This window comes from Hippoglossus stenolepis, chromosome 7 (genome assembly GCF_022539355.2).
Source record: "Hippoglossus stenolepis isolate QCI-W04-F060 chromosome 7, HSTE1.2, whole genome shotgun sequence".
NCBI lineage: Eukaryota > Metazoa > Chordata > Actinopteri > Pleuronectiformes > Pleuronectidae > Hippoglossus > Hippoglossus stenolepis.
The window spans coordinates 16,267,719-16,338,681 of record NC_061489.1 but is presented as its reverse complement, the minus strand read 5'-3'; the positions used below and the strand labels follow the sequence as shown (position 1 = coordinate 16,338,681).

Genomic DNA, 70,963 nt, shown 5'->3' with positions numbered 1-70,963 from the left:
ATAGGGTCATTATTGATATTTATCTTACATTCAGTTATTACAAGGATAGATTGTATTATTTAGTGGTAAAGTCACGTGGTTAGCTTGTGAGAACAGACCCCCCCCCCAACCCCCGTCTCTAATAAGGGACTGTGTGCCACTGTGTGATTTGTTAGTTTATAGATGCCCCAGTTTAATGACGCTTGATGATTGTGATCTGTGGAACCTCATCTTGTGTCCGCCCAATGTGTTCAGACACAAGTGTAAGTGGCTCACAGCATTGCCTGTAGTTCTTGCCTCAAATAATGTTTAAATGATGAGGATGTATATATTACAGTGGCAAGTTACACATTTTTATTTTCTCCAATCAAACAGAAAGACTACTTTTTCTAAATGCACTTTATTTAAAAGATTTTGAGAATACAATAGCCGAATTGACAACACACTGACGTCAGACACACGTCCGTCTATAAATGAATCATTGGATGCAGCCCATGTAGGTAACAATGACAGGACTTATTTATGTCATACAAAAGCTCCCTGAATTGCAACGTGAGACCAAAACTAACTGGATCAAAGACATGGACCTTGGTCTGGACCATGGTCCATACGTTCAGATGTGAAAAGGCCCTTATTCAGACCCAGGCTCTGTGCTTACACAAGTGTGCGAGTGAAAGTGACCAGTGATGTAGCAGCAGATACTGTCGATAGATTACTTTAATGATCATTGTTTCTATAAAGTTAAAATGATATATAGGGATATATTCCATTTACTTTCACTTATGTAGGAGGCTTTGAAAGCTGTTATACTACATATAGCCTGACAGTTGGCTGTTATTTTTTACTGCATGTTATTAGTTTAATATCACGCTTGATTGAATCTGTTTAAACAGCCAGCTGATCCCATCTACTGGAGGACAATTTATTGATTAAGCCATTGCCTTAGATTTTGTAGCTGTGGATGTCAAAGAATTTATTGATATGAGAAGGCATTGCTGGAAGAGCAATTTATGGCTGGCTTGAGAAAAATAATAAGGCTTTATTTTATAAAAGCTTGTGCTCTTTATGTCTACACTCAATATCATAATGTGTGGTTCAGGCGCGATGGCAAATATAGGAGGAGAAGTGGACTCCCATTTCAGTGCTTTTATGTGATTATATGAACCCGTATAAATCGTTGTCTGCACTTTCCACATTAGGTTCAGAGGTTTCCCCATCTTATCCTCAGATGATCATCCCTTAACAAAGCCCACTTGATCTTGACACATCGAGAAATAAAGCAATTACACTTGATCTTATACTTTTAGTGAGCCTGCCCTTTTCTAAAGCTTTACTGGATACAAGTGGAGGCTGAGAGGAAAAACCCACTCTCTGTTATTTGGCCTTATCCTTAATCCGATTAAAAACTGTTTATCTTACCCGTTCCTCCGCTGCAGTCGCATTAATATTTTACCGTGTTTTGTGGTCACAGTAATGAACACTAGTGGCCGCGGTCAATACTGATTTTGTATATTTAATTTGTTCTGTAACTTCATCTTCCCAGGGGCCATTTCATGGCTTCCATCATTCCTCTCTGTCATCCCTCGCTCCAGTGCTTTTATCTACTAATGTTTGTCTTTCTGTTTCTAAGCTTCTGTTTTTCTACCATTCAGAACGGAGGTAAAATAGAAGAAACAATCAGTTTTTAATGGCCGGAGAGTGATGGTCATTTTTCTAATAGCAGGAACAAGTCTATCCTCTGGGAATGGTTGTGAAAGTGCTCATTTATACTGTTTTGAATTGGGTTATTTGCTGTTGGAAGCTGGGCAGAGAAAACACCACAGAGCAAAAAGCAAATACGACACAAACATGTAAATCCGACCTTATACGACGACCTTTAACGGGCAACAATTTTTTCTTAACCTGCAGGGTGAATGGCTGAAAAATATGGACTTGTCAAAGTCACGGCAGGTCACAGAAATATCCTCATGGAGCTCTGTAGCAAATAATTAGAGGCTACCTTCTTCTCTGTGAAAGGGCTTGTTGGCAAAGTTTCCTGTTCCCTTGGACTATCTGTATTATCCAATCAGTGCTGGCCTCCGTCCAGTATCAGAGGATGAAAAAGACTGTTTCATCCTTTTCTCTTCTTTTGGACTTTTGTCTGAACATTGCGTTTGGAGTAAAAAGAGATACAGAGCCAAAGACTGTGGTTCTAGGCAGGGAAAGATGTCAGACACCTTTCTTGTAATGATTTTTCTAACTCGTGCTGTACTGTTATTAAGAAGCTCCGCTGAATGTGTTTAAGCAATTAAACAGGAAATGCAAGGTTTTAAAACACCTTGACTCTGTAACAAGCAACCGTATTGGTATTTATCCACCATCGATAATTATAAATCTAATTAAAGTCCTCCCTTTTTAAACGTGTTTTTAATTCAGACTGATTCCATCTCACGACTCTGTTAATGTCTGTCATTATTACCTTTCACCATGGAGGTCTTGTTTTTGTTTTGATGTTTGTCTGTGTCTCAATTCAGTTACACTTCCTCTCCAGCACTTCCAACAGCGGGGATCCAAACACATGCAAGGGGACTGGTACACAGACTAAAAAGTGAAAGCCAACCTCCTGCGTCAGAGAGAACTGCATGGCATCCACTTGCGGGTACGTGTACAACTGCAGCTAAACTATGAAGTTTGACTGTCTGTCTGGACAGTTAAAACTTTATGGGCAATAGCATGAGCCAGCATGCTGCACACAGCTATAAAATATAGCAACGGAGGAAAAAATAAAGTAATAGACCTTATTTTACACAGAGAAGTGTAAAAAATGTTTGGTTGATTATAAAACTGTGGGGGGACAAATTTAAATATGTCGGGAAGTCACAGCCTTCTTAATTATTGGGAAACACTGCTTTGACATGGCGAGATAGGGCATTAGCTTTGGGAGAGGAGAAGTTGTATCTTTTGTCCTATGTTCTTTTGTCTTTACTGCATTTGTCTTTTGCATTGTTTTTACTTTCTGTTTATCCATATCAGATTTTAAAGCTCTTTGGATAAACTCCTTTTTGTTTTTAATGTGCTCAATAAATAAATCGAACTAGACTTGAAATGACTAGAGCGCCACAACTATTGGCCTTTTCTATTCGACTTCACATTAGTTTTTAATGTGCTTGCCAGCTCTTTCTGTGCCAATGACTGATTTTATATTTGCCATTGTTCACATAAAACCATGATGAACATGATGAAAGTTTCAGATTCAGAATACTGCCGTAAAAAAAATTCCAATAGGCCTGCACAGTATAATAAATGCCCGATTGGCAGATTCAATCATAATACACTGAGCTTGGCTGCGGTGAGCTGCTTAGTGTCAGGAAAAATACATAATCAAGCAGAAGGCAACCAGGGGACGGCAATAAGGCAGAAGAAGTCATATGAAAAATAACAGTCATTGCACTGCTGGTGTTTTAAATTAGTTTCGGTTTTGTGGAGCCGAACAAAAAGACCCCATGAAGAAGCACTTCAGCATTTTTCTTTTCTGCTGTCATTCACGCCACGTTCTTTGTCAAGTTTACTTTCACTGAAATCTTTGCCTCTCACTTCTAAATGTGAACGCTTCGACAGTTATTGAAGTCACATTTGTATTGACTCTGCCAGCAGGTAAAATGTCCTGAACTCAACTTCTACCAGCTCCACCACACTAAGGATCTGTATGTAACGGTCGTCAAGGTTTCATCAGTGTCTCACATGCATTTCTCTTTCCGAGCAGATATTGACTCACAGATGTAATTATCTCTACCACGGCAATTAATAGCCTGTGATTAATAGGTATCACTGCCAATTTGCATAAATCTCCATTCTCTCCTCCCATACTTGTGGTCCTGCAACCCCTGCTAATAGATGATGCATGTCACCAAACACACCATTATTGAACTTTATTTTCTTCTGTTATGCAGTAGAACAGCAGTAATTGGACAACACTTAATAATTCTGCAAATTGTACTTTAATTAACTACACTGATTTAAACAATCATCTTCTTTTTACACTGTATTCTAAGCTCACGCTAATAAAGGCTCCATTGCCTGAACACACTGTTAGTCCATCATCCTTTCTATATGATATTCATCTTATTGTCTTCATTAACATATTTACGCTTTAAGCTTTCATAAAGAAAACAGGTATTTCAGATATAAATCTCCAAACTGAGGTATGTTGTAGTTTGGAACGACTGTCTTACTTCTTGGTTATCTCACAGTAATGCACATTTTCGAAAACATTGTACTCTCTCTTTCTGTTTCTGTAAGTGAAACAAAAATGAGATGATATATCTGAGCGGGTTTATCCCATGCCAATAAATGTCTATGCTCTTAAATGTGATCTTAAAGTTAGTCTGCTCATTTCAAAAATATATTTTTATTCCATTTGGTCACAGCCCTAATTTTCTGTGCCTAAAAATATGAGATAATTTATTAACAATTACATACAGTCAGTATTTACAGTGCACATGGCATGTGCTTGTTGCCGAAGAATCCAATTTATCAATCTGTAATGAAAATGATTTCATAAACCAGACTTGGAGAGCACATATCACTACCCTGCACTTTGTCTACTCTACAGAGGATATATTTTTACTTTATAATTCAGAGTAATGTTGCCATGATAGTAACCATTTTCAATTCAAAACCATTTTAAAATGGAAACCCACACACTGACACATACATCATACCTCTCTTTAAGCCAGTATCAATGATATATTCTCTGAAATCAAATGAGTCACTCAAAGAATTAAGAGTCTTTTCACTGGGTTTTTATATAAAAGCATCTGGTGAAGATATCATCACACTAATTTAACCCTCGCATAGTCTCTCTCTTTATTCTGCTGCTTTTTTCTCATTTATCAGCACGTGGAATTATAATACTAATCACCATGGTCCTAGAAATCGTTATCGGAAATCAGTTCATTCAAGCACATTGGCCAATGTCAATGTCAGCGCCAATCTCATCGCCCTGTCGAGCTTGTCAAGTCTGTGATGTTTTCTGAATGAGAATAAGAAAATAAGTTAATGGGAGGAATGTAGATAGAAAAATGTGAGACGAGTATAGAAGAGAGAGGAGAATGAGCATATACAGGATGTGCAGAGTGATGGGAGACTGGGGCTTAGGTCGACCACGAACCAGAGGGTTGTTGGTTCGATCCCCAGTTCCTTCTGTCCACTGGCTGAAGAGTCCTTTAGCATGAAACTGAACGCTTAAGTGTCCTGATGGTTGTTGTGTGAATGATGTCTGATTTTAAAAGAGTTGTATGGATTGGAGCATGTGTTATATTAATGTGCTTTTAGACATGCACTGAACTCCAGATAATCTCCTAAAATTATGTGGACGGACTTAATGTGAAAACGCAAATATCCAAGTCAAAGGCTCCGGACAATCTCCAAGCTCTGATAATGTCTGAGTGGGCCCATGTGATAATACAGCAGGTTATATTGTCCTGAAGATTCACTGCAAGCAAGTGGGCACATTGATGACGTTTCTAACATGAAGGATGTAAAGATGAAAAAAATATCTCATGGTGGAAAAGAGGAGCCATACGTGTGGAAGATGCTAACGAAAATGTAAACTTGGTAAAAAGAACGAGATTTGAGAACTTTTCATGATTAAGGATCGGCGCCAGTGTCGACGTGCTGTAAACACAAACGTGATCGCAGCGGATTTATGCGTCATGTCAGAAGCAACCCTTCACTTGGACACTTGGATTTTCCTCTTGTTGAGACCGCACCTGACCAGGGGAATCTCCTGCTGTGTTTTATTATATGTCAAAGGCAAACTTTGGACTCCAGATCTTATTGTCTGGACATTTTCTGGAGTTCATACCTGGAAACAGCTTTACTGTAAAGCGTTTTGAGTGGGTAATGAGACTAGAAGAGCACTACATAGATACATTCCCTTTACCATCCCTCATTGTGATGGCTTGACGTTGCTTAGAACTAATGAGCCATAGCAGGAAAGTTGTAGGTTCTAGAATAATCCTGGATTTCTATATGAGCATAGCATGTTCTCCTTGTGCCTGTGTGGGTTTCCTCTGGGTACTGCCTCCCCCTGCCTGGCGTCTTGTAGGTGTTGATGTTTGTTTGTTTTTGTGTGCCAGCTCTTTCTTAGACTGGCGACCTGTCCAGGGTGTAACCCCCCTCTCACCCTGCAGTATCAGCCAGGATTGGCTCCATTCCCTTGGTGTAGCTGATGGATGCCCACTCTACTTTTAAATGAATCAAACTTTCCGCTCTCTTAGTTATCATTCTTTGGAGCTCCCTCTTTCATCTCCCCGCTCCTGCCTTTGTTTCTGACCTTCTCCTCTTATCAGTGTCACTACATCTTTCTTCTTTCTTCTCCACGGTTCGGTCATGCTGTCATTCTCCTCTCAGCCTTCCATCACGTATTACTTGACTTCTCCTGGAATCCTTTATTCTACGTATTATGCATATGTCGTTCAATCTATGGCGTTAGGTCACATTTCATATTCAGGATTCCACTGAATCTCTTTTGATTATTCTGGTATTTGTTTCTGTGACTGTGCAGGTGTGTGTGCATGCTGGTGCATACGCTCAGACGGCTTACTCCTCCATCTTAGAAAGCCTTCAACTTGCCCCTCTCATTCTTTTATCTATCATTTTGTCATAGCCGAAGTGTCATATTCAAGTGAGGAGTTAAGTCATGCAACCTCGAGCATTGATATAAGGAACTGAGGCCGAGACCCCAATCAATACGCTAAAACTTCAGTAGGAAGGTTGGCGTCCCCCTCAGTGGTCTTTTGCTTGTGTGAATTTTTATGACTTCACAGAGAAAAGAAATGGCCAGGCTTTCCTTCCTAGAGGAGAAGATTTCTTTTTGATTGTGTAGAAATAAGTCTTGCCACCTTTATATTTATGTGTGGCTCTGTGCGTGAAAGCCTAGTGACTAAGGCTATTAGGGTATTATTAGGGTAAGTTTTAAAATATTGTACTTCAAGCAATGACTCGTGTTCATTTATTCAACATTTATATAACACTGTTAAGAATATGAGATTCAAAAAAGAAAGAGACTGTCGTTTTTTAAGGATCAAGAAAAAAACACATAGTTTGTGAGGCTTAGGCTATTTAATTTTGTGATTTACCTTCAATAACCAAACATGTTAACAGAAACACAGAGTGTGATGAGGCCAGGATCAAGTAAATGCTCACATCAGTCACCAGCTGTGGCTCAAAACCAACCCATTAGGCCCCCAGTGGAGACCAGGCCACTCTCGTGACGTTTCCAGCCTCCGGCTAATGACTTGTACAGCGTGACTTGATCTCCATGTTAGAAACAGACATAGGATTAAACAATTTTCTAAAATCCAGTGTACCTCACTCATAAGCTGTTTTCTGCTCTGTAGCAGTTTTGTCTTATATGTATCATATTTCTATATTTCTTTCTCTTGTCTCTGTTTAACCTAAACTGTCAAGTTCTAAAACGTCCTCCACCTTCATTTGTTTTCTGTCACCTGACGCTGGGTTTGTGCTTTGATATCTGTCACCTTGAACGTCACTCAGCTGAGCCTTGGCAACACGGCGATAACATCACCATAGAGATCAATGTGGACAAATGTGGGGCTGATGCACCAAAATAGTTTTCATTAAGTTTCTCGTACTGCAAAAAACCCATCCTACAGTTTATTTAGTGTATATTTCTTAACATAAAATTAGAAAAAAGTTTATTTTTACATTTCTTCCCTCATTTTCTACTTTTTATTGCCTTTTTCATTGATAATTCAGATAACAACCTCTTTATTTGCATGTGGATCTTGAATTAAATTGGGCTTTTAAAGCTCCATGAAGCTGCATTGTTTTTGGATTCGTTCTGCCCCCTGATGGTCATAAAATACACAATGCAGGTGTAATTGACTAAAAAGGCAGCATGTAGTGCCCCCATCCTGAGAGAAAATGTTCTTCGCTGAGACTTTAGTTTAAGAAAATGATAATGCAGATGCATGATTTCACAATAGAATAACAGTTCATGGATTGTGTCTACACATAAACTATAATAGTGACAAAATTTACTGTCACCCTGGTTGTTTTTGCTCCTGCTCTCCCACTGTTTCTCTCTCAGTGTGATGCCCAGGAAAGGAAGCCTCGGCCATGAACGCAAACAAAGTAACTGGTGCTCATGGGAAATGAAGGGCGTCCTCTCAGCTTCGGTCCAGCTCTGTTTGTTGATCTGAAGGCCTCCTCTACTCTTAAGAATAAAGGATCTCATGTTAAATATTCCTCGTTATAATACTTGTAACTCCTGAAGTGTTCAGGGCTTTCACCGTATGTCCTCTATTGTCCATGTCACCTTCACTGTGACACAATGATAACAGAATTATGGTCTAGGGACAAAGCTACCGCTGCTATTAAACACACATACATGCTTTAAATAGAGAGTACGGAAAGTGAGTGACTGTCCTCTCCTGTTTCACTCCTCTTTGTTTTTTGGATGATGAATTGAGACAATATAAACCCTGAAAGAGGGAGATGTAAAAGACCATTTGAGATATTTTCAGTATGCCGACAGTAACAGGGGGAGGTGATCTATCTCCTGGGTTTTCTCTCTCACCTCCCCCGACAGATAATTAAATATGATGTGAACACAGCACTGTTCTTTTGACAACATATTCATATAAAAATACAATAGCAGCACTGTCGAGGAGGTGAAGGGTGCAAAGAGATTGAATTTGAATTGAATTTTCTTTAACTGAAAATACAGTTTGGGGAAAGTTAAGGCTTTGTGCAGGATGTTTTTTTGTATAACGTGGTTACACACGTTTATGTATAGCTGTGACTCCATCTGAGGTAGAATCTACCCCTTCATTTTTCTTTGTGTTATTCTATTTTCACAAATAGTCCAAAACAATTTCTCACCCTTGATTTACCTGAAGCTGAAATTGATACTGTTATTCTAACTATATTTATTACTATAATTGTTCTCAGTAGTCCATCTTGCTTTTTGCTTTGCACTAGGTTTGCACTAAAGTGAATAATAAAATGTCACTGGGCATCTTTCTGTGTAATTGTGTGTCTACATGACTGCCTACTGGACACATCTGTTCAGCGAAGATAAATAACCAATCCGGTCTCAGCAAATCCTTTCCTCTGTAAAGACTCAGTACGTAAAGTCTGTGCTTAATTTAAAACCTTCATCACTGGACGTGTGATATTCTTTATAAGGTCCTCATATTAAGATTTAATGATCCATGCAGGGTGTTGTGTAGTTTTAAGCTGGAGTTCCTGATCTGCCTTATCAGTGAAATGTGAGGGACTGAGACCAAACCAGACTGAGAAGATGAGTCTCTCAGTTTAATGGTGAGACAATAACTTTGTTTAGATTTACTTCTTCCGCAACCCTAACCTGAAAGTCAAAAGAACTTAAATGTCTTGTTAAGTTTTTTATCATCGTCTCATCGTTATCTTTTATTGGCAGAAGTTTCTTAAAAGAGCAACAGGGTAATATTTACAATGGGATGTAAAATGTAAAAGGTTATGAAGCATTAGCTAGCCCGCTAATCAGCCCGCTGTGTGTGTGTGTGTGTGTGTGTGTGTGTGTGTGTGTGTGTGTGTGTGTGTGTGTGTGTGTGTGTGTGTGTGTGTGTGTGTGGTCCAGTTATTACTCATGTTGTGGGGACCTAAATCTGTTAACACAGTCACCTTACACAACATGGGGGCTTGTTTTTCATATGGGGACAAGGGAATAGTGTCACATAACTTTATTGACACTGGCAGCATGTGTGTGCATCTTTTTTATCTGCCCTAAAATCTCAGCGCTGATCCATCTAACTCGACGGTATGTCTGAAGCAGAATTATGGCCACTGCATATTGTAGCTTTTCAGACTGTAACCACATTTGTACAACCAGACCGTGGTGTGACCCTGGGACTTTAGGGGTCGTTTAAGAAGCTCTGAGAGAGTATAAGGTATATAAGTAGATAAAAGAGAACTTTCAGGATCAGGAGTGGTTTCCTAAATCCAGTTTCAGTTCAGCCTGCGTGACTGAGGAACAGCGTTTGCACTATCGACACACCAATCCACTAAAAATGCCCTGGTGTCCCTACAGTATCCAGGCGATTTCCATCAGCACTGCAAGAAAGATCGAGGTTCAAACCCTGGTTTTCCAAAGGCATGCAGGTTACGTTTATCTACAACTCTAAATAAGTGGTATAGCTTATGAATGTATGGGGGGGTGATTACAAGCTTGATTGTTTGGGTTGTTTCTTCATTGGAGTTGAATGCATAAGTCCACAAAGTGCCAAAAGTGACCAGATCCAATTTGTGTGTCCGTGAGTGAGAAACATATCGCTTTTGTGTTTTCTCTGCTTTGTTTAGTACCATTTCCCTATCGATCGGAGTTAACAAATACTGCATGAAAGACAGTGAGGGAGTGAGGGTAGAGAGCAGGCAGGAGAGGCAGGAGGGTAATTCCCAGCCATGATCCAGTGTTTGATATCTGACTTGTGGATCAGATCAATATTGTGTGTTTGTTGAGAAACACACAGCCTTGCAGCCTGACTGTTAACCGCAAATTCCTCCTGGGTGTATATGAAGTCCTGCGACACCTACATACACTGCATTCCTCTCTTCTGTTTGCCTCTCACTTTCAGTCCCATCATCCTGTCTTCTTTATGACCTCCAACAAGGAGGTTTTCTAGTTTTCATTTTGATGGATGGAAGTTTTAAGGCAGTCTAAATCTGCAGAACATTAGTGTTTTCATATCTTTTCATTTTCTTTTCTTATTCAAATAATCAGAAAATAATTAAATCCAGGAGTCGGTAAGAGGCCAAATCAAGAGCATATTGGAACCAGGTACCCGGCGCTGTTCTCTGCTTGTTTAAATCTCATTTTTGCTCTTTTGCTCATTTTTCTCCCCTCTCTCTCTATTTCTCTATCCATCTCCAAGTCACCCCCCCTCTCCTTTCAGTGCTCTGTTGTTATTCTTATACTTTACTGTGACACTTCTGCATAAAGGGCAGATGGATGACCGGCACATCTTGGCTGCAAAGATGAATAACCTGTCTCACCAGTTCTCTCTTGTCCTGTTTCACAGTGTCTGCTCTCTGTTTATCTTCTGCTTCAATATCAGCATGGTGAAGCCTTTTAGGTCACAGAGGCTCTGCGGTTGATTTAAATCCAGTGAGCAAGAAACTATATTTTTCATGTGGACTGTGCACGCGTGGCTGTGGTGTGAATGGTTGACCAACACGGGACCGCCAGTATGTGCAGTGATACATGAATTACGATTTATAGCGGCAGCCATATTTCTCAGAGGGACAGAGTAACTAGAGTCATCATCCATGGGGCAATATATATTTGCTCATGACATTTCACATTAATTTCATACTGCTGACGATTCTGCACTGGACTACATGTTCTCCTCTGTCGTGAAATAAGCAGAGAGCTGTGGCATCAACCAAAAGGAATAAAAAGAGATGATGTGATGGGTCATGACTGAAGCCAGGCTCACATCATTAACAGAAAAATACAGAGTCCTAAATGTCTCAGGGGCACATGAGTGATTATCTTTTAAAATAAAATGTAAACTGGCTGAATAATGCATCACCACAGACCACAGACAAATTACCATAGAGATGAAATCAACACACATGTGACACATACCGGACAGTGCACGCTTCACATTCGCCAAGATGTATCAATTTTGCCATATTTGCTGTAGAATTGAGTTATTGCAATAATGGAATACAAAAGTGACATTTGAGGTAATTTAGTAACAGTGTTAGAGAACAATGACACGTTTATTCTTCACATTTCAAGTGTCCAGAAGACAGAATATCAAAGCAGTCACTTGTGAAGAGGAGTTCTTTTATTTTCTTGCATTGTAAAATTTTCAAATAATACAAAAAAAATCTCAATCTGTTTTCCATCTCTATATTTCTACTATAAATGGAAGACTATTGTTGTGTTATTATCTATCTATCTATCATATCTGTCTGCCTGTCCCTCTGTCGATCTGTCTCTCTATCTGTCTCACAAGATAGTCTGTCTTTCTGTCTGTCTGCCTGTCCCATCTGTCTGTCTGTCTGTCTGCCTGCCTATGATCTGTAAGTATGGGTATGTGTGGAGAGCTCTGTTTTTTGCTCTGTCATCTCACAGAGTGCACGATCAGCCACAGTCTGGTCCCCTCGGGGCTGTTTGGTGCAGATTGTCTCATTCAAGAGGACTTCAGCAGGGTGAATGCCTCCCCTCACATGGGGCCTCTATTGAAGGTCTCTGTTAACCACTAAGCCCCCTTGTGCTCTGAATGTACAAGTGTTCCTCATGCGTTCCCTTTGGAACAACTTTGATGTCAGTTCTGCGTCTGACTCTGACATCTTTAAGCCAGGCCTGACCCCGCTGAGCCGCTGAAAGAAACGCTTAACACGACATTTTGTCTCTGTGTATCTTGTCCCATTGTGTGTGTGCCTCCCAGTGTGCAAATGTTTTCTGCCCCTGCTTTCTGACTCACTGCCCAGCAAAGGGACCTCCATCACAGGCAGCAGTGCCGTGTGCCTGTCACAAACAATCTGGGTCATGCCAAGTGAAACAGACAACGGGGGCCCCTCTGAGACTCATCGCAGGCCTCAGTGCAAAGTCTGAAGAGAGTCGAGAGGCAAGGATGAGGGGAGGGAGGGAGCAGCAGGAGAATCACAGGAGGAACAAGCAGAGCAAATGGGTGAACAAATTAAGTTTGTGTCTAAACACTGACAATTGTCAAGGGGAGAGACTGTAAGAGCTAAAGGGAACATTTAATGGAACAATAAACTTTCCTTAGTTCTGCTAAAATCTTGTATTATGTCTATTGAGCTGCTGAGAGTAGATTACAGTAGGGTTAGTTATCATTTTGATTTTAAATGATTGTGCTTCTGATGATTCACTTCTTGTGTCACATTATATTTCTACTATAATAACTAACTAACCTACACCTATACCACAGTTCACATCTTACCACTAACCTTAGCGAGGACATGAGAAATGTTGTTTTACCTCATTGGAACCGGGCTCTGGTCCCCATGAGGTCCACTTGTCCTGTCGAGGTCAATGTTTAGGAGGTCCTACAGAAGTAACAAAAACGAGTGTACACACACGCACACACACACACATAAACCAAATATGCAGGTCAGATATAATTATCAGATGGTGTTCCTATGGTAACTGTCAAAACTGTTTGTGTTGTGTTGAAAACAATTTGGAGACTCAATAGAGAAAAAAAGAGGTTATTTAGAAATTCTTTATTCTTATGATGAGAGCAATATCAGCAATTACATCTGTGTGTTAGATCTTATTGTGAGGATGTTTTTGAGTACGTGTGACCTGCGATGACACAAACACAGGACAAAGAGCTCCTCGGGGCAGACGTACAGACTGAAGGGCTGATTCAAGGTTCACCTCGACACCAGCAGACGCAAAATCTTCTACCAGCTTTGACTCTGCCACAGGACTTGAGTACATCATGTGCGTGTGTTTTATATGACTGTAAATCTTTGTCCCAGTTTCAGCCTCTGCCCCAGAACCCTTCACCTCATTTCATACAGTGTTAAAATACAATGACTCGGGATAGCTCTTTGTACAAGCCAACAGTGGCAGGAAGGGGGCGACTCCTTTTTGCTCATTGACTTTTTTATTTTGCATTACTGCCCTCTACTGTTCTACTTTCTATCTACTGTCAAGTGTTGTGCTGTTTGTTTTTAGGAGATTCAGCAGTTGGTCTTTCCATTTGAATTTAGTTGATGCTAAAATTGCTCTGTGTGTTTTTTATATTTTTAAAAGCACTCACACAGAGCCTATTTATCCAGGGTTATTTTTTATATCAAATTATAAGTATAGGTATAGTACAATCAGGTGGTAGCCATGGAAACAGTGCAAAGCATGACTAAATCTTATAGTCTAACATGCCTTTTTTTTACCTGGTTTGAAAGTCACAGAAAAAACATGATAGTTGGTGCTAGTATAATTTTATATAATGAAAAACTCTTATGAGCTGTTTGCTGGTTTATTGTGAGTCACCAAATGGATAAACATGAAAGTGCCCCTTTCCTGAAAAGCCAAAGCTTTAATAGAACAGTGTTTTCCCATTTATTTCAATTTTGTTTGTGTTAAGATATTGTCACAAAAGGAATAAAACACATCGAGCCAACACTATGAAACATTTTCTATCTTTCTGGTGCAAGTTTATGACGTTTCTTGAAGATTTGTTTTAATGTTGGACTGACTTGATCCAAAATTCTACTAGTTCTTAGGATATTGTCATGAGTTAACCCCAACCCTCCTCTGTCTGAACTGCTGTCTAGACTTTGACACACTGGGATGGATGAACTTTGACCTCCTGCTGGACCAAGCAGAGATGAGCGCCATCGACCTGGACAAGTATGAGCTGTGCACGAAGCCTCTCTTCCAACTCCTCTCCTGCAATACCTTCAAGGACGGCAAGCTGTCTTACAGCGAGTGGTGTTACTGCTTCCAACAACCTGGGGGTGAGGGAGGGAGGAGAGTTTTCCAGAGCCTGATGGAGTCTGACAGAGACAATGAGGCAGTTGTTGAGGATTAAAAGATCCACCGGAGAAAGTGAATTGGACATGTTGGAGCGGAAAATTTAACTTGCACTCATTTCAGCAACCCAAAAAAAGGTCCAGAAATAGGACATAGTTGCAGCGGACATTCTCTGCAGGAGTTTAAGAGACAGTGATGAAAATGTAAGTGGTTGTACTGCCTCCTGCAGCCTGATGCAGAGAGAATGACAGGAAAAACAGAACAACGTGCCACATGGACAGAGGAGAGAGACTGTGATGATGGAACAGAATTGCTAAGCATGGGAATGTTTTTGTATACATTTTAAAGAGGTTATTTGTGGGGAAACAATGAATTCTTGAATTGGGTTATGAGGCAGACTTTTGAGTTGAAGGCGGAATCATTATAAGTTAAAGAAAAGTGTATCGTATGTGTTTGTTACAACAGGATCTTGTTCTTGTGTGTTTGTAGGTTTGACCTGTCAAAGTAAGAAAAAATACGATCCCGACGCAGTGGAAGGATGCCCTCAGGTCAGTTTAACTGACAGCTGTCAGTCACTCATTCTGTATCCAAGGACAACATGCCCACCCACAATAAAACCACACTGTATATTTCAAGTTCGTATTTCTGAGATTAAAATGGATCAGTAACACATTTTATAATCCTTTCACATTGGTCTCATTAGTCACCATTAGTCTTTTTGTCACAACAATATACCAGTTGAGTGACGGCCCTTGTGAGCGTGCATAGATGTGTAGATGCTATTGTAGGTGACTGGTTGCCTTTAAGTAGATGTAGCAGATTGTAATAAGGGATTTCTGGTTATGATGAGACGTGAGTTTAGTTTAATCTGAGCACAGGCATGTTTTTCTTTTTCACTGGTTAATATGTTACACATTCCTCCTTTTAATATTCTTTGTCTCTCCTGTCTTTCTCTCCTCGCTGCCTCTAAGTTCCTACTAAATAATTCTCATCGTACTGTGGAGGACTACTTCAATATAACCCAGGGTCATGGCAGCAGCAGCCACTGTTAGCGAGTGGACAAATATGGCTATTCCAGAAAAGTGGACCATCCTTACTGTGGTGACTTTAGCACAGATGGAAAATAAATTTGTTACATAGTGGCTTTGGCTTTCTTCCACAGTTCAATTGGGGTTAAGTTAACTGGAGACTGTAACTTGACCATAGCTGTGAATGTGGGTGTGAATGGTTGTTGGCCCTGTGATGGGCTGGCGACTGTTCAGGGTGTACCCCACCTCTCGGACAATAAACAGCTGGGATTGGCTCCAGCTTTCCCACGACCCTTAAGAAAAAAGTGACATGCTAATGGCTGGATGGAATTTATCATTCAAATTTCCAATAATCTTCAACCCCTCACTTTATAAATAACCTTTGTATGCATTTAAGAAAACAAAATACCAATATCCACCCATTGCTGCAGTCCCACTCTTTGCAAATACTCTGTCAATCTCTCAGAGTGAGCTCCCTGATGCAGATGAAGCTCTATTAGACTGTGTTTCTCTTCGTGTGTAAAGGACACACTGTCTATCATGACTTCCGCATCCAGTACTCGCTACTGTACATGAACACGATCGCATTACTCTTACAACCTAGGTTTTGTTTGGATGAACAGTTGATTAAAAATATCAAATTCTCTTTGGCACATTATTATGTTGACCTTTTCCCTACCAGCCATTTACTTGTTTTGGCTCTGCACAATGTCACACTGTGTAGGAAAGGTATAGTCATAAAGTTGTATAATTTTCTTGCATGTCAGAGAGAGCAGCACGTTGAAACTATGAGCTGAAGCTGCATCAGGCTGCACACTTAATATCTGCGTGATTGGCTGCATTTGTTAATCACATCGCAGGGAGCCATTGGAATACAGTGTTAATAAAATATAAATCTGTACGCAGTGAGATCTCTTGAGTGAAGGCCTGCTCAGAGACATGCTCCTTGTCACTTACATTATTCTTTTACTAAGAGAAAAGACGTGTTTCCTAGAAGATTTTATTCCGATACCCCCTGCGTGTGTATGTTTTATTTGTGTTCTTTTTCCCTCTGAGCTCAAAATCTCTTAAATCTCTATCTTTCCACCAAGGAGATAAAATGTCATACTGTGTATATGGCATAAGAAAGACTGTCCAATTTAAGAGCATCTTTCTGAGTTCATGCATTTTATTTTCCTGCAGATGAGGAGCAGGAGGCTCCAGGGGACCGAGAGTCTTAAGAGAATGAACGAGTTCAAACTGTAAAAGGCGGCAGAACCAGATCCACCTGAGGAGCTAATGAGGACATGGAGGAAGTCGTTCTGGAGGAGCTGTCTTGTGCATTAACAGCCAGAAATCAAAGTCATAACAAACATGAGGGGGCGAAAGTATATAAATTATAAATTATCAAGATTAGAACCTACACTTAATGTTTTCCCAAAGGTCTCTGGATTGAGCCATGTGCACCACTAACTTTCAACCAAGTCAGAAACTGCTGTCTCTCTCTCCACCTCTCAACCCTGCTGAAATATATGGAATTAACTTTCTCTTCCCCGGCACTTTTATCTATTTGTCCATTTATTTCCCCTCCTCCTGTCTTTGCCTCCTGTCTTTGCCACTGTGTCTTGGTCGGATCCTCTGGTCTCAGTCCGTGACGCCAGAAATAAAAGGTTTAGCCCCCACTCGTATGGTAATAAATGTTTCATGTTCCTTTCAGGAAGGCCACATTCAGGTAAACGCCTCCTATCAGGTTTTCTTCTGTATTTCACAAATAGGCTCTTCTGTAGGTTTTGCAGCTTTAACTGTTTGTTGTATTGGGGACCTTGAAAGGCAGAGAAAGTCAAATCAACATAATATATCAGCATACGTGTTTTATATTTGAATGTTCAGATTAAATTGTAGAACACAATACAAAAACAGTTTATCTTGGTGATGACCGTGCTGTTTATTTTTGGCTGCTTCTGTCTTCCGCTGCTGTTTCAAGGCTGCAAATGATTACATTTTAAACTCTTGTCTCTCCCACCAATTGAGGCTCCTTCCTGATGATCTTCAGTCTCTGCTCTTCAGTCTGTCGTAACCTCCAACCAGGTATCACTCTGTTACAAGGCACTAGTTTTTCACGGGCTCGATTCCATCAATTCCTCTCCATGTTTGAATGTGAGGCACTGATTCAGTAATTTAAGAGACAAATGCGTTTATATCGCCTCCTTTTCTCAGAGTTTCACATTCAACCTTGTCATCCTGTCGTCAGGGAAATACCAGGTCCTGCTGACCACTGTCTTTCTCAATTGGTCCTGACTGAGGCTACCTGGGACACACACTTGTCCATGTGTCCAACCATTATCTATAGTGCTTATCCTTTGAGCCAATCCCCACTGACACTGGGCGAGAGGGGGCGTACACCGTCAGTGTATCGCAGGGGCGACATGTAAAGACAAATTGGAGTCTTATTAACTTGTCATGTTTTTTGGACTGTGGGAAAACATGCAAACACCCCCATGATGCCCTATACACAGGTGTACACATTCTCCAAGCTGATATAGTAAATTCACGTGACATTTTGTTTGAATAAACTGAGATGTGTGATGGCCCCTGTCCTCACTGTAGCTTGAGCTCTTCGTCTCTCCATGCAACCACGGTGAACATATTTTTCAGTCTTGTTTTCCATCATATTTGAAATTCTAATGAAGTGGTGATGTTACCAGCTGAAGAGCTTGGTTTTACTGTGGCAGTTCCACATGTTTTTCTGAATCTGTTTAAGTCTCCTCGTCCAATTCGGTCTGTTCAGTGTCCTCACTCCAGCAGCAGCAGTCCACATGTGCCAGAACTCACATGTTGGCATGCACTAGTTCTCTCTCTCACACACAAACACCCACAGATAGGTTGCATATATTGACTTCAGCTGCAATTTCTATAAGCGTTTTAAGTTTATAACCCGCACAATTAATTATTTATTCAGGCGTGAATGTGAGTAATGCATTTAGGGGAGTTTTGTTCAAATGATTTCACTCTGAGACATTTGCATATCACCTAAATGGCATCAACTTTTGAGTATTCCCATCATCATCCTTCAAAGTGAGCTTGTCATGCTTTTGTCTTCATTTAATATGCAGTATTAAATCCATTGAACGGATGTTGCCCTTTCTGTAGTCAATTTGATTAATGCAGCTTAAAAAGAAATCCATTTTCCACCATCTTTCTACCGTGCTTCATCCCACTTTTCTCACCTTCCTTCCCCTATCAGTCCATCTGGGAGTTTGTCATGGTGGTGGCTTGGATGTAATGATTTCAGACTAGTTTAAAGCTGTACTGCATGAGTGATGGCATGGATTGCTGCACAGACTGGACTCACTGGTATGAAAACTTGATCTTTCCTGGGGAGTGACGACCAAGACCTCTTCTTCTCTAATGCTCAGAGATACCGCGGCTGTTGAGGAATTGGAGCTCTTTCTGGTGTAGATTCATCTCACACCAATTCCCTCCTCCTTCTATCTTTCGTTACTTGTGCTAAGAGCTAAAGGAGCAGTGAATATGCACGTGCCAGGCACTGATGGAACAGATGTTTCAGAACAGCTGCATGTAGCACATTTTAACACAAATATGTGTTTTTCCTCGACAAATGTTTACATGTAGACCATTTTCCATTATAGAAAAAAAATATAACCAGGCCCTGGTAATGCTGTGAGATTGATGGGAGCATATGGTATTTTCTCCTTGGGGAGTGATGGGTGGCATCCAGGTTTTATCAGCTGGATGTGTCGACTGGAGCACAGCACTATCCTCCAGGCTAACAGTGAGAGCTAGCACATTGTTTGCTCAAGCAATTCTGCTCTGCTGTTCCTTCAATATCTATTAGTCAACAAATATTACAGAAACGGACAATAAGGCAGAAAAAGGAGTCGAACTTACGCTGCAAAATACCCAGCAGTCCTTTCTCCCTGAGGTGTGAAAGACAATTGGATTATGCCCACGGTCAGTGAGTTGTGTAGGCAGGCCAGCTGGTCCACATTACCTTTGGGTTTAACCCCTTTCCAATGCATCATTAAGATTGACTATGTGTCCTGGCCTCTAAATTGAGGTTATTGGTCTTAATACACTGCACTGATAAACTCCTAATAGCCTGCACTGTGTGCACATGAAGCATGTCTCACCCCCGCCTCATAAAACCTCATTTATATTTATGACAACCTTGACTCTCCATTTCTGATTAATCCACTTAATATTAGGACACAGATCCGTAAATCTCCCCGTGCCTCTGTGGAGAGCAGTAAGAGAGCCAGGGATGTGACAAGCATGTCAACACTGGAGATTTTCTCAGGGAAAAATATACTCGCACCCAAAACCTCCCAAATCGTTGCACTTGTCCCAGAACCCAAAAACCCACAGTTGTGCAGGAGACGGCTGCCAGACACCAAGAAGAGATGCACATTCCCATGCCCGTACAGCACATCCTAAGAAGATTGGTTTGAGTCACACGCGAGCTTTTGAAGTACGATTATGATCCTCTCTTTTAGGCGGAAGGACAGAGAAAGAGAGGCTGTGAGACAGACACATACTGAGTCACAGATTAGCCCGTCGGCAGAGAATAACTGCTGCTTAATTCCCTCGGAGGAGTTCAAAGGTGTCCTCGTGTGTTGAGAGCTGCACCGCACAAACGGAGGAGCAAATTAAGTTTTCATGGGAGGAGAAGCATCAGAGCTCCAACACGTCCGTGACAGCGAGGTTACAAGAGTCAAGAGTCACGGAAACACGTGTCACGGTGCTTTTGATTTGTTTCATGTTTAAAGCGTTTTGAATCATTTGTGTCCGACTAACTTTTACAGGTCAGGGATGTTAGTCCTCTCTGATATGCAGCCAAGAAGTTGAACAAACTCTGTGTTAATGTGCTGATTATGTAACTGCCCCCGTTTGTCTACTAGGGACTGAATGGATGTGTCCTCACTCCCTCACTCTTTGTACCCCACTCACATTTTCTTAGTGATGACAAGCAAGGCTGTGTCCTTGAATACCCCTGAGAGTCCCTCCTCCCACCCTAACTCGACCACAACTCTATTTAAGCAGATGGCTACAGATGGGGAAATGGGGCCCCTTGAACCTGGTGGCATCTGTTTTGGGTCACGCACTCCATAACTCTCCCACACGCATGTACACTCAGACTATTAGTCACTCCTGCTATGACATCATGACACGGTTATGAAGGTTGGTGTTGATACAATGCAGAGCACAGTGTGACATTCAGGAAAGAGATGACTGCTCTCAATGGCATAGCAATGACATGCAAATGAATTGTAATCGATCAAGCTGAGTGTCTCTATGCCATAACTCACCCATCACACTGCAGAGAACGGTGCTGTTAAGTTATACCGGCTGCAGAAATAATCATCCAGTTACATTAGTAAAGCCAAATAGAGTGCCTCTCAGATCGAGGGGGATTCAACATGGACTTTTTGGTTGTTTTGAAGAGCCAATGTCGAAATTAAAGCATTTGAGCACTCACTTACATCATAATTTAGATATTATAGTTTTGAGTGTGTAAAATCTGTTGACAATTTGTATTTGACTTTCCGATTGTACAAAAATATATTTAAATAAATTGGTATTTCTCCCAGAGAAAGGTAGACAAGTATCAGACAAAATGTAAAAGTCCGCAGCACCTAACTTTGTACTTATAGGTGCACTGAAAGGTTACGTGATGCTGAATCATTTTAAATTGTGAGGCAACCAAAGTTATGCATCTGTTATGTATTGAGAAAAAAAATGATTCATTATTTTTGTAACATAATTTGAGGCTCTTTCAGAAGAGATTGCAAACTTAGAATACTTTTTTTTTCATTTCTCTCAAATCCTGAGGCTTCAAGAGCCTAACCTTCTCTGCTTCTCTGAACGCTTGTGTGTGACAACCAGGTGAAATGAAGCACCGGCCAGAAAAGCTCCCATCCACAGCGAAGCATGAGCCATCCATTTCCAAGTGACAGATCATTACAGCTCTGATGCCCGACAGATGGTGATGAATTGGCACAGATACCGATGCTTGACAATTTTGGAGGCAGTTCATTGCACAAACTGCTATATCACTTTTTCTCCATGATGTAGCCGTCCTGAGTGTGCCAGATAATGACAGAAGCTACACCCACCTCCTCCCTCGCCCACACAGTTCACCAGAGATGGTTCATACCACAGGGATGATCACGCTTGTTGCTTCATGCACAAACAGATGTTTGTTCTGACAGAAACAATCACCATTCACTGAAGACACTGACTAATATCCAGCAAAGCTAATAAAGCATGCCGCAATTAGTACGACAAATACACAACAAGGCCTGACTTCTTAGTGTCCCACAGAGCAATACAAAAAAACACAATGAATGTCTGGGGAGAGGATGCACCTGTTAGATGAGATTTTGTAGAAGTCTTTCATTTTTCACCTAACCAATGCTGTCATCTAGTGGTCCACATCTGTAAAGGCTCCAGTATTATTCCATGGCTCCATATAGAAGAATAAAATGGTTATTTCTACATAATGCCCCATTTATGTTTGCCATTTTTCCTTCTGATTTAGGCCCTTACTGGTGAAAATAAACCATTAATATACACAAAGTACCAATGTGTTATTTTAAAATTGAAAAAAAAAAGGTATGTTGGTAGATCTTTAAATCAGAATTGCACAATTTTCACAAATGCAGCAACTGTTGAACATATAATTCAGTGTACAAATTAGTTAATAGGATTTAGCTCATGTAATCTCAACATATTAAATTAACAGTAACTTTTTTAACTACAAATATTAGATATTTTTTAAGTGGTTTTAATGTGAGTATAAAGTGTGATCTAATGTTTTCTGTATTTGCTCTTCTATCAAATCTTTTCATGTCAAATGGACAACATGTATAAAAGACAAGGGAAGGAAAATGCCAAAATACGATATTTCATTGAATGTGACCCAGTACATCTACAAAAGGCTTCGCTTGTTGTATAACAGTGATCTATAACCGTAAATAAGAGCCACGCTATACTTACGCTCCAATCTTGGCCTCACCCAGTGTCTCACCCAATAATTTTCATGTGCATCATCAGCCTCAACAACAGACGGCGGCCAGATTACTGAGCTGCCTGGTTTAAAACATGCTGCTACGTTTTTTCTCTCCCTTCAATACCGCCAGCCACACTAATTGCACAGCTGGCCTTTCAAATGGCCCACTCAGCAGTCTTGAAAGCCACATTGTCCCAGAACTCATACGCTGAACAGATGATTGGACCCTGCTGACTTGGATTTACTGATGAAATGTTTCATGTGTGTAACATTCAAGATATCGGGTGTGTTGTAAAATGCTGCAGTTAAACTAGAAATTTGGTAAACGAAACTCAGGAAGAAAATGAGTTTTCTAACCCCCTCTGTTCTTTCTTTCCTATGTCAGCAACAACCTGACAAAACATCCGTAAAAGACAGAGGCCATCTCTGCCGGTAGCATTAAAGGGATAGTTCACCCGGAAATTCACTCATTATCTACTCACCACTAGGCCGATGGAGGGGTTGGGTGAAGTGTTTGAGTCCACAAAACACTTTTGGAGTTTCAGGGGTAAACAGCGTTGCAGCCAAATTCAATACAATTGAAGTAACTGGTGACCACTTCTTCAAACGTAAAAAAAAACAACAGAAAAAAACAGAAAATGCCTCCATCCTGCTCCTGTGGTGTCATCCAAGTAAACCCTAACATTTAAATTCGATACAAGGTCATTTACACTATGTTTTAAGTATAAATGCCCGGTGTTATCCTCCTCCCGAGCCGCATTCGCGCATGGATCACAGCAGACATTCAGGCTAAAAACATGTTGTAAATGATGCCGTTACGAGTCGAATTAGAATGTTGAAACTCCAAAAATAATTTTGTGGACTCAAACAATTCACCCACCCATCCATCGGCATTGAGGTGATTAGATAATGAGTGAATTTTTCCTTATTGGGTGAACTATCCCTTCAAGTGGGTAGCTGAGATTAACTTTTAGGGAACACATCAGCCATAATGAGCAGAAGCGCTTTTCTTTTATTTTGTACAACAGACACTAGCTCATCCATCTGCCACCATTAGTTCATCTGGTTTCTGAAGGCCGGCTGAATGTGTCTCCCATTGGACATCATTTAAACCCAGTGAGAGTTGTTATGTTTTTGTTTCACATGACTAAACCCATCAGACAGATTGTGCTGAGGGAAACAAAACATTTTAATTAGGAGTGAGTTGAAAAACGATGAATCAGGTCGACAAGAACGAGAGGCGATATGTGCAGTTCTGTAATTTTGATGGGGGATTGATGTCATAATGTTGTTGTGGATGTGTGTAATCAGCCTCAAAATCACATTAAGAACCAGAAATGAAATGTTTTGGGGGGGAAAAGTGTGAAAAAGAGGGACAGCAGCTGATGTGAGTGGAATTTATCTAGCATGCATGTTTTAAAATTGGCCAGCAGATGTCCCTGTTCTCACTAAATAGTGCATCTTTATGAAAATAAGTAACTACGATGCAACAGGTGAAAAGAACGACACCAAACATCGCAAGAATTATTTAGTATCGACGTAAAAACTTTAACGGGACCAATTCAAACAATCTCTGTTTTGCTAAATCTAGTACTTCAACTGGCGCCTGGTCGTCTTCTCGCCAACTACAAGTCCCACAATGCACGGTGGCAGACGCCCGCCCGGCTTCGATGACGCTTTGTCGCTTCTGTCCAATGGCTGTTTAGATCACTTTGATTGCCACGCGCGTCGAGGGATCTCATTGGTTTCTATGTGGTTTCCAGGAAGTGAACGCCACGGTTCAAACCACCTCCCACATGTGCGGCCCCGTCGTTAGCACCACGCGCGGCGTGTGGAGGAGAGAGGAACCGGTCGGGAAGGCAACGTCACTCCTCGGACCACCGACCCGACGTAGCGCAGCAGACTGAGAGCGGAGCGGAGCGGCGTTGTCCGAGGCAGGTAACGTACCGGCTCCATTTCTACCGCTGGCAGAAAATCTGACAGCTGGTTTCCATGTGTTTTCCGAGCGATCGGGGGGGAAAGTAGGTCGTATTAGATAAGAACAGGGTGGACGCTAGGGCCTGGCAGACTGTAGGCCTTTTATTCTCCACGCACTGTACTGACAGAGAGAGGCCGGGTAGGGTCTTTCCCTCACGGTCAGTCCAGCTGCCCGCTCTGGTCAGGTGCCTTAACGGACGCCGCGCCGCTAGTTTGGAGAGGTACTCGCCCCCCGAGCCGGCACGAATGATCCATCTGGCCACTGGGACCGCCAATCCGGCTCCTGCTCGGCTCACCGCATGTGTTTTACTCCTCTTTTTCGCGTCTTTTCAGGTGCTGAAGCGATTACAGCAGAAAGATGGCGGACGACCCCAGCGCGGCGGACAGGAACGTGGAGATATGGAAAATCAAGAAGCTGATCAAAAGTTTGGAGGCTGCCCGCGGGTAAGTGATCGATTTTAAGGTGCGGGTCGATACCGGGTGCCGGGCTAAGGGCACCGGGCTGTGTGGCTTCGGCTGATGGTGTGAAAGTGGAGCGCCGCAACAGCTGGAGATCGGAGAAGTGCGGCCGAGTTTGGGAGTGGTTAGCTTAGCTTAGCATGGGTATCTTAGCTTGCTAATTGCTAGCCGCTAACTGCTGGCGCATTTGGTCTTGTCTGGAGGTCGGGAAGATGGTTTTAATGTGGAGGACTGTGGATTTTGAGCCGCCTACGGCTGTGTGGTGTCGGTGACAGCGCGGGGTTGGGCGCCTCGAGTCCCAACAAAGAGTGCACAGCTAGCAACGGTAGCGTTAGCGGTGTTGCTAATCAGACCCGTTAATAGACGTCATCTCTGGAAAGAGGCCGCCATCGGTGCCTGTATCGAGCACGTTGATGGGTAGAAGCTAGGCCGGCTAGCTTACAGCCTCCACATGCTCCAGACGTATTTCATAAATGTGAATGGTGTTTGCGCGACAATTTTACACGTAGATCACATGTCAAATCCTCTTGCTACCCTGAAGACACAGTGAGTTAGTTGCCTCATGGCAGCCGGTCTACTCGGCGTTACATTAAAGTTTGGCTGCTACATGGTGGTCAGGGGAAAAGAAACCCAGATCAGTTGTTTGCTGGTAGGGACACTGTGGCCTTGCTGAATAATCAGACACGACATGTGGGAGCTGGTACACTGACTCCTAGCTTGCCGTCTAGTGTTGAGCAGAATGTGCTGCCCTGTGCTCCACTGCCTGCCATGTTACACACAGTTGACCATTTGCCCTATATTCATCCAGCTGCTGCTACCTGCGCCGGTGTGTGTGTGTGTCTGTGTGTCTGTGTGTTAAGTCGGCAAGCACTGGCATGCTTTGCCTTTGTGACAAGAAATGAATGGAGGACAACTGTGTAGCAATAGAACTGTAACTCAGTCCTTGGCTTCAAGGGCAGAGATTGTCTACTGTGACTGAAAGCTCACCCTCAACTGTTCAGAACTTGCCCCGGTGATTTCTGGCATGTGGAAGAGGTGGCGTTATATTGATGATGATGATGAAGAGACCGGTCCAAGTTGCACTTCCAAATAGTTGAAGTTGTGTATAGTTGGCATGGAGAATTGTTACCGTGGTGTTACGCTAGTCACACAAGAAAGCATTGTAAGACATTGCTTGTTTACGAATACACTAACATGAAATCATCTCTCTCTCTCTTTCTTTAGCAATGGCACCAGTATGATCTCGCTTATCATCCCACCTAAGGACCAGATTTCCAGAGTGGCCAAGATGTTGGCTGATGAGTTTGGCACCGCTTCCAACATCAAGAGCCGAGTCAACAGGCTCTCTGTACTCGGGGCCATCACCTCTGTACAGCAAAGACTAAAGCTCTACAACAAGGGTACGTGTCACAAGGCAAACCTAAATATAACCTGCTTACTTCTTGTAACATTTTTTGGGTTTTTAGAGTTAGCTGGACAGAACTGATTCCCACCCCAGTGTCTTAACATACATTTTATCCTCATGTTCTCAGTGAAGGAGAGTAAGCTCTGGTGTTTATTTGACATTATAATGTTACCATTTTAAAGACATATGAGTGGATGAGACAAACGCAGCTAAACAATCACCCAGAACAGAAGATTTCATCAGATTTTGGTGCTTGTGTACACTTTATTCCAGATTTACAAACATGATCACCTTTTCTGTTACAGTAGCTCTAGAAATTATGAATGTGTTCATCCAACATCTCCAGGCTTGCAAATCTTATATTTCTTCCATGGCAAAGACATTGATTGGACATAACCATTCATTACAATGCTATTCCTCCGTGTCAAGCTCCTAACCATCTAGTAAATGAGAGGGTGGTAAATGGTCTGTATTTAAATGGCGCTTTTTTAGTCTTGGTGACCACTTAAAGTGCTTTACAGTACAGTTTTTTTTTTTGCCATTCATACAGTGCATCTATAGGCTGCACTCTTAATAGTATTGAACTGGGTTAAGATGTGCTGGCAATAGCATTGAATTACATGCTGTGTTCTCAATCTGCATGCTGCCATACTCACTCCTGTTATTTTGAGTGCTTATGTGTCATCATACTGACAGATTTGGCAACACAAGTGTAAGAAGATGCACTCACCCTCAATGTTCACAATCAGGGTTATTTAGCAGAAAGGGACTTATAACTTTTGTGAAAACAATGGCAGAGGTAGGAGGACATGTTGTCTCTGCCGACGGCTGTTCAATTTCCTTGTTGTGTGACACGGGACACACAAGAAATTGAAATGTTCCTTTTTACATCAAGTCAGCAAAGCCGTAAGCAGATCATTTGGCAGATGACAATTGCGGTCACACGTTGTGACTGCCATTTACTGTGAATGTGCAAGGACATGTCAAATTTGGGATTGTTAACCCAGTTAGAATTTATGCACTATACCATTGAATATATAATGTACACTGTGTACTACATGTGAGTGTAGTGTACAGAATGAAGTATCTGATTTGAGCATCAAATACAGCATCAGTGTAGGTGGCTATAAACATTGAGGAAGCGTGTGTCTTACCCATAGCTACAATGTCGGTGCGTACATTATATTATACACCCGAACAATCCAGGGAGAACTTTGGACATTTTGTCACAGATTATCGTGGCCTTTTCAGAGCCCTGCAATGCAACCAGCACAATGACATACATGAGTGTCAGAAAGCTTGATGATTCTTTACAGTGTCTCTCTCCTAACACTCCTCTACATTGTGTGCCACCTCTGGCCTCTCCTGCAGAAACATTGCATTGTATATGCATCTGTACAATTGAAATTTCTTGATTCTAATCACCTCTCACTTCTCTTTCTAGTGCCCCCCAATGGCTTGGTCGTGTACTGTGGGACCATTGTGACAGAGGAAGGCAAGGAGAAGAAAGTCAATATCGACTTTGAGCCTTTTAAGCCAATCAACACCTCCCTGTACCTCTGTGACAACAAGTTCCACACCGAGGTGAGAGCTGTTTGCTTTCTGTGTCTTGTAGAGAAAATTTTTGAGATGGGAAGTTCTCTTTTAGTATCTTGCATGCACTCTGTCACATTCTCATGATCTCATTCTTCACTCACTCTTCTAATACAGGCACTGACGGCCTTGCTCTCTGATGACAGCAAGTTTGGCTTTATTGTGATCGACGGTAGTGGGGCACTGTTTGGCACACTACAGGGCAACACCAGAGAGGTGCTGCACAAATTCACTGTGGACCTACCCAAGAAGCACGGTACTGACCCACTACGCTCACACAACACTGAAATGTAGATGTGTTCAGCTTCACAAGCAGGGATCTGTAGACAATATATAAATATTACTCTGTTTGTTTTGGCTTTTACTTTTGCCCTCAGCCAAGCAGATTCTAAAGATTACATCTTTTATCTTTCTCTCAGGCAGAGGAGGACAGTCTGCTCTGCGTTTTGCTCGTCTGAGAATGGAGAAGAGGCACAACTATGTGAGAAAAGTGGCTGAGACGGCTGTCCAGCTCTTCGTGTCCAACGACAAAGTCAATGTGGCAGGAATGGTCTTGGCTGGCTCTGCCGACTTCAAGACTGAACTCAGTCAGTCGGACATGTTTGACCCAGTAAGTCTGTCTGTGTGTGTTCTAACAAAAAGATGTACTTGGTAATTAGTGTGTAATAAATTGGCAATTAATATATGGTTAATACATTTTAATGACTGGTTATATTGTGTATTTTTCTGATTTGTACTTTATACTTGTGTGTATATCTCAATGGTTTATCTTTCATGTGCTTTTGTTTCTATAGAGGTTACAAGCCAAGGTTCTGAAGCTTGTGGACATCTCCTACGGAGGAGAGAATGGTTTTAACCAGGCTATTGAGCTCTCAGCAGAGGTTCTCTCTAATGTCAAGTTCATCCAGGAGAAGAAGCTCATAGGTGAGTCATTGTGCTGATTACAGATGTCACCAGCATGAGCTGAAAAACGAAGCTTTTTATTATTTTGTACTTGAGATTTTCCTACTTGCTCTCCCTCTGTATAGGACGGTACTTCGATGAGATCAGTCAGGACACGGGGAAGTACTGTTTCGGTGTGGAGGACACACTCAAAGGCCTGGAAATGGGAGCGGTGGAAATCCTTATAGTCTACGAGAACTTAGACACCATGCGATATATTCTACGTGTGCACGGGGCTGAGAGCAACGGATTAGAGAACGGTACACAACCCATATACAGTATATCTTCCATTGCTGAAAGATTATTTTAAATTATAAATAGGATTACAACATTATGGAAATTTTATTGTCCCTCTTTTGTTGAATTTCAGATGAAAAGACCTTGTACTTAACGCCGGAGCAGGAGAAAGACAAGTCTCACTTCACAGACAAGGAGGTATGCTTTGCAAAGAAAAGACAGATCCCTGTGATTGAAGTTAGACCAATTAAGGATCATGACATGTGTCGCTGACTTCTTTTTCTTCATTTTTCTAGACGGGGCAGGAACATGAGCTGATTGAGAGTATGCCACTACTGGAGTGGTTTGCTAACAACTACAAGAAATTCGGAGCCACGCTGGAGATAGTCACAGACAAAAGCCAGGAAGGGTCCCAGTTCGTCAAGGGCTTTGGAGGCATCGGGGGTGAGCACACAGTTGTTTACGCCAGTATCTATGACCCTGGAATAGTACATTTATACAACATCAAGTTAGAGGGGACGGAGGACATGTGCAGCTCAGTGGTTAATTCCTTCAAGTTCGCAGAGAGTAGATGTACTGCCCTTAAACTGGAGAGGTCAGTCTCTGTCCTCTGTACCTCCCATGCTGAATAGGTTGGGGTTGCAAAATATGAAGGTTACCTTAGGACTGCTTGTCAGCGGATTTAATGTAGGAAACAAAGCCTCTCAATTATCAGCCACATAAGCTTGTCACAAGAAATATATATTTTTTTTTTTTTAAGAAATATTTTTTATGTCTCTTAAATTCAAGATGATCTAGTCAACATTAATTCCATGCTGATATCAGCAACTATTAAGAAACTGATAGCCTAGGATATACTGTATGACTTCAAGAATGTCACTTGCTAATAATAATTATCAGCAGAGCACTATGACCTATATGTAGGAGAAATAGCTCTGATAAATGCTGAAAATATGCCATTTTGGACCAGTTTTGAGAACAAATGGTTAACGCACAACCATAGCTATATCTGAGTAAAGCAGTTAGTATAGCACTTCTGCACTGACATTGCATTGGCTACTTGTTAAAGCACCATATGATATGTTTTCTGATAGTAGAGGAGACAGATTCTCTTTCTTTCTTGATTCACTTCCCCCTGACTCACTCCTTGAGTAGGTATAGAAATGTGGAGGCAAAGTAGAAGCACCCTGAATTCATAATGTCCCTGTGCTGTATATGAAAACGTATGTTGTCCCCCCTTTTTGATGACCAAATATCACAAGGAATGCCATGATATCAATAAAGGGTAACCGTAGCTCTTCTTTACCAAGTGAGTGATTGTGTGTTTAAGCATTTAGTTTTAAGAGTACATTAATCATCTTGCCAACCACTCAGTGTTATAACTATAAACACAAGTGCAATCATAAATCAAAGAATTAAAGATATATTTAACATGGTTTCCTGCTACAGGTAAGGCCTGTTCATACTGTACGGATGAGTAGCTACATAGGTATTTGTGTCAGTCATGCAGAACCTTTGTGTTCTGTGAACAGTTGAAATACCAGAACATCAAGCAGGACAACCGAGGAATTTTTGATGGTCGAAAAATGTAAAAAGACTGTATTTGCAGTTCTTTTTAAATTTCCTCTTTCGTCTAAAATGTAATACTATGTTGGTTTTGCAACCCATAAGTAGTTCCTTTTTTTTTAAAAAAAAAAAAAGAAGAGAGAATTTCATGAATTCATACTTTTAAGAAAGTAATATTCCCTCCCCCATAGCTAACGAGGCTTAGCTTATCCTAACACATTCTTCCTTTAATGCTGCCAGAATCTAACTAAACATGACATAAGCTGACTGGCCATCATATTACCCGTGCTAATCTATTATCTCTGTGTTCCTCAGGTATCTTGCGGTACAGGGTGGATTTCCAGGGCATGGAGTATCAAGGAGCGGACGATGAGATCTTTGATTTGGATGACTACTAGGTAGTCGGGGACTGATTTATTGGGAGAAAAAAAGCAAAGGAATGAATGAAGAAATAAGGAAAGAAAAATGCCACCTCTCTTGCAGCAAGTGAGAGGTGCGACAGTGTTGACCATATATATGACAGACACACCTTCCAATTAACCTGTTGCATACACAAACTTGCACATACATTTCATCTGTACACACAACAAAATACATCTTGCAGGCTGAAGAGGAGTGAGATTTTTTTTCATCCAGAGAGGGAGAAAGCCCTTCCTGAATAAATCCCTGCCTTAGAGTGCTGGTTCCTTCCCCTAGTTGGATTGGACTCGACTCATTTTTGTTCATTTTTTTTCTCTCCTCCCCTCCATTTTGAATGAACACAACAGCAAGTTCCCAGATTCCTCGCTGCCCCCGACCCAGTCTGAAGATGAACTTTGGACTCACTCCTCACATATAGAAAATATATTTTCCTTTCTTGCCTCATCATCTCCCTACCCTCTCTCTCTCTTCTCCCCTCTATGCTTTCTCTCTCTTTTTTTTGCATTTCATTTTTTTTACTGGTAACTGCTGCTGTTGTATTTTATGAGAGTGGGGGATTTTTTTTACCTGGGTTTCTGTAGAGAAAGGGGGACAAAGTATTAAATTTGAACTGCTGAAAACCATTTCTACCTCCTCATCTGCTGTGGTCTCAACCCTGTGCTTTTGTCTGTCTGTACATGGAAGGGATGATGTTTTGTCTGCTTTCCTGACGATGGAGAAATGAATATGTTTTGATGGTCCTGTGTGAGTGATGAGGACACTTGACTGCTTTCAGGGAATTCGTGAGGATCCACCTCATATCGGAGCTAAATTATTTTTTAATTGCAGGAAGTAATAATGTAGTACTTTTATAAAGATATTCATTAGTGTCCTGCTTGATATAAGATGTTTTCTCATAAAACAACATATTGAATCCAATTGCCAGTTTTCATCTATGACATTTTGATTACTCCTGTAAATTAATGCTTTAATTGGGTACAAAAATCTACTCTTTTCAATGCATTCCTGTGGATATATTTTTAAGTGTAATACTTAATCATATAGAAACTTAAATTTGCCAGTGGCTTGACTCAATCAAAGATGAACTTGAGTTATCTATCAAGCTTTGTGAAAAACTGATGAAAGGGCTGTAAAAGAATGAAATACACCAAATGCCCAACCTTTTTTTCAAATAATTGTTTCACAGGAAAAGCTAAGGAGGTAAATGGAGCACACTTTGTAAAATTCTCAAAGTACTATGTGTACTGGAACAAAACATTCTGCACAATATAGTGCTTAAACTTTTCTAGTGAATCCATCTGTGACTTGGGATGTGATTAATTCAAACACTGAGTTTACTGTCAACCGCGTTTCTCTCATTCACCTGGGATTCATTGGATAGCACCAGCAAAGGTGAACTAAGGTAAAGGATGGCAGGGACACTGCTGTCTGGGTTACTTTGCTGAATAAAGCCTGGAACGTGACCCCCTTGCATGAATCCTTGTTCAGCGGGAACTTCTGGGTTTTACTTTGCAAAGATGCACTGTGAACTCTGTAACCCTGACTTTTGCAATAGGCGCCTGATGTAATGACTGTTGCATTGTATCATCCCTCTTCTTATTCCATTGCATTTATTCAAATCTTGCATGATCCTGTGTGGATTTGCTCAAATATGAAGCTGGATGTAAATGTATTGAAGCTGACACCCATACCACTTCTCTTGAATTGTGTTTGACCGTATTATCTCAAAGCTACAGGCATGCTCACCTCTCAGCTTCTGGAGCTGGATTTAAAAAACGTTTCCTCTCGGTCTCATATGACATATTGAAAACATCCTGCAGCATCTCATAGCAAAGCTATGCGGATGATTGATTTCGCCTTAGTGTATTCCTCTTCAGGATAGCAACAGCATCTTCATCCATTTGCCCTTTTGTTTGGGGGAGTCACCGGGGAAGCCTTGGTAGCACGGCCAGCCAATCAATAAAAGGCTAAGCGGCGACACGACCCTCCTTTTTGGCAAAATTCGTCCAATCGGCGCGGTTCCTCCGGAGCATGGGCGTTCCCATCCCCCACCCACCCTTTGACACTGCCCTACCGGAGCTGTGTGGCTGAGCGAAGTGAATGACGTCTCTGCATTTGCGGGCCGCCGACGCAGGGCTGGGTTTCCATTTTCAGAGCGAGTTTCGGGGGGGATCGTCAACATGGAGCCGGAGATGGAGGACAAAACGTTGGAACTGATGGTAAGGATCGTTTCGATGCGGCATCCCGGACCCCCGCGGGCGGCACTATCGGTGTTTTATTCGGGCGGGGGAAGCGCCGAGGCTCGATTCGACGGCAGGGACGAGCTGAGGCGGCTTTTCGGGAGAGGTGGAGGAGAAAGGAGGGGGGGGTGAACCAGAAATCAGAGGGAGGGCCTGAAATGATCGCTACATTTTGTTAAGAACGCTCCGCTTACGAGCCTGATAGCTGAGCAACACCGAGACGATATCATCCGACAGGTGTAAAGTGTGGCGATTTCGGGGTAATACTGGCAATCAGCGGGGAAATGAGAGGCTCGATGGGCAGCCGTCGGCCGGAGACAGCGGAGGGGTTCTCGGTGTAGCGTTCACTGCGGTGACGCTGCGCCACTTTAACTGGGCCCTGTCTGATACTTAGCCATCCTGCTAACACTGGCTAGAAGGCGACGAAGCACGTAAATTCACGGGTAATGTCACATTATCGCGTTTATGTTCGGAGCCGCCAACACGATGACTGGTATGTGGAGCAGTCGGGTCGTTTCCACAGCTCCACGGAATACAGCTGATATCGTAACAATGCGCTGCCTACGTGTTTATATTTTTCAAGTGCGTAGAAGGAAGTGTTGTGCTTTTTCATTCACACAGGCGAGGTAGCAATTAGCTTAATAGTTAGCGTGCTAAAATGCTAAGTATCCTTGACGTCCATTTACATATCAAACAGTCCATTGATCGGGGCGGTTGTAGCTAATTTGGCGAGCAGAAACCGTAACTATCGTTATTAGACCGTTTCCCTCCATGAGGTCAGGTTAGGACAACATGTAACGTAGGTTTCTTGTGAAATCATTAGCTACCCCGGTAAGCTAGCCAGCTAGGCTAACACTAGCTCACTAACAGCTAACATTAATATTACAGGGGTCGAAGTGGTCGCAAGGAAGACGTTGGTTGGGATGGGGGCACAACATGTGTTTGGGTCATTTTGCTTCCATGCTGTTAGTCTCAGTTTGACAGATTAGACAATATACACACCACATCTGAAGTAGAGAACATCCTTCAGGTTTCCAAGCAAACAAATCCATTTTATTGTCAGGCAGACCTACGACAGTGAGATAGGCTTAGAAAACGACAGTGTTTTGTAGATTTGTAGATGTTATGGACTTAAAGCATCCTGTGTGGCCTGATTTGTTTCTTAAGTTAATAGTGTGCCTATTCTTGCTCAATAACCCTCTCCACAATCACTATAGATGTCTATATGCCATAAGAGAAACTATGGACACATAAGACATCAATGTTCCAAATAGATTAGTTTGTTTTATATCCTTTTAGAAAGAGCACATGCTGCTGTCTATTTCGCACCTCATCTCTGATTTCACATATTGAAATATAAGGCCTTACATAAATGCAGGGTTTGATGAATTACATCCTCCGGTCCTGAGGAAAAGTTAGAAATTTGTCCGGGTTGTGTCTGTGTATTTAATTTGATTTTTGAGTTTTTTTTCTTCCCAGTGTTATTCACTAACCACCCATGAGAGTGGGGATGGCAGAACAGTGGGTCGGGATTCTGTCAAACCAAAAATGGCAATAATTGACAAATTAATCTCATTGCCCCTCCCTCTCCTCTACCTATCCCCACCCAGTTCACGTCTAATAATGCTTCTGTGTGTGTGTGTGTGTGTGTGTTTACCAGTCTGTATCTTGTGAGTGAAAGAGTGTGTGTTCCTGCGCTCACTGTGTCAATGTGTGTGTAGCTCTAATACTGGTTTTTCCCTTCACTATCCCCCACCTCCTTCCTTCTTCTTTTCCCCTCACCTTTGATAATGTCCCTACTCACCTCCTCTCAATATCAAACCAAATCTTATTTATTTACATTCACATTATTTTTGTATTCCTTACACTTTCCCACACTCTTGTTCCTCAACAACTACTCACCACTTCCATCTGTCCATCCATTCATCGATCCATCCATTCACTCGTCTCCTTTGGTTTCCTCCTCTGAACATCCCTCATCAACCCCCCCCCCCCTCCTCTTTTCCTTTACTTCCCATCTCTGGTCCCTCGCTCTTCCCTTTCTCCTCCTCCCTCACCCTGTCCACTTCGTTCTCCTCCTCCTCCCTTCCTCTCTCTCTTTCACACAGTGCTCTGTGCCTCGCTCTCTCTGGCTGGGCTGCTCCTCGGTGGCTGAGAGTTTGTGTGCACTCAGGTGCCTGCAGAGCATCCCCTCCACCCGGGCTCACAACCAGGTTCTGCCTCTCTCCTCTTAATTCTGCTGCTCCTCCTCCTCCTCCTCCTCTCCCTTCCCTTCCTCCCTCGCCATCTCCTCACCCATCACTTTTCCACACCCACTTCTCATGAGTCCTAATACCACCAAGGTGCAGAATGCACCTCCTCACCCTCCCCTCATCCTCTCACCTCCTCACCTTCCGTTGTCCTTTCCTCCCTGTTGGAAGCACACTGCTCTCAGGTTCTTCTCTGGTGTGTCCTCAAACTCGCTCTGCTTTAAACTTAATTTTAGCCGTGCAAACTGTAATTGGCTTCTTTATAATCATGTTAAATCACAGTTCTTGCATCTAAATTAGGTCACAGAACGTTTAAAAAGAAAGTCAAACAGTGATTGTGCCCTGTAATGAAAACAGGACTCTTTTATAATCAGTTTAGTTTGAATGGTAAAATACTTCCAAAGTACTTTGGTGTGGGTAGAGGGAGGCTGCGGGGGGTACCAGAGAATAACCCTGCATTGAGGAGTAATGTTTTCTCCCCTTCTACCTGGAGATGTGAGGGCCGAGGTGGGGGGTCTTCCTTCAAGCTCTGAGAGGCTACATGCTTGCTTGCCTGCCTGCCTGGCCAAACCTGGTCTGTCTGTTTTTATTTCTCCTTTCTTCTCTTCTTCTGCTCTGCATGACCATTAACACCAGCAAACTAGCTTCTTGTCCTGTCTGCTTTAGTCTTGGTACCTGTCCTTTTGTTTGTATGTTTGTGTGATTCTTCTAGTGGCAACTACTAACATGTTCTATGTTGGTTTTGCTCTCCACATGTAGCAGCATCCCCAAGTTAGATGGATAACTAAAATGAGTAAAACCTGGCACTGCACTTTATGATCCAAATTTGATGGGGTTCTCTGTTTCATTAGAAAAGTATATCTAGATAATTTAGCAATAGCAATTTTAAAGAGGCCTCAGGTAGAGACCACCTATGGCGATTCTTAAGCTTCTGGAGAAACCATAACACATGAGCTATTACAATAGTCAGATGGGCCTCTATTCTAGCTTTTTTGCCAGCATAGACATTTTCAGACTCTGACCTTGTACAGATATACAATAGCTTTGACCCTCTCCTTGGTAAAGGCCTTGTGTGTCCCATTCCCCCAAATTAGCCTGCGATATATCTGGGAATAGGTAATATACACTGTTACACTGTTAGGAAAAATATATATATATATATATATATATATATATATATATATAGGAGTGAACCTGCAAAGGATTATTGTACAGTAGTCCCTTTGTGGTATTATACAGTACTCTGACACGGCTTGGTTGTATGTTTTCATGTCTGGAGAATTTGCAGTATATAGAGCCGTCATTTTTTTTATATAGGACTAGATGGTGAATATCCCTTGTGCGTTTGAAGGCCTTTAAGTCAAGTATGTGCTAGTTTGATGAGAATCCTAATTTTCATGATGACCTTATAACTAGTCCTGTGTATCTTCAGTCACAGCTGTAAGCTGTAGATAACAAGCACCCGTAAGAGGAAAACAGATCTCCATGTTGGTGGTGTATGTATGAAATGATGAATGTAACAATATGATATGGCTGCCTCATTGAATATGACTTCCAAAGAAGTTTGCATGCCATAAAGAACTTGCGATTTACCTAATAATTCAGATACAGTCCATTCTCCAGATGATGATGATGATTTAAATTATTAATAAGAACTGGACAAATGGTCGCCCTTTCATTCTGTCTCTGTGGATATGTGAACTAAAGTCATTGTAAGACTCAAGTCATGATAGAAATGACTGGGATCCGGTTGCCTCTCAGTTTTTTTTTCTGTTTTCCATATATGCTGTAAGACCACTATCTGGCTAGAGTTTCATTACAGTCATGCCTGAGCTTCTGCCAGTGACATACCCAAGATGCTGCAGTTTAATTTCCTGTCCAGACTACATAGCCCACATCAGACAAGCAAGCCGATAGATTCCTTTTGTTGCAGCTCAGTTTTTTTCGCTCCATATGTTTGTGTGTATGCACGTGTTTTTGTGCGTGCACGCCTCAGAAGTCATAATAGTTACCCTTCCTTGGCTGTCTCTGTGGCACTCATGTGTCCAGCGCTATCTACACCGCTGCCCTGGTTCTCACAGTGCCTTCAACACAGACACAAAAAGACTTAAGACACTTACCTGCACCATTTCTTTGTTTTGTTCTTTTTCTACAGAACACATCAGGGATGGATTCACAGAACCTTGTGGACGATCTGTCGCCAAAGAAGACCACAGTTCTCAAGGTGTGTGCGTGCGTGCGCTTGGGGTTAATATGTGGGTGTGGGAACTGTTCGTGTATCTGAGACCACAGCTTGGTGAAGAGTTGAGATCTGCATCCTCATTGATAAAGTAAAATTTATAGTAATGTTAACTGTGGTGATTTTTGATTAACAATATACAATGCATGTACAGTTCCCTTCATGAAATTATACAAATAAACACTCAACACTGATGTTGACACTAACATTTATTCTGAACATTTTTTTCTTCTGTTCCCACACATACACCACTGATACACTGCATTGAAAAAATTGATTTTTAACTTAATCCACTCTACAACAGCGAGAGGCTTGATTATGTGCATAGAGTGCTGTAAGGCCCAGAACAGCAACATTGTTACAACCCCCAGTTTGATCTGACTTACTCATTTCATACATGAAAAAACATTTAAAATTATTTGAGGTGTTATTATGTTAGTTCCACTGTAGTTACTCGATTTGGATTTAAATAGAATTTTTAAAAACTCCTAATGTAAGATTTATACAATGCTCTTACTTACATAACATCATCTGACATTTTCTCTATTTGCTGAAATAAAGTTTGATATACAGCCAAAATTAGTTTCATTGTAATACACTTCGAATAGAGGAGTGCCCCCACATGACTGACATTTCTTATTCAGTATTTTAATTAATATACACTACACTATAATAAGGATATTGTAATTATTGAATATTATATTAATGAAAATACATTTTTAAATGTCTAATATTGATGTGTTCCTGATCTTTATAGCTTAGTAACGGTCCTGTTGTGGGGTCCCGCAAGCGTCCATCGGAGGGAAACTATGAGAAGGAGAAAGAACACTGCATCGCACTGTTTGACCAGTGGTCAGAGGCCGACCAGGTGGAGTTTGTCGAGCGACTGATCTCCCGAATGTGCCACTATCAGCATGGCCACATCAACTCCTACCTCAAACCCATGCTGCAGAGGGACTTCATTACTGCGCTGCCAGGTACACATTTATAAATGCAGTATTTACAGTACAGTCTGATGGTACACAGTTTAGCACTTAAGCTTTTTTTTTACTCTTGGACAAGTTTCCTTCCAATCATATGATTTTATAAATAAAGGAAAATCATAGTTTACCTTTTAATAAGTTTGAGGCAAAAATTAACTCTGATCCTTCTCTGTAGCCCAAGGCTTGGATCACATAGCGGAGAACATCCTGTCTTTCCTGGATGCACGCTCGCTGTGCTCGGCAGAGCTGGTGTGTAAGGAGTGGCAGAGGGTCATCTCGGAGGGTATGCTGTGGAAGAAGCTCATCGAACGCATGGTCCGCACTGACCCGCTCTGGAAAGGCCTGTCTGAACGACATCAGTGGTGAGATTTTGCAAACATGTCGTGGTGGCTATCCTACTACCATATATTTTATAATGATATAAATAGCTGAGGCTGGTATAAATTAAGTGGATGCCCGTTGAGATTTTCAAGTAAACACTTAGTTACTGGAGTGCCTGTTAGTCTTGTTTTTGAATTTTAAATGAGGCTGACTGAAGGAGAGAATGAGGACGTAAGATTAGATTCTGTTGTCTTGAGTGTCTGTTGTAGGTGAAAAAAAAAAAATCCCAGTGGACACAAAGCAGCCAAAACACTTATATTTTTCTTCCCCCAGGGAGAAATACCTGTTCAAGAACCGCACATCGGAAGTCCCACCCAACTCCTACTATCACTCCCTGTATCCCAAGATCATCCAAGACATAGAGGTGAGACACAACAGCTAAATGGATTTTAGTATTGCACTTGTTGTGTAGAGTAATTTAGCACAGCTTTCTTAATTGCAACGGATATTATTTTCCTTCCATGTTTAAAATGCATTGCTTTTCTTTGTTATTATCATTGAAAAAGGAAACATACCAACATCACTACAGTATTTGATTATATATTGTATTAACCAGATGGAAACTAGTCAATCATATTACACTATTAATATTTGGCAAGTTTATTTACATTTATGAATTTTTGTTTTTTGGCCAGAATGATCTACAAACGCGTAGATAATTCTTAACAGTTTATTTATATAGTTAATTGTCTTTTAAACCACAATAATACTATGAGCACTTTCCACCTTTCTAGATCTTCTATATTTCTGTCAGTTCTAACAACATTACGTTGTACAATATGCAGTGCTACCATCTAGTCTTTGGATGCCTCCTGTGTTAATCTTTTTCGCTGTTTCTTCCTCGTCCCTCCAGACTATTGAGGCTAATTGGCGGTGTGGCAGACACAACTTGCAGAGGATTCAGTGTCGCTCAGAAAACAGTAAAGGGGTTTACTGTCTCCAGTACGATGATGACAAGATCATCAGTGGCCTTAGGGACAATTCCATCAAGGTATGTGTATTTTAATGTGAAAAATGTCTCAGAAAATCTGAGGTCTAATCGCGATGGCTTGGCCCCCTTTATTTTTATTGTTGCTACTGCAACCCACTATCACCTTCACTAACATTTCAGATGCAAAACTACCTCAGAGGTGTGTAGAATACTGGCAGATAATTTCACTGTCAATTTCATAGATTATTTATTTTATTATGCAAGGTAAAATTTCCCTTTTTTCTAATTTTTCTCATTGACAGCTGCTGAAACAAAAACTAATTTCCAAGAATTACAGCTGATGGCCCCTGTTCTGTACGACAACAAAACAGCAGGATGTGAAAGTCGTGTTGAGTTAGTGCAACTATTTTACAAAATACAAATGTACTGCCCCACCACTAAGTCATCATGTTAACATGGACAGCAGTCATTAGTTAGAATACTAAGACAATAGTCCAAATAAGACGTAAGAATATAAATGGGAGTGTCTTATTTTGATTACCTTAACTTTAACGTCCTTTTGGGGTCTTAAAACATTTGCAACATTGACATGTAGCAGTAACCAACTCCTTGACAAAATATGCACTGGCTTCCAGTGTTAACAAGATGGGAAAAAATAACAAGGAGTTGAAGCTTATACAAAATCAGAAAGAAAAAACACAATAGGATAAACATTGCCATCGTGCAGTTAACTATTTCAGGTTGTGGTTTTAAAATCGTGGTCGAATGTATGGAGGCGTGGATGTTGATGCGAGTCATAATCAGACTAGGCTCTGTAACAGCAATATGAATGGTTTATTCTCTTAGCAACTCATCTTAACATCAGAAATGGAGAATGTCTTGTACAGCATAAGGTTCAATAGTTGGAGTATCCCTATCCATGTAAATATAGTCAGTGTGATTGATTTATTTCATCAACATAGGAGCCCGAGTTACATTTCAATTTATGCAAAAAAATAAGGGCCAGTTTCGCAACTTTTTTTTGTTTGTTGCTACTGAGGCGGTGAAAACATATTGTAGACATTTGCCAGTCTGCCCTACTAACCCAAAATGACTTAAAGGAGTAATTAAAATGGATCCCATTTATGTAAGCACCAGTGGTGGAGGGAGCCAAAAGTGTAAGCTGTGAGAAACAATGTATGCTGCGTGTGTGGTTGTTTTCCTCCAACCTATCTTTGTGTATTTATGAATTGAATTTTTTCTTCTGGCTCAGAAGGGCTCATCATCTCATTGTCTACGTTGCTGAGCTAAACCAGCAGACACGGAGACATAACACAAGTGAATTATAGGTTTAAAGGGCTCAGCTCCAGGCCCGTTGTGTGTTCCACTTATCTGTCTGGCCTGGGAGAAGCGAAGAAGATGATGAAGAAGAGGAGGGGAGGATAGAGGGAGGAGAGGGAGCAGATTTGTCTTATTGTTCTGGAGGAGGTTGACACACACACAGGGAAGAGCTGAATTGCTCTTTTGCTCACACACGCACAATTCAGCACAGCAGTGGGGAAATGGGGCATGAACAGTACACACTGTAAGAATAGGCCATTCTTGGCATGACCCAGATCTGCAACCTTTTTCCAAAACCTCTTCTTTTTCTCTTCTTTTTTTTTTCTCTGTGTGCTCCTCTTTCAATGTCGCCCTCTGCTTCACCCTCCTTCATCCTCTTCCTCCTCTTCATCCTCATTCTCATGCTGCTGTGTTTTCTCCTCACAGATCTGGGATAAGCAGTCGCTGGAGTGTCTGAAGATACTGACCGGTCACACAGGCTCAGTGTTGTGTCTGCAGTATGATGAGAGGGTCATCGTCACCGGGTCGTCTGACTCAACTGTCAGGTACGGCACATGTCTCACAGAATGAATATATGGTTTAATATTTAGAAGGAGCCAAAGCTGTGTCAGCAGAAATAAAAGTGATTCCAGTTGCCGAAGAGAAAGTTGTTACCCACCGCTTATTAGGCTTAACGTCTCAATGGGACTTACTCTGTTACTCTGTCATATTTACTAACCTATTTTTAGACATAATGAGACGTAAAACGCATGGGGATTTATATATACTTACTTTGTTATCCTCAGACTAAAGCTAACAATTGTATATTATTCAGTCTATAAGTCAAAAATCATGCAGCTTATTGATATTTCTCTGAGGGTTGCGAAATCAGCCAGAATGTATTAGTACAGACACGTACAAGAGACATTTTGATTCCACCACCAAAGTACAAAAACAGATATGTAAACATTTTCTTTAGCTTGGGCTTTGTTACAGTATAAAGGGGTTTCTGCAATGCAGGCTTTGTAATTGAAGGTTAAGTCAGGTCAGACACGGAAGAATATACTCAAGGAAGAATTATATTAAATCATACTTATCAACAAAGCATTTTTCACTTTAAAAGAAGCCATGGTGTATTTTAAATATAGCATAGTATGAGTTTTCCTTTCTCACTATTCGGCTGTCTCCACAACATGCAACTCTGTTTAAATTTAATTATTCCTGGTAATAGAAGAGCCAGCTTTAACTCTGCACTTTTAAATGGGAAGTATATCTTTTATTAGGGGAAATTAATATAGCTGCTTATAAGATGATTTGACAATTCTTTTATATACAAATAGACTTCTCTCTCAAACATTAGGGACACTGAATTACCAATAATATTCTCCTTCTCTCTCTTGAGATGTGAAAATCAACAGTGATTTGTTATGTTGTTAAATCACAGTACAGAGAAAACATTTGATAGAAAGATTTTATTTTTAGAGTCTATGATCACACAACAGGTTGGATAGGTGTTTTTACTAAAATCACTCATCCTGAGGGTTCTCTTTTTTAATTTTTTTGCACCTCATGCTTGTTCAGTCATTCAGAATTAAGTCCCTCTGAAGAATATAGTGATGAGTTTATTCACACAACAAAGTGTACTGACATTGTTTGTATGAATACAGATATGGCAGCTGTGTGTTATCGTTTGTTTATCTTTATTAACCATATGTCATGCAGGACTGCCACAAAACCTATCCAGTGCAGCGGATTTAAATATTAATTATTTCAAAAAACATAACATGGAAAATAACTTCTAAAATCAGTTTATTTATTTTCATAATGTACAACATACCTTTTGTTACCCAATTTCATAAAATTAGTTTCAGGCTCAAAAGATGGTTCTGCTGCTTTTCACATTTCTATAATTTCTACACACACTCTGTCTCTAGTCTGTTTTTCACAGTCATGACCGAAATACCTTCTGCCTGTTTTGAATCCCCCAGTTTACATTTGGGTTCCCACCCAATCTACAGCTGCTCCTCACAGTCAGACAATAAAAACACTATATACAGATGCAATATAAAACACTGAAGTTTATTATTTCATAGTGGGTTAGATTTACTTTCATTAGCAGAGATAGCAGGATATGTTTTATTGCAGATTTTTAAAGACCTGGCTTGTGTGTTTATGTCGACACTTGCTTGGCTACTCCACACAGAAGCTCAACATTAATTCTCTTATTACTTCACACTTCAGCCGTACTTGCTGGGCGGTATCCAAGGAAAATCTGACTTCACTTCCTTAGCAACAGCTTGACAGGCACTTTGTTTTTACACTTGGTTGTCAGCTTTTCCAGTGTTTTCTGCATTCGCTGTTCAGTTGCATGTTCTTCACAGCCACTCGTGTGTGTGTGTGTGTGTGTGCGTGCATGCACGTACGTGAACTCTGAGTTACTCTCCATTGTAAAACTAATAAACATAATTCTCTCTCATGTCTCCATTGTTTTCCTTTTCCTTCACTCCCACTACATGTCTTTTCCACTCTCCCTTCTTTTATTTCGTTTTGACAACTCTTCCTGCTGCCCTCATCTTTCTTTCCTACACCCCTCTCCCCCTTGTCATTTTCCACTTTTCCCCCCCCTTTGTCATTCCTTCTCTCTTTGTCTCACACCCATCCCCTTTCATTCAACATCCCCATTTTTCTTTCCTGCCCTAATTTCACCTTCTCTTTTCCTCCCTCCGCTACCTTTGCCCTCATCAATTGGCCACCCTGCCATCTCTCCATATGTCTGTTTTCATTTCCTCCCGTTTCCCTCTGCGCCTCTCCTTCTGTCTCCTCTGCAGGGTGTGGGAGGTAATGACGGGTGAGGTACTTAACACACTGATCCACCACAACGAGGCAGTTCTTCACCTGCGCTTCGCCAACGGTCTGATGGTCACCTGCTCCAAGGACCGTTCAATTGCAGTTTGGGACATGGCCTCACCCACTGACATCAGCCTACGTCGGGTCCTGGTGGGACACCGAGCAGCTGTCAACGTGGTTGACTTCGATGACAAATACATTGTGTCTGCCTCAGGGGACCGCACCATCAAGGTAACGAGAACTTGACTTCTAAAGAAATATTTCGGATAGTAGCTGGAGGGTAGGGTTTTGTAAAATAGTGTTTAACTGGTTTGGAGCTCTGACAGTTAAACAGAGGACACAATTTTCTTTCTTATCAGTTTTCTCCAGTCTTTACAGTCTAATTTGAATTAAACCCCAGAGGCACTGATTAACAGGGGGGGTGGGTTTTTTTGTATTTAGTTTGGTTGGAACAGTGACATTTTCATGGTTTCATGGCATCACAGTATACAATATTTTATTATAATATTATCATCAGTTTCAAATTGAGGAAGTATTTATGTCCCTTACGTAAATAAAAGTACTAATAGCATTCTGTAAAAGTTATTCTGTGATAATCCTTATGGATTAATCTGCTGAATAGTTTCTTCATCAATCAATTGATTGTTTGATTTGTGAAAAAAGTCAGAAAATAGTGAGAAATGTCTTCACAGATCTTTAACTGCGTAACAGTGTAGCCTGACTGATCCTGTCTGACTTCAACACACAGGCATGCATATCAGCCCCCAAGGTGGAAAAGTTGTGTTTCTTCATGGGGTCAGATAGAGTTCAGTGTGTGTCTAAGTCAGAGGTTACTGAACACACAGACAACTCAGAATGTGGGAAATTATTCCGATATTCCACATATGTTATGATCATTATTTTAACATTTACATGTTTTTTAAGTATGGATCAAAGTTATAAACCGGACACATACTTTGATCTGCACTGAGCGATGGTGTTCTAACTGATGGGGAAACATGCTTGATGTGTCCCCCTTCGAAAAACAGCACATTCAGGTTTTGGGATATCCAACGTATTCCCACTCTGCTGATTTTAGTTTCTTTTCTGGGGTAGGAAGAAAGGTGATATCTCTCTGCCATTGTCTCTGCTACGTGTGTGTGGGGCACAAAGGAAATGCTCAGACACACGTGTCATTCTCTATTCAGTTGCATTTTTGTCCGCCTATTCTGTTGTTAGGAAGCAAATGGACACAGTAGGATACCATCAGTTTCATACCATGGTGTTCCATGAAACCAGAGCACTGCTACAACTGATTGTGATGTGAATTTTATGGACTAAGACAGTGAAATGAAACAAACACTTACCTATCTCTGTTGTCCTTCCCCCCTGCAGGTATGGAGCACCAGCACCTGTGAGTTTGTGCGCACTCTAAATGGTCATAAGCGGGGTATTGCCTGTCTACAGTACAGAGATCGTCTGGTGGTCAGCGGCTCATCTGACAACACAATCCGGTAAGCATGTGGGACCTGAGCATAAACCAACACATTACAACCAGCAGGTTGTTTTTACAGGAGCCTCTATTGTTAGCGGTCTACTAAAGATGTATATGGTTGATGTATTGAAATATAATTATTAATGTTAAGAAATAATCAATAATTTGGTTCCAATGATTTGCAATTTCTCAGCTATCTCCTCCTTAACATCGTGGATCTCTTAACCAGACATCGATGAGGCCTCTTGGGCTGAAAGCATTATATTATACAATGTAGCTTGAAAAATGTATCTTTGTTCGGACTCATACTCGAGTAGTGATGTAAACATTGTAGAGTCTGTTTATTTCTGTTTGTAAACTGAGGCTTTTCTCTGTGCAGGTTATGGGACATAGAATGTGGGGCATGTTTGCGAGTCCTGGAAGGTCATGAGGAATTGGTGCGCTGCATTCGCTTTGACAACAAGAGGATCGTCAGCGGCGCCTACGACGGGTGAGTGTTGTAAACGAATGTAAACGCGCGTTTGTTTTTTTGCGCAAAGGCTGAATTTGTCCCTGACGTCCTGTCGTCTCACGTTTCACTCTGCAGTAAGATCAAGGTGTGGGACCTGCAGGCAGCGCTTGACCCACGAGCCCCCGCCAGCACATTATGTCTGCGCACTCTAGTGGTGAGTACCAGGGATTTACTGTGTTGACACATGGCTAACAGGTGGGGCTTATGCACAAGTGTCTTTAGCCACTTTTTTAAAATGAATTTAGATGTTTGGTTTAAAAAATGTCAGCTGTAAAGGATTAAAAAAGTTTCAACTAATCACTGCTGGAATGTTAAACAGATGACAACCCATTTTCTAGTTTGTTTATAATTCTCTCTCATACAAGATTAAACTCCTTTCATATTAAAATTTCATATGAAAACCTGATTGACATCCAGTATTTCCCAAACTTGGAGTTTCATGTGGTTCTTGTCTTGGATGGGGAAATGGATCCTGTAAAAACACAACTGAATTCATAAGCTAATGAACAATCGCACAACACTAGTCCATCAACCTGCAATTTCAGCTTCAATGGTGACATCCCAAACGTCCTAACATCCTAATAATGTTTTGTGTGTCTGCAGGAGCACTCTGGCCGCGTGTTCCGTCTCCAGTTCGATGAGTTTCAGATCATCAGCAGTTCTCATGACGACACCATTCTGATCTGGGATTTCCTGAACGTCTCAACCAACGGGCAGTCAGAGGGACGGTCTCCCTCCCGCACCTACACTTACATTTCTAGATAGCAGGTACAAAAACACTCACGGCTGGAAAGAGCTTCCTGTAAAAATGTGACATCCTGCATTACAGATGAGGTTGACAGAATTACTTCCTGAACTGTGCATAATGTATTTATGATCCCTGAGTGGACCTGTGTGTGACTGGGAAACTGCTTCTCTCCCTCAGGTGGCGCCGTCCACTGCACCCTTCCTTGGAGGAGCCCAGGGCTGATGGGCTGATGGATGCATCCATCATGGAAAAGGAGTCCATCTCCTCTCTTTCCTCTTCGTCATCTCTCTGTCCACTTCCCCACCCTGCACCCCGCCACCTCACCCCTCCTCAGCCCGTTCTGACAGACTCTAAAGCTTGTGCCCATGGCCTGCCCAGTACGGTGACATGTACACACAGACACGCACATATACACACAGGTCAACACTGATGAGGACGCCCTACTACGCAACCAATGCAACTCTCCCAAGAAGTTCACCTTCAACTCTTAATTTATGTTTTGTAAAGTACACTAATGACAGTATTACCTTAGATCTTATATAAGTCACAAGCTCCCTTTTGTCCCTTTGATAGAAACTTCAAGCAGCTTCTGCTCCTCAGTTTTCAACCCCCTGCCAAAACAGGTTCCCACAGATATGGAATCGCTTATAGATATATATTTATATATACATATATATTACACACATACACACACACACACAAACACACACACAGTGGCGCAGTTGGACAGAGGATGACAGGAGCTGTGATGCGGGAGACAGAGACTCTTTACTCAGCTCTAAAAAAAGGAGGGGAGGATGGGAGACGGAGAGAGTGAACGAGGGAGAATGTTTCGGGAATGACCTCCCTGCTCCCTCTCACTCCCTCTTACTCTGCCCTGTCTCTCTCGACACCCCCCGAACCCCACCTCCCCTTCGCTCCCCCCTTCGCTCTAACCCCCAGAGATGCACACTTGCTTGGAACACGGGGGGGCACGCACACTCGAGTTTCGAGTGCGTTTGTTGTATGTGGACTTATGTGAAATGGCCGAACAGAGCAGAAGCGTCAAACAAACAGACATGCATGTGAGGTTGCCATGGATACAGCATCCCGGCGCACCTCTGCTTTTTTTTTCTCTAACTCTTACTTTCTTACTGTTTTTTATTACTGTTATTTTCTAATTTTATTTGAGTATTTTGGTTCTTAGTACCAACATCATACTAAGCGTAGTCCTCTTTCTCTTTCCCTCTCTTTCTCTCTCTCTCTTACTGTCTTTTTCCTCCATTCTTTCTTCTAACTTCCTCCCTTGGTCATCTGTCCCTCTCACTCCATCTCTCTCTCCCTCCCATCATCTACGTGCTTGCTTTGGTTATGAGAGAAGCTGGAACTCAAGAGCTCAAATTTAGCTGTAAACGGAGTTGTCTTGTCAAAAATTGTGTTGTATATTAAAAATGATTTTTTAAAGAAGAAAATGACCTTATTGTGAATAAAGTACTTGACAGTGGTGGAGTGTTGAGCCAACTGTAACATGAATGAGTGTCTAATTGTGTGTGTGTGTGTGTGGGTGTGTGTGTGGGTTTGCATGTGTCTGTGTCCTATGCTGCCTCTGTATCTGACATGTTCTCAGACTGTTCCTCCTCTTCTTCAAACTGCAGGGAACAAACCGTTCAGTTTTCTAGATTGCTGACAAGAATACTTGAAAATGAAAACAAGAAAATTGTTTGTCAAAAGAGGTTTTTAACTCCTGATCATGTGACTAGATTTTTACTGGAACATCTTGTATCTCTGAGTGTTTTCCTCCAGCAGCAACTCAACTCAGCAGACATCATTTGGTGATGAAGACGATGGAGGAAGGTGCAACTGAAAGCTCAGGGAATGGGTGGGTAGTGAAGCTTTTAGTGTTTTTATGTTTTTATTTTCATAAAATGCTGATTTGAATGTTTATTGGCCAGTGTTTACATGTGCACTGGTATCTGGATGGAACATGAGGAACGTGGTTGTTCACATCCTAGATTGTGAAAGCATGTGTGTACAGTTAATCATCTCGCACCAACAAAACCTGGGTGAGGTGTTTTCTTGCCTTAGAGTTTGTGTGAATTGGAGAACTCCACGCAGCGGATTTCTGAAATCGGGATGAGATCTCGAGGTTTCAACATCAATTATTCGAATAGAAGTTGGTAGAGGGCACACCTCTGCTAAGGCCCAACAGTCCCTTTTTTAAATTGAATCAAGCTGCACAATCACAGATATCAGTTCCCTTTTTTCACTAAGATCTGGGAAAACTGAAACTCTTGAAAAAAAAACGCTCTCACGATATTGAAGAAAGGAGTTGGATCTGCCCCCTTGATCCACACCAAATGTAATGTTTTTCCCTGACCCATACAAACCACATCCTTCCACCGAGTGTCGTGGAAATCCAATCTGCTGTTTGTGTAATCTTGCAAACAAACCTACGAAATGCACAGACCTGTGGCAAAATGGAAACCATCTTATATAGGTGAAGACAGGATGTAAGTCTGTTCTTTGAGTTCTGGTTGTTATGGATCACAACATGAACTTTAGGTGGGTATAAGTTTGTCTTCCTGTGAGGAAGGGATGATCTGCATTCCACAATAAGTTTCATAATGTTAGAACATGTTTGATACAAGTTTTTAAAAAGTCTGTTTTTGTAAAAATGAGACAAAGTTAATTGAATTGATACAAACTGGCACTTAATGACATTTCCCACATTTTGAACCTTCATCAAGGTAGAATGAATTTAGACTGTCAACATTAAATGTTAATAAAAGTGTTCAACTGCAGAATATTTTGCTTCTGTGAAAGTCAAAAGTTGTGTGAAGTAAACCTTTCTAAAGACCAGTTTTCATCAATTAAAAAATATATTTTTCTCTTATCACATCTTATATGTATTAAAGCAAATTGCCAATAGTGACATTATGCACCTGTCGAAAAGACTTTCCAGTGTAAATTTCACAATTTAGACTTTCCTAAAGCCTGGTACATGTATTTAGTTTGGCCACTAGGTGGGAGTATAAATTCAGCTATCGCCTCCAGTGTAATCTGTTTGTGAGACTTGGGCTCTCGGTGTTTGGAGTCTAAACAACCTGTTACAGTAGAACACACACTCAGTCTTGTAAACACCGTAATCATGAAGGACCAATGTGTGTTTAAAATCCTCGATGTGATGCATTTACAGGGTTTGAGCTGTGCAGTGCGTCCGCCCGGTTCTTGTACAGTGTGTAGTCTCTCTGCTAGGAGGAGGAGGGGAGTTGGCCGGCTGATGGGGGTTGGTTTTCAACATTTCTGGGTTTAGTTCAGTATAGTAGAATGTTTTAAATTCTGGGAATAAGTTATGTGGGATGGATTTGTGCTTGGTGGAGCACCATTAGTATATGATGTGTGTATGTGTTGGATATGGGTGTGTGTGCTTCCTCTGGGTCTGTGGGATTTTGGCCCATAATTCCTGCAGCTCTCAGGTCACAGCTCCGTTCTCACGCACATATTTGGCATTCCTTCCCCGACATGATTACCATACACCTTCCACTCTGGGTTTGGCTATGCGGGATATTTCCATCATTCCGGGGTGGAACTGGAGCAACGTTCCAGAAATGAGCAACTCACCCCCACCACCTCCCCTACCCCCTAAAACCAGTCTTCTTTATCCCACATCCACACCTCGATTCCCTCCCACCCCACTGTCCTCTTTATACACCCTACTCCCCCCCGGCACAGATTCCTGCTGCCTTGCAATGGGAATCCTCCGGTACAACCCTTTTTCTCCCCCTGAGTCAGCTGTTTGTGTCTGCCGGCATGATTGGGTCATTTGGCAGCGACATCTCTTCAGTGACCTCCTGCTAGGAGAGGGAAGGAAGGGGAGGGATGGAGGGGGGATAAGAGCAGGACAGATGAGACGAGAAGCAGCCATGAAACTCTATCTAACTACTGCACGTTTCCCTTCCTCTTTTTCGGTCTGACCCTTTGTGCTGCATATTCTTGGCCTAAACTTTGGTAGATGTGGAGCTGACTGTTGATTTTTGCACAACAGTCGGGGCTCGACAGTTTTTCTAGGCAATTTCACGGGGTTCCTGAGCGAGGCCGGTCCACCTTAGACTTGTGTTTGTCATGTAATTTAATACACCAGAGTCGAACTTCAGTGACTACCTCACGCCAAACCAACAAGAAATATGGAAACTTGAGAATCCATTCTTCTGTGGCCTTTCAGAGTCTGCACCTTGTCTCTATTACATATCTGCCAGTCTGAGAACTTTTCCCAGACAATGAATTGTTGTGGGAAATGCAGAATTTAATAGTTTCAGACTCAACTAATACGTCTTAGGAAAAAGAGAGTTCTTGTCCTGTGGTACTTGCCTGGAGAAGATTTTCAAATCTTTGATATAGTTTTCTAACATGTTCGAAGCCAGCTATGGCTGCAATCAAGTAATTTAAATATATATGTATTTATATATGTAATTAATCAGTATCTATCTTTAAAAATGCCCCAAAAAAAGACAAATATATATTAGGATTGGACAATAGGGATCAAATCTATCACAGTAGGTGTTTCATATAAAAATAGTTGATATATATATTGTGATACAGTAGCTTTTCTGTAGTGGATAATGAAGTATGATTTTGCTGCAAAAATCCTGAACATTGCCACAATACACTCCGACTCACTGATTCACATTCTCTATTGTATGGTACAATCTCTGGTGGTTAGATTGGATCGTGGTCAATCATCAAATTGCCCATCTTTAAACCCTCATTCGGCATAATAGCTTGTGAATGCTTGTTTTTCTTGAACCAATATTCCCAAACCCAACGGAAATCAGTTGTTGATTATTTAAAACGGAGAAAAGCATCAAACCTTCACTTTATAGTAGATTTTTTAAACCTAAACTCCTAAATATGAAAAATGTCAGATTAACCAGTAAAGCCAGCCGAACACATCTGAAGCAACTTGCATGTCTTGTTGATAGAAACCAGTATGAAGAAGAAACAATTTAAAGAGGCGTGGAGACACAGGAAATGTTTCTGTAAGGTTTACTGAGTCGAGAAAGACTGCTGCACACAGAGCTGAAATAAATAAATGAAATAATTTTATCATAATAATTATAGTAACCATCATATTAAGATTGCTTATTTAGGGTTTCTGTCTTCTTTTTTTATATATATAATATATATAACTTTCAATAAATTGTTCCCTTTAATATTTTTTCTCCTGGGTGTATGCATGAGACTTTGGTTTGTTCCACTGAATGTCCTGGTAGCAGCACTCTGTATCCAAGATATCGCACGGGAGCATCATCCCCTGGGTTGTTTCTATAGCAATGATGCTAATTGAGAAGGCACCCTCCCCGCCATGCTCGTCCCTTCGCTCTTCACCCGCCGCACCTATAAGCGGAGGGCATTGTGTCCTTGGGGTGGTGGTGGGGGAACGTGGGGGAGGAGTCGTGAAGAAGGTCTCCAGTTGTCTTTGGTCGGTTGTTGGTTTGGTTCGCTGTGACTGGCTGGCTGTATTTGGTGCAGCTTGTTTTTTTTATACATTCCAGTTCCTAAAGCTTCAGTCCCTGCGGTGAGTTGTCACGGGTTCATGCAGGGACTGCGTGGTCCCTTTCCAGAGTCCCTTGTGATCCAGCTTCACTCATGGTTGTTGGTGCACTCACTCACTCATTCACACACACACAAGCACATGCACAACCGTACAAACGTTTCCTCGTCCTCCTTCTACAAACATGCATTTATTCAGTAAGACACTCACTCGAGTCCTCTTGTCACTCATCCTTCCGCTCGTCCAACAGTCTCACTGGTTCCCACCAATTTAGCAGTGAGACAAATAAGTGCGTCACATGTCAACAGTCAATTATTGGTCCATATGATCCGCTGCGCAGACCACTCTATCCCTTTGTCCACTCTGCCGTTTTCCTGTCTTCTCCTTCTTGCTTTCCCTTTATCCGAAGGCTAAGCACCCACTCTCTTGTTCAGTCAGTCGTTCCCACCCTTGTTGCCTCTGTATGGTCCAGTTGTAATCCCGTACTTGACAGTGTCAAGCTGGTCCAGAACAGGAGATGTGAAGGCCTTGAGGTTTTTGTGGTGGGGGGAATAAAGGCCTTTGTCGAGCCTGGGAGTCTGGCTGCCCTTCAGGTTTCCTGTCAGTATTTCTGTCCAGTGAATGGAAGCAGACCAGGTCCAGCCATGGACTGGTAGTGCTCCAGTTGGTCCAGTAAGGGAACTAAAACTGAGAAGAATGATCAATAACTAAGGGGCTGTAGTGGCAAATTAGTAGGTGTAAAGCTAAACCCCGTGAATGATTCATCAAGTTTCTGGTCAATGTTTGTCCCAACAAAGGGAGGTGTTGAGTCATGTGTGATAGAAGTGATGACTGGGTTAGCCATTGGCAGGCTCAGGTCAAGGCTGTGGACGACAAGACAGCGGGTGCTAGCGTTAGCCACTACTAGCGGGGTCCAGTAGCACGCACCCTCTTGCCCCGCTTGCTGATGGTGGTGAAGCGGAAGGGGGTGGTGAGGTCGGGCTGCTCTCCGGGCGGGAAGCGCTTCATGAAGTGCACGTCCTGCTGGTTGGGGAGCGTGTGGGGGCCGCGGCGAGGACGCCCTCTTTTAGTGAAGCCCACGTACCAGCCCGTGTAGCGCGCTGACATCAGAGCTGTGTAGTGGTTTTCCAGAACCTTTTCCACAAAGACGCAGTCTTCGCTTCGATTACTGGCCTTCTGAGAGCGCAGAGAAACCACACACACATAGGGAGAAGAAAGAGGAAAGAGAGGCTGGTCAGGAAACTGGTCGGATTCGATTTGCTTTTTGAGGAAACACGTCTCAAGAAAAAAGAAGTCTCACCTTTCCTACCAGCTTGCCGCGGCGGTTCATGCACAGGTAGAAATTGGTTTCTTTGCCCCGGATTCTCACCTGGCTACCAAAGGTATCAGCCTCCACTACGAGCTGGGCTTGTAAAGGGACAGACAGAGAGACAGACAGACATTAGAGCCAAAGGCAACACAGACAAATACAGTACTGTGTGTGTGTGTAAGGCTGTACCACAAGATTAGGATAATACAAATTTAGAGATTGTTTAATTTCCACATCTAAGTATAAACTTTTACACATTTACAACATCAATGTGTTTGACACTAATTGCTCAGATTACCAGCGACCGTTAAATCAGATTTGGCTTTTAAACCTGATGAGGCATTCACATCGAATCTCTGTTTTCGGATTCATAGTTGCTATTAAATGTGTCGATAAATCCCAAACAGATGTCAATGTCTCTGGCTGGACAGATGGTTGTCAGATAAGCCCGGTCACACACATGGATGTGAGGCTGCTGACCACAAATGGACCTCGTAAAAAAGATAACAGCCAGGAGTAGACGGAGCACGGTGAGCCAAGAGGAGCGGGAGAATGGAGCGCCTGCGATACTATTGTTTTAAGGTGCGTGCATGTGTTTGCGTGTAGCTCGGTGTGTGCGTGTGTGTGTGCAGGTGCATACATGTTCATCCTTCCAGGCAACACTGCTCCGCCAACTATACATCTTCAGACAGCGCTAGTGCCTGTTTAAAAATAAATCCCTAAAATGGTTCCTACATGACCTTAGTCAACAAAGGGGTCAAGAGAAATCAATACCTCCCTCCCTCTTGCCCTCTTCCTCTCTCTTCCCCCAACTCTCTTTTCGTCTCCCTTCTGCTCCTTCGCTTCATGTTTATACCTTCATGCATGTGCTCCTTCTTTTCTTTATTTTTCTTTTTGCTCTTGGTTTCCCTGCAAAACCTTTTCACAATCAGTCAGTTTAAGGTGGGTTTTCTGTGTTTTTTTCGCGTGGTATAAAAATCTGACGGGCCCTTGCATCTATGATCCCATCTCGGGCTTGAAGTGGTGTGAAGAGAAACCTGACATGTTTGTGAATGGAACGGGATGTGCAACATGAGCTGGGGCATGTGCTGGGCCACATACAGAAACATGAACTCCAGCTGTACGGCTTGTATGTATGGCTTTCGACTGCCCATTGATTCTGTGTGTGGTTTAAGAATGGGTTAGACATCATTACAGGCGGGGAGAGGAGGGGGAGGGAGAGGGGGATGGACAGAGGGAGTGTTAGAGGATGGAGGGAGGGGAGGGAGAGGAAGCCTGCTGTTTTAAAACCAGAGGAGACAACAGGGAGGATGAGAAATCAATGGATGGATCGATGAAGGAGATGAGTTTCTAACACTCGCTCCGACACTCTACCTGCTGGGCTTCTCCCTCTAACTCACACTTCTTTTTTTTTTCACTATCACCTTTTCTTTCTCTCTTCCTTTTGCTCTCTAGTGAATCATTGAGTCAGCAGCCAGTCGATGAGGTCTTTGTACTCCCAAGACAAGCTCCACTGCCCCTCTGCCAAAGCCTGGGGAGGCATGTGTGTGTGCTTTTGTGAGTGTGCACAGTTGCATTCTGTATCCGCTCATGCATGCACTTGGTCAACCTTTAAGTCTTTGTACTTGCAGCCGTTAGATTGTGTGAGGGTGTGTGTGTGTGTGCAAGTCAGCGTCTTTCTCTGTGTGCATACACTCGCATTCGCCAAAGCGTTTCCCTGTGTTCTACTGTGTGTGTGTGTGTGTTTGTGTGTCTTACCATATTTGTCTCCATCTTCTCCCCTGGCGCTGATTTTGCGCCCCAGCACCTGGACATGTTTACCGCTGGTGCGGCTGTAGAGCTGGTAGACCCGGTGGTGTCGCCGGCTCATGGTGTCTCGCACCTGAGTCTGGTTCTCCACATGCACGCTGAAGTTGACTCCATCCACACCAAGTACCTGATCACAACACACACACACACACACACACACACACACACACACACACACACACACACACACATAGACACACCCAGAGATACACACAGAAGATACAGAGGTTCGTTAACAGGCTTAAAAAAACTCCACGTACAACCAACATACAACTTATCTTACAATCACTCTTTGTCATGCATGTAGACTCTAACCTGTAATGGATTGCACATCACCAGCAACATCTGGATACATCTGGAAAAAGTAGAAACAGATGAGTTTAGAAATATGCAAGCAACATTGAATGCTGGACCAGTTAGGCTTGACACCATCGTTTCCATCTCTTTCTTCTCTGCCGTTTCTCTCTGCTCAACATCTCTTTTCCTTATTGGGTGATTACTCACACCGCTGGGTGTGCAGCTGGCACAGCGACTTGACATACAGACCGGCAGATGTCCAGGGATCAACAGACAGACGACACCCACAGCACTGTTTATAGTAACGCTACCAGCCTTCTGTCCAAAGCTATTTTCTGACCCGTTTGTGACTTTCGCAACGCTAAAATCTGGCCTCCAAATGACCCGATTGGACTGTGGCGAAATGGCAAACATACCGAGACATCTAGAATATGTTTTGGTTTGGACATCTGAGGGAAACGGCTGGCTTATTTGGCTGCTCTCTGTATGTAGACAGCTGGGCTGGACTACAGGTGTACACTGTGCTGTGATGTGGCTTTGGAGCGCGTTGGACTGCGGTTACATTTATAGATGCTATGAATAAGTGAGAACACGAGCTACCAAAATGTGCGGAAAGATAATTTATGGAGGAAACAATCGGTGAGGAGTAGTCATGGCGATGTTGCAGACGGAATCCATTTGTCATGGATTGTACATGAACTCTCTCTCTCTATTTTCCTTACAAACTATCTGAACACTTTGACACATTAATGGTAGAAGCAGCTGGTTACAGTAACAATTAAAATTCTTCTTACTTTAGCACATTGCTTAATTGAAGTTTAGACCTTGACCTTGGATATATCAAGTGTTATTTACAGCTTTAGTGAGGGAGTGATTGTGTTGTGCAAATTCTACTCTGGCAGTCCTTGAACTGCTCTGAATTAGTGGCTGAAGACTGGATGAAGTTCAGAACCAAGTGTGTGGGCTGAAAAGCAATTCTACACATTGTGTCTTTCCCCACCTCATCTTTTGCTATCTCACTGCATGCCTCTTCTCTCTCTCTTTCTCTGACTCGTTGTCCTCCCTCTCTCCTCTACTTTATCTCTCGCTCTCTGTCCACTCTACCTTTCTCCTATCGTTCCCTGCCTCCCATCTTCCTTTATGTTTGGGGTTAGCAGAATGACTCCTCCACACTGTCATGGGCATGCACACAGATGTGCAGATGTGTGCAGGGCGTGTGTGTGTGTGTGTGTGTGTGTGTGTGTGTGTGTGTGTGTGTGTGTGTGTGTGTGTGTGTGTGTGTGTGTGTGTGTGTGTGTGTGTGTGTGTGTGTGTGTGTGTGTGTGTGTGTGTGTACAGGAGGAGCAGGCAGCTGACAGCTGGGCCAAAGCAAAGACATACGCGCTGCTGAGAGAGGGAGATAGCGAGAGAGGTAGACTGAGAGGTACACAAAGGGATAGGGAGAAAGCAGGACAGAAGAAGGGGATGGTAGAATAAATAGAGGGGAGATGAAGCCAGAGAAGGCTGACGGCGAATGAAAGACATGGGAGATAAAATCTGAAAGAAGGGGCAGATGCACAGATGTGAGACGGAGGAGAAAAAGGACTAAGGTTACATCTCGAAGGCAGGAGGAGAAAAAAGGGCTGAATGAGAGACAGTAGTGTAACCACTGAGTGTGGTCTGGCCTGAGAAGTAGACAAAAAGATAAATAATGAGGAAAGAAGAGGAAGAGAGTTCAACTCATGCACATCGTAACACATGTCACTGCCTCTTGACTCACACACACACACACACACACGAATGCGCGCACACACACACACAAATACCATATACTCTTGTTTCCTCTCTCTTCTCCCTCCTTCTCTGTTTCTTTCCCAGTGTGTTGGCCCCTGAGTCCCTCTAATAGATGCAGACATCCCGGGCATTGCAGTAAAGTGTTGGCCCTCACATTTTGCCTGCGCAGCCGAAAAAAACCTGAGCGCCTGTGCATTGTGAGGACTCTCAGCTGTTAAAACACCACGGCTGCACTGCCGCCGAGGACACTGCAGGAAAAGTGCCTCAGCACTGGATTCCCCCGCTCCCACAAAAACCACAGACACTCCATATTATGCCAGCCACAGAGAGAAAAAGAGAGGAAAGAGGGGGACAGGATCGGCCAGGGGTGGGGGAGGGATGAGAAAACGAGAGAATAAAAGATCGCAGGGTAAAAGTCGGGGAGAGTAAAGGAGGTATGGAGAGAGGGAAAGCCCGGTGCACCTTGGCCGGCTGCCAAAACAAGCAAGGGCCTGACATCATAAACCTGCGTCCCAGCAGATCTACCATATGGACGCTGCGGTTAGACTAGCAGGCCTCAGCACTGAGGACTGGGCACCAGCATGGAGTGAGAGCGGTCGGCCTGGTGGGACTCAGCACAGAGCAGTGGTTTCAGCTGTGTGTAGCAGTGGTTAGCGTGGTAGGCCAACACTGGAGCAGTGGGCTTCGGCACAGTGCAAGACTTTCAGATGTTCAGCAGTCGGCCTCGGTGCAGACTAGTGGTTAGGCCAGTGGGCGTGTGAGTGGTATCAGCAGTAATAGGGCGTATGTTGGGGCAATGGTAAGCGATGAGGAAGACCTCGACACGGAGCTGTGGTTTTAGGAGTGGAGCAGGTTGCTGTGGCAAAAGGCCCTTGGCTTTTTTTTTTCACCGGCTAAAAAACTTGTGATCAATTTTGTAAAACAGCATGTGGATGGAGTAAAGTGTCTGTGGTAAAACTGATCGGCAAGAGGGAAATGAATGGAGAGATGATTGACTCTGGTATACCTAAACCGAAACCAGCAGACTAAACAGTGAGGCCGCTCTCTTCAGATACTGCCAGGGGCACCATCATTCATCAGTCATTAATTCATACTTTTTATCGGAGCAAGTATCTGTGGAAAAAGGGGTATGGGCAAGACAGGAAGACAGATGTGGGTAGTTAGGTGAGTAAGTGGAGAGACTGTGAGGGAGACAGACGGAGAGGGAAAGCCAGGCAGACACCAGCAGCAGCAGCACACACCCTGTCCAGGTTGTGTGAGGAATGAGAAGTATCTGGAGATGACTGCCATCTGGGAGAAGTACAGCCGACACAAAGAAAGAAAAATAAATCCCTTGGCTTTTAACAAGACACACCTCGAATGGGCAAACTCAAACCCCCGAGTCTGTATCCTCCTCCCTTAGATTTGCTCTTGGCACTTTATCATTTTCCTATCCCACTAGATAAAGCTGGTGTTATTTGACTCAACTTCTGAAATATTTTCAATAGGAAAAAAAAAAGAGGCATTTTCTTGGCGATGGGAAAATGGTCTTCTACAGGCCAGCTTGGTCATCCCTGAAGTAAGTGCAGATGGTGATGGAGATGTTTATGGCAGGTTTTATGAGTAACATGGCCCTGACTCTGACCCAGTGACCTTGAACTGTCAGCCAATCAAAACAGGGCTTTCAATGGTATGTTTTCTATGGGGACTGATGGGGAGTGACGTAATCGTTAGACACTGCAACCCTCCTCTCCATCATCTTCATCTCGCTATCGCTATCATGATACAAGTTTACACAACTGATGACAGAGATAGGACCAGAGTGGATGCATGAGATTAGTGCGTGATGAGGTGATAAAAGTGACTTACAAGACGGTCAGCGTGGAAAGAAGGGGCCACATTGCTTCCCCCCTCCACTATGGAACTTGGCCCAGAGACAGTCTCCTCGCTCGGTCTGAGCCAGTCCGACAGTCCGGAGAGTTCCCCTGCGTGGTTCGAATCCGCTGGATGTTGGGCAGAGTCACACAGTCAGACACTCCCGTTGGCATCGGCGGCGGTGTGCCCAGGTCCCCCCGGCGTAGGTAAACGTGCGGGCGCGGGCAAACTGAGGTGTGAGGCCGGGGTGAGCGTGCCACTGTGACCGCCGGGCAACCTCTAACAGCTGTCCAGACCGGTGGAGACAGATGGGCGGGGGAGCAAAGGGGGGGGGGAGGTTATAGGGGCTTTAAACGCCGCGCGTCCCCGACGAGGAGAGGAACAGGTGAAAGCGCGCTCACGCCTCACAGATAACCAACTCCAATCGACCTTGTTGACCCGCAGAGGGACGCTCGGCCCCGTGGACAGCTGCGGTACGCGCGTAATCTCCTGCGTAATCCAATGCGTAACGTTTCAGAGCAACAGCAATCTTCTGATCTCCAACTGGAATTCTGCGGTAGGTGAGGTGATAAAAGAAAGTGGCGGAGAGTTCGTCCCGGCGCAGACACGCAGGTTTAGTCCCAGCAGAGCGGGGCCAGGAGCTGTTGGATGTGGGGTACCTGGGCTGGCTGATGGAGCAAACGGCGAGCTGGAGACGGGGGCTCTGCGGGCGCAGGGTAGTGCAAGGCGCCCTCTGTCATGTCTGCTCCCCCACGCTGGTTCAAAGGGTCTGTGGCTCAAGTGACACCGACCGACACTGTCCGGCACAGAGGGTGATAAGGTCCCGGGGCGGTCCAGCTCAGAGAGGTATATGGAGAGTGCTGAATGAGAATGGGAGGGGATAGTAAAGTGGAAAGAAAGACGAGGGAGGGAGGGGTGGCTGGAGAGGATGGGAACAGCTGTGACTGGGTGGCGGACTCAGCCACCCGCGACACGGCGAGGAAATGACAGCCGCACTTTGCACCTGATTTTCCGGACTTCCCCTCTCGCCTCAGCCGCTGGTTACCGCCTGGCTGCAGCAGCAGTCCTCCCTGCGCCCTCTCGACACAATACCAGCCAAAACACAGCACGATGACATCACCTCCGAAATGTTTGAAGGGGGGAAATGCAATCTGATCTTTTTATTTATTTTTTTACACGTAGAAAGTTTAGGCAGTTTCTCTGAAGGGGAGGAAAAACACGAAAGTCTCTCCTCGTTCCGAGAAAAGGGGGAAAAAACGAAGTCCGCTGCTCAAGAGGGGAGAAGAGTCGAGCTCGCCAGTTTCTGAAGAAATACAAAAAAGTTAAAAACGGGCGCTTCTGGGAACGTGTTTACCCCAAAATCACTGTGACAGATCGAGAGGCAGTCCACAGCCTGCAGCGTTCCTCTTCACCTTACGTCTGCCTCCCTGTTTCATTCAGACACCATGGGGAGAAAACGCAAGAAGAAACCCAGCCGTGCGTTGTTATCCACTCCACTTGTGTTGTGCAGATCCTTCTCCCTTTCAGGAAAAAAAAAATCCAAGGTTTGCTTCCACTAAAAGCTCCTCTTGAAGGGGGGGCTGCACAGGAGAGGCGCGTCGGCAGGCACAGACCTCACTCCAAGAAAAACCAGAACAAGATTTTAACAGACGCGGATCAATCCTCCCTCCCTCCCTCCTCCTCCCTCCCTCCCTCCCACCCCTCTCTCTCTCTCTCCTCTCCCCACTCTCTCTCCCCTCACACACACGCACATGCACACTTATTGGATCAAAATGGGATTAGTCAGTCGCTATGCGATGCCGACCAAAGTTACACTGCAAAAATATCCATCCTAACCAGTGTTCCGTCCTATGTGAAAAACATCTGGTTACGAGGTGAGATAATTTCACTTGTTTACAAAGCACAACCCAACTTGTTTCTATCATTTCTCCAGGATCCAGACAAACCTTTTTTTCCCCCTCTGTCTTGTTCTGTCTTGTTTCAACTAATATTTGTGTATGGAAATTCTTAAAACGAAGTAATTGGAAGCAATTAGGGATGATGTCATGTTATCGGGAGGAATTCACTTGTTTCCAGAGAAAACGATTTTAAACTGCGCGTCAGAGCAAGTCATCTCTTCAACGTGTCTCAGGCCGACGGAGAAGGTGGCAAACAAACGGTTATACGTTCATAAAACAAAGACACCTGCCTCAGTCAAGTGAACATCTGTCTTAAAACCAGCCAAACACTCCCTGCCCTCCGCTATCTCCCCTGAAGATAACCCCACCCCTGCGGCCTCAGTGGCCCCGCGCAGGGCGCACGGGGAGGAGGGCAGCGCGCTGTCTCCTGCACACCCATTCGGAGTCGCCGCGCTTTCAAGTGATGTATTTTGACTCCCCGTTTCATAACTTTTGAGTTAGAACTTAAGAAGGAAAAATGAAACGGAGAACGAGAGACAGTCGGGAGGGCGGTATGTAAGCACGGACACGGATCCAAAACGAACATTTCTCAGGGATTTCGGCAGCAACGCCCGCTCTGCGCTCCCAAAAAACTCCCTCTCACCGCCGCACAACCGCAGACGGTCAGCCAAGCCAACACAACACTCCTGCCATACCTTTCATTCTCACACGCACACACACACACACACACACGCACGGGAAGAAAAAGAATAGAAGGAATGAGAGTACATTTTAGCGTGTGTGTGTGTGTGTGTGTGTGTGTGTGTGCGCGCAAGCGTGCGTGCATGTGTGTTGGGAGGGGAGGGGGGGGTTGGCCTCATACATCAGGGACAGTTATCTTGGCTCCAAATGTAGGCTTATTCTTTTCAACATTGTACTTTCAAATCAGTCGCACACGCACCAAAGCACACGCACGCCCACAGACAGACTTGTGCGACTGGACAGGGTTGAGCTGGGCTGGGTAGGGGTACTGTGGTTGAATGCCTTTCCAGTCATGCTCCATAGAAAAGCCTCTGGCCTTCTTTCCTACTACTGGCTCTCGCTCTGTCTTTGCACCTGTGTCTGTGCTTTTTTTGCCGCTCACTGCACTGCTGCATGGGACACCAGGGTAAATGTTGTGGAGAGGGATTGGAACCACATTCTGGTGATAAGGTATGGGTCTGTCTGGTTCTCTTAAGCCCAGATGGAAGGGTTCAGGCCGGTGGCTGCAGCAGATCTCAGTGCAATGGGAGAGTGTGAACCGTATAACTCCATTCACATACTGGGCTTTTAAATTAGTAACCGATTTATAGAAAGAAAGGTTTTCCAAAAAGGATCCTGATGCTAAGAGGTTCTTACACCAATCGTAAATCCATGAGATTTATGCTACACAAAGATCCTTCAGGGAAACGAGAGCCGGTGTATATGAACTCTGATTGAGGCTGAGGTGCCAAAAGAAAAGAAAGGACAAAGAATAAAGGTCTGTTCTCTAAAAGCCCTCCCTACAGTAAGTTATCAAACTATTCTCGTTCTCTGTCTTTTTACGAAGTAACTGACTGCCTGCTGTTTCTGAAGACCTGATGATGGACAGAATGATCAGCAGGTGTTTGTGCTTGCAGATATACAGTATGGGATTAGATTGAACTCAATGATGCTTGGCTTTAGAAAAACATTTTTCTTTACAATACGCTTAAAATAAGATAAAAGTAAGACAAAACTGAGATAAACGGACCAGGCCCCCTTTTGCTTTCTCTTTCCTTCATCACTCTTTCTCTCATACATTCTCTGTCCTCCCTATCTGTCTCTTTAATCTCCCGGCTGTTTTTTATCTGCTCCCTCTGTCCCTCCCTCTGTTTGCAGTCAGCATATTGATTGCCCATGTCTTTGCCTCTGCAGCTCCTGCCTATTGATCCTTTGCTAACGCACAACACACACACACACACACACACACACACACACACACACACACACACACACACACACACATCCATGGAAGTCCCCTTCCCATTTCCACATACTAAAGGAACTGTCTTACTTTGATGCAGACAAAGTTTGCCGCCTTCATAATTCACAAAAGCACACACGTGGATGCACTCACATGTGAACACAACACACAAAGAGGCACACACTAGGACACGTATTTTTGCATATACCCTCGATTGTGTTGAATAGACTTGGCATTGATGGACGTTATGCCTTTGTGTTCCTCTCTCGAGTCATTAAAGTGAGTGAAAGCCATGTGTGCGTGTCTGTGGGAGCGTGTGTGTGTGGATGTGTGTGCGTCTTGGGGCCTTTAAGCTGCTGTAGGTCCAGGCCCAGCAGCTTTCTCTGTGCATCCCTCTCTCTCTTTTGACTGGGCCTGCAGGCTTCTTCATCCAGGGAGCCTGGTCAATATGGCCATTCTGTCTAGCAATTAACATCGATCAGTGCTCGTCAATACCGTCAGCACCCAGACAAAGACCCAGGGTGCATTGCGTGTGCTTGCCCTTTCTCTATCACAGTCCAACAAATCCCCAAACAGCACTCTCATTATATGAGGGCATTCTGGCCTGACCCCAAGGTCACCGTGGAGGAGAGGCATGGTGTGCTGGACTCTATGTTATGGGTGACTGGAGTGGAACCTAATGCGGAACTGTGAGCCACGGGCCAGTTGTTGCCTCATGTTCTTGTGTGTGTGTGTGTGTGTGTGTGTGTGTGTAGAGGTGCGGGTGAAGAGTCAAGTGTAGATATGCTTTGGTTTGGTTTTCAAAGACAAGTTGGCAGACAGGCGATATCATCCCCATGCTGTGTGCTCCAAAGACTTCAACACTTTGAAAAACTTTGAACGGTATAAATGCAATCCATCATCCTGGTGACACACTGAGCAGATATTGGGGTTTCAGATGTGTCAAGTGCAGTGGATTGTGTTCAATTAGTTTTCTCCATAAGGTATGGGGCTGTGTATGTGTGGATGGGAGGAGGGACAGCGGGGGCAGGCCTGCGGGATCTCTGGAGGGGGAGAGAGAGGCTTGTGGCTTTGATTAATACCTGCAGACATGGGCCTTAAACCTCGCATCAGATGTCGAGATGACAGCCTAACATTGGTCTCTGGTATAGATATTCCAACTCTGTTAATCACGGGCCAAGTTTAAACTGTTCCCCAATGTGTAAATGTATGAGACACTTAATAAAGTCCCTTTGATGACAGGGGGGCCCATGCAAAGTCGAGGAATGTGTACAGTGTGCTGTGCTTTGAAATGAGAACCTGTTTGCCACTTGTCCGCGTCTGGGAGATGAGAGAATCGACAGCTGCAACTAAGCAAGGGCAGGAATTAATTAGTGGAGCAGCCATTTGTGCAACAGTGAGCTCGAGTGAAAAGTGAGATGAAGAGAAAAGCTAAATATTGTTTTTATTAGCGGCGATGTTGGTGGTGCACAGCCTGCTCCCCTCGCTCGCTTAGCAAGATTAATCCTGTGAATATGAAAGTTTACTCTCCTCTGTCCCTGAATCCATTGCAGCTGTTGTCTCTATACATAGCCCAGCTGAAGCACTGGAATAACTTTAATTTGACACTTTCAAGTCGGATGGTTTGATGCTGCTTTGGACGCGTGTCAGGGTAATTATTCATGCGATCTCGCCTGTCGTTGTTAGGCCAGAGCCTGCTTTTACAGAGGGAATCGTGCCCAGGTAGTCGTGTTCCTCAGGCTACACCTGCCTTCTTAGCAGCATTCATGGCACGATTTTCATTCTGGACCTGATTCAGTGGATTCGGGAGTTTGTCATTGTTGTGGATAAGAATTGCCAAAATGTCTCATAATACAAAACATCTGTGCCTTCCAGATTAACCGAGTGCATAATACTGACCTTAAATCCAGCAACACATGCAATCCAGCAGCTAGGCTGTCTCATCTTCGCCTCTGTGCCATCTGGCAAGAATGCTGCTGAAGTTTGGACGGTCCGCATTGATGAAGCGGTATGTAAAAAACATAAAGACATCAAACTTGGAATGAGCCATATTTATGCACCTGGATCATATATCAATGTGATCAGAAACTCTTGACAGAACCTCGTGCAGGGGCCAACTTTTCAAGAACTTCTGACCATCCCAATAACTAAGGCAGGGAAATAAACGCCAGCAGCTACAGGGAAAAACTGAGAGTTTGATCTCACATTTAGATGCACACAACTGCTTTACAACAGGAGTGGCACTGCATGAATGGCAGGGGCCGGTGAGTGCGCTGCGCGAGGATGTACAACGTAATTGCTTCTGACCAATGAGGTTGTGCATAAATATGCAACGCCGAGGGACTGGGTGGATGTTTGTTTAATTATGGTCCTTGTGGTCGCGTGTGTTTGGTTGAGTGAGAGTGTCATGACCCTCAGTGACAGAGTGTGCACAGTTGAGTGTGTGAGGTTTGTGGCTATGGTGTAAATGGTTACAAATATATGCAAAGATTGTGTCAACTGGGGTTTTTGCATAAAGTTGTACAAGTGTGTGCTTTATGGCTGCAGGATGCATGTGTAAGTGTTTGTGTGTGTGTGTGTGAGTGTGTTTGTGAGAGAGAGAGAGTCATCCTGTGCTCTCCATGCATAGTGATGTGAAATGCAGCTGTGGTTTGTGTTGGACACTGATCCGGCATGTTGTTTTTTTTTCTTCCTGTTTCATGTTCAGGCGCTCAGCGATGGAATCCATGAGCATGGTAACCTTCACTCCTGTCATCTTTTCTGTTCATCTCTTCCACACCCCTCCCTTCTAGTTACCTTCCCCTCCTCTCCAGTAAGTGCCCTTATAACTTACATCCTCCTCTCCGCTCTCCTTCGTGCCGCTCCCGCTCCCGCTCGCTGTGTCCATTTCTCTCATTCTGTTATTTTCCCTCTCCCTGGCCCTTTAGCCTTGCCACCGGGCAGATGAGGAACTGTAATGTTTATGAAACCCTTTAATGTGCTATGTAATTACCCTGGCAACACCTCCCATCATTACTCATGCCAATAAAGTACCTTTGAATTGACGTGTCAGAGTGGGAGAGTGAGAAACAGAGTGAGAAACAGACAGAGAAAGAGAGAGGGGGGCATAGCACACAAACTTTCCATCATTCACCCCCTTCCAACACACACACACACACACACACATAAATTCCCCCCCTCCTCTCCCATTAATCTCTCCCCCTTTCTTGTCTTTCCTCTGTATCCGTTTATTCATCCCCGTTTTTGTCGTTTCTTTAATTCTTTCCATCTACAGCTCCTTCCTCTACCTTCTGCATCCCCTTCTCTCCGGCTCTCTGTGACTCCTGCCAGATGCCCAGGTGGTGGTCAATTACAGCGCAACTCCTTTTGCAATAACAAAAGCATTCTTAAAACTTGCTCTGCCAGGCCTATTTTGGGAAGGCTTCTCTGCATGTTGGGAACTGGGTGAATGGGCATGAAGGAGAGGGTGGTGGTGGGGGGGGTTACACTCTTTACACTAAAAGAGTGTAAACAACGATGCATAAAAAGTTATGTTCGTCTATGCAAAGCATTTCCATATAATTATAATATACTGTCGGTTCCAAAGGTCTAAGACCAATAGTCATGATACTTTAATGTTGCCTTTATTTCAAATGTAACAGTTATTTTCTATTACTAATGATGCCCCGATGATATCAGTGATATTTACATAAATTAACTTGTCTTATTTGCTGTATCCCCCTTTTGCCTAAATGTTAGCTGGCATGAACTCCACAAGTTTGCTTAAAACCTGATAACCCACGTTATCCCTGTATAATTTCTACAGAGCTTGTTGTGGTGATTTTAGATTTTCTATTATACAATTGGCTTTCTTTGATCATTGTTGTACTGCGTCACAGAGTGCTTATCTTCGAGTGCTGCCATAAATGATCAATGGTTGAGGTCAGGTAACTCTGCAGTAAAGTCCATGACCGTCAGGACTACATCTTCTTTGCGTCTTCAAGTACTTCATTCAAAGTTTTCATGTCTCGAGGTCACGCTCCTGCTGCAGATATGAATCATTCTCCACAAAGATGCAAACCAGAGTGTACGGCATGTCTCTGAAGAATGGAGTGGTATTTCTCCTTGGTCAGGGTGCAGTCAAATTCAGTGCAGGTGTCCAACTCTAGAACAAAACATCCCCAGACTTTAATATTCCCACCAACATGTTTCACTGTCAGTTTGATACACTGCAGTATCATTCTCTCTCCTGTTCGTCTACTTACATACACCCTCCTGTTACTGCCATAAATCTCAAACTTGGAATCGGCAGTAAACAGGACTTTTTCCAGTCATCTGCTGTGAAATGCTGGTATTTCTTAGCCCACCCCAAGTGTTTGGCCTTGCTTCCCCTCCTGAGAAGTGGTTTAGAAACTGCTATTCGTTGTCTAAGACCACTGCATAACAACTTTCCTTTGACAGTATGTTTGCTTATTGGAATTGTGCATTCTTTTATCAGTAAATTGTGTATGTGGTTAAGTCTCTTTTCCATCTCTCAGGGAGATAAGTTTGATGAATTGATTTTCTGATGCTGCTGTGCCTTTTTGGTCCGCCTGATGGATACAACTAATCCAGAGTGTGTGGGATTATTCATTGTTCAATGCTCTGCCCCCTCAACAACCTTCTACCTTCAATTCGCAGAGAATAACAATTCAACATGTGACACTTTCACTTAGTTCTGATGCAGGTTTTCTCACTTGCACAATGCCACGAATGTGCACTGATCTGATCTGCTGGGAACTGGAGACAGCTTTATTTATAACAGGTGGCAGTTTGAGTTTCTTGAACGGGCCTCTGTTGAGTAGATCAAATCCACCTGAGTCCCATCTGATCGCATGCTTCAGTGGAAGGGATACAACTCATGGAAATCTGACCTTTTGTATGAAGGAGTTAAGTTGTTCAATGCCCCAAATTTGCTTGAATTTCAGGGCTGACCTAGAAATGGTCGGAATCCAAAGTATTTCCTTCTCATTTTACGTGACATAAATTGTGTTTTTAAATGTTCCCAAATCCTCAAAGTTTCTGATTATTTCCAGGTTTGCATGAAAACATGAGACATTTTCAGTGTGGTCTCAGACTTCTTGGACCCCACTGTACTCCGAGCCTCTTACAGCAGTCCCTCCCTTTCCAGCGCACCCACCCATGCTAGTCCTCTGGTCACCATACCTCCCACTTAGACAGCTGAGGCCCTTGGCCTTATTGTGTTAGCACTTATGCTAAGTTCCCTAGCTTTCCTCTATCTCTACTGTTAATGCTCAAACCCCATTTGCTGCCTTAACGTTTGGCTTTTACCATAATTCCCTTTGCCCACCTTTGGTTCATCTGCTGCTGTAGCCTTAACTCCTCCTCTGCCCTGGCAAAATCCTCATTTGTAAGACAAATATTATAACAAATTAAACAGCTAAACAACGGGTGGGTGTCTGCCTGACGTCAGCCTGCATTTCATTAGCAATCGCTAGGCTAACACGTTCCATATGGAGGAGCCTGCAGGGTAGCCCCCTGCTGCCCAGCCCAGCATGGCCCAGCTCAACTTGGTTGCCACAGTTGGCCCCCACCCTCACTCTCAGTCAGCCCCCAGTTTGGACCCCATCCGGGCCCCCGCCATTATGTCATCTTTAATTTGGACTTGTCACACATCACCTGACACCTACCCCCGTCATGCTGTAACCTTTTGTCCCACTGGAGCGAAAAAGGCTCTCTCCCTCTCCTTTTCTCCCCACTTTGCCTGTTGTTTTATTCTCCCTTTTCTTCTCAATCTTTCTCTCACGCCTTTTCCCCCCTCACTCACACTCGCTCTGTTGGCTTCTGTCACTTTATCCCTTTTCTCTCTTCAGACTCTCTGCTCATGAAAACCCACCTGCCTTTCCCCTCTGCCCTTTGTTATTCAAACTTAGGTTAAAAAATGTGTGTGTGTGTGTGTCTGTCTGTGAGAGAGAGACAAGAGCACATGAAACAACCAAGACAGGAATCTGATGACACCTCTGTTCAGTCACCCATACCCCCTTTTCCCAGACCCCTGACAGATGAGCTGAATGACAGTGATGTATGGGAAGTGACAGACAGCGGGAAAGTAAAGCATTCTGGAAAGAGCTAAATTATAGCACATGACAGGATCCTGGAGTCGGACCTGTGGGTTGGACAGAACGGCGGACTTGTGGAGTGCGTCGGGGCCCTGTGGCTGTCTCCTGCGATGGAAATATGGAACATGACGGATCTCTGGGATTTTATCGGAGAGGCAGAAGGGCAGTGAAGTAAAAGATGAGAGGAAACATGCAGATAAGAGAGGATTCGCAATAATGAGAAGAATATCATGTGTCCTCTCTGTGTACGTGTGCTGTGACGATGCTGTGTGTGCATGCTGTGCACTACAGGTGTGTTGCATATGTGATTTTGTCTGTGTAGGTACTTGGGAGCACAGCCTGCGCGGTTGCATTTACACACTTGCCCTCTCCTGGCCTGTGTAATCATGTGTGCTTTTATGGCCTTTGTGCACTGGTGTGTGTGGGTTGCCGTGCACACCCATGTATGTTGCTGGGTGTCTCTGGTACCTGTCCCTCATCGCTGCTCTGTTCCCCCAGGTCTCTGCTGTTGGCTTCACTCTCCTCTCCTGTTCTACTGCGATGCTGTATGCTCTGCTTTATCCCTATTCTACATTATTCTATTCTTTTCTATTCTACTCTATTCTGCTGTAGAAAGGATGACAAACTAGTGCAGTTGTAAAGAGCTAATGTACATATACAGTAGTATATTTTATGATACAGATAATACTTTTAGGTTTGACTGGTTTAAAGCTCACTGTGGCATTGTTGGATGATTGCACATTGCAGTCACAATAAATCCTCGAGCTTTGAAAGCTCTATTTTTACATCATGCAAGTCATAACTCCTTTCGCTTCACAAAATGAATGAATCAAGTAGTGACAGCTGGTGGACGAGCATTTGGTTAAATGATTATCTTCATCATTCAGCTCAGTGTATTCAGCTTGCTTGAAGGAAAATGTTTTTTATTATGGAGTAACTATTTTGGACTCTAACGGTCTGGTGAGATCTGTGCTCATCGACGTGAAAGGAAAATTCAGAGACTATAAAGACCCAATTGACTACATGTGCTATTGAATAAAACACTGAAAATGCAAAAGAACAGATAAATCCGTATTAAATACTGCACATATCAAACTGTAACACTGATAATTCACTTATCTGCAAATATAAATGTTAACGAAAGAAAAGTGAATAAATGAGAAATTGAATAAATGCAAATGGTTTCACAGAGATTAGTCAGAGGCAACAAAATGATGACATTTAAAGGATGATGTGTTCTTCAGAGTCCCCTGAAGGTCTCACGCCAAATGAGACCCCCGAGGAGGATTTGTGTTAGATATGTTTGACAGTGCTCTCTGCTTTTGTAATCAAAACCCCAAATGAGGATTTACAGAGTGATGCTCGTTCCCAGAGTTCAGAGACCTCATGTGTGTGCTCACCTTTGTCGGTCA

The 70,963-nt window shown here is 43.1% G+C and overlaps 3 protein-coding genes and 1 non-coding gene across 8 annotated transcripts; 3 read left to right on the top strand and 1 right to left on the bottom strand.

Annotated features, from left to right (window-relative positions):
* Nucleotides 1-14,262: 14,262 nt before the first annotated feature.
* Nucleotides 14,263-17,906, top strand: LOC118112377. The gene is made up of 3 exons (XR_004697203.2): nucleotides 14,263-14,685; nucleotides 14,972-15,030; nucleotides 16,693-17,906. It is a non-coding gene; the product is annotated as an uncharacterized LOC118112377 (transcript).
* A 6,390-nt stretch (nucleotides 17,907-24,296) lies between these two features.
* On the top strand, nucleotides 24,297-31,741 carry LOC118112054 (eukaryotic peptide chain release factor subunit 1). Of its 3 annotated transcripts, none has more exons than XM_035161029.1 (11): nucleotides 24,297-24,457; nucleotides 24,830-24,940; nucleotides 26,180-26,355; nucleotides 27,805-27,944; nucleotides 28,071-28,209; nucleotides 28,373-28,563; nucleotides 28,748-28,877; nucleotides 28,982-29,155; nucleotides 29,266-29,330; nucleotides 29,429-29,576; nucleotides 31,014-31,741. In XM_035161029.1, exons 2-11 carry the CDS (start codon nucleotides 24,855-24,857, stop codon nucleotides 31,094-31,096), a joined length of 1,332 nt encoding a protein of 443 aa, XP_035016920.1. In that variant the 5' UTR covers nucleotides 24,297-24,457; nucleotides 24,830-24,854; the 3' UTR covers nucleotides 31,097-31,741. The 3 variants fall into 3 exon arrangements, with proteins under 3 accessions (XP_035016920.1, XP_035016922.1, XP_035016921.1); XM_035161031.1 differs by having other exon boundaries at nucleotides 24,308-24,453; XM_035161030.1 differs by lacking the exon at nucleotides 24,297-24,457 and adding an exon at nucleotides 24,563-24,717.
* Nucleotides 31,742-33,180: 1,439 nt separating this feature from the next.
* On the top strand, nucleotides 33,181-48,532 carry fbxw11a (F-box and WD repeat domain containing 11a). Of its 3 annotated transcripts, XM_035161025.2 has the most exons (14): nucleotides 33,185-33,337; nucleotides 35,467-35,571; nucleotides 37,763-37,831; nucleotides 38,604-38,823; nucleotides 39,005-39,191; nucleotides 39,484-39,574; nucleotides 40,064-40,201; nucleotides 41,888-42,006; nucleotides 44,269-44,518; nucleotides 45,662-45,780; nucleotides 46,141-46,251; nucleotides 46,348-46,426; nucleotides 46,876-47,040; nucleotides 47,198-48,532. In XM_035161025.2, the coding sequence occupies exons 1-13, from the start codon at nucleotides 33,299-33,301 to the stop codon at nucleotides 47,035-47,037; spliced, it is 1,689 nt and encodes a 562-aa protein (XP_035016916.1). In that variant the 5' UTR covers nucleotides 33,185-33,298; the 3' UTR covers nucleotides 47,038-47,040; nucleotides 47,198-48,532. The 3 variants fall into 3 exon arrangements, with proteins under 3 accessions (XP_035016918.1, XP_035016916.1, XP_035016919.1); XM_035161027.2 differs by lacking the exon at nucleotides 35,467-35,571 and having other exon boundaries at nucleotides 33,181-33,337; XM_035161028.2 differs by lacking the exons at nucleotides 33,185-33,337; nucleotides 35,467-35,571 and adding an exon at nucleotides 36,105-36,181.
* Nucleotides 48,533-52,028: 3,496 nt separating this feature from the next.
* fgf18a (fibroblast growth factor 18a) lies at nucleotides 52,029-61,215 on the bottom strand. The gene is made up of 5 exons (XM_035162219.2): nucleotides 59,587-61,215; nucleotides 55,984-56,023; nucleotides 55,618-55,798; nucleotides 53,851-53,957; nucleotides 52,029-53,726 (listed from the first exon to the last, which is right to left on the bottom strand). Exons 1-5 carry the CDS (start codon nucleotides 59,616-59,618, stop codon nucleotides 53,454-53,456), a joined length of 633 nt encoding a protein of 210 aa, XP_035018110.1. The 5' UTR covers nucleotides 59,619-61,215; the 3' UTR covers nucleotides 52,029-53,453.
* Nucleotides 61,216-70,963: the final 9,748 nt, after the last annotated feature.

Excerpts from the sequence above, each read along its gene's own strand:
- LOC118112054 (XM_035161029.1), top strand. The coding sequence starts at position 24,855 with ATGGCGGACGACCCCAGCGCGGCGGACAGGAACGTGGAGATATGGAAA. Across the intron at positions 24,941-26,179 it reads AGTTTGGAGGCTGCCCGCGG|CAATGGCACCAGTATGATCT; the intron begins GTAAGTGATCGA and ends CTCTTTCTTTAG. Across the intron at positions 28,210-28,372 it reads GGACCTACCCAAGAAGCACG|GCAGAGGAGGACAGTCTGCT; the intron begins GTACTGACCCAC and ends TCTTTCTCTCAG.
- fbxw11a (XM_035161025.2), top strand. The coding sequence starts at position 33,299 with ATGGAGCCGGAGATGGAGGACAAAACGTTGGAACTGATG. Across the intron at positions 35,572-37,762 it reads CCACCCGGGCTCACAACCAG|AACACATCAGGGATGGATTC; the intron begins GTTCTGCCTCTC and ends CTTTTTCTACAG. Across the intron at positions 44,519-45,661 it reads CAGGGGACCGCACCATCAAG|GTATGGAGCACCAGCACCTG; the intron begins GTAACGAGAACT and ends TCCCCCCTGCAG.
- fgf18a (XM_035162219.2), bottom strand. The coding sequence starts at position 59,618 with ATGTGGCCCCTTCTTTCCACGCTGACCGTCTT. Across the intron at positions 53,958-55,617 it reads AGAAGATGGAGACAAATATG|CCCAGCTCGTAGTGGAGGCT; the intron begins GTAAGACACACA and ends TCCCTTTACAAG. Across the intron at positions 53,727-53,850 it reads GCGGCAAGCTGGTAGGAAAG|AAGGCCAGTAATCGAAGCGA; the intron begins GTGAGACTTCTT and ends CTGCGCTCTCAG.